At 51.4% G+C, this 71,260-nt stretch overlaps 3 protein-coding genes and 1 non-coding gene across 4 annotated transcripts in view; 2 read left to right on the forward strand and 2 right to left on the reverse strand.

The window, feature by feature from the left end:
- Nucleotides 1–10,933: 10,933 nt before the first annotated feature.
- On the reverse strand, nt 10,934–22,485 carry LOC144736165 (uncharacterized). The gene is made up of 7 exons (XM_078618751.1): nt 21,896–22,485; nt 21,058–21,080; nt 17,939–18,136; nt 15,892–16,394; nt 13,852–14,385; nt 12,559–12,772; nt 10,934–11,204 (listed from the first exon to the last, which is right to left on the reverse strand). Exons 3-7 carry the CDS (start codon nt 18,121–18,123, stop codon nt 10,982–10,984), a joined length of 1,659 nt encoding a protein of 552 aa, XP_078474877.1. The 5' UTR covers nt 18,124–18,136; nt 21,058–21,080; nt 21,896–22,485; the 3' UTR covers nt 10,934–10,981.
- A 2,233-nt stretch (nt 22,486–24,718) lies between these two features.
- On the reverse strand, nt 24,719–24,792 carry TRNAI-AAU (transfer RNA isoleucine (anticodon AAU)). The gene has a single exon. It is a non-coding gene; the product is annotated as a tRNA-Ile (tRNA).
- Nucleotides 24,793–25,293: 501 nt separating this feature from the next.
- On the forward strand, nt 25,294–40,928 carry LOC144736133 (uncharacterized). Its single transcript, XM_078618695.1, has 10 exons — nt 25,294–25,395; nt 26,829–27,138; nt 27,941–29,093; nt 30,472–30,744; nt 33,137–33,280; nt 34,065–34,289; nt 35,441–35,513; nt 36,087–36,204; nt 37,967–38,082; nt 38,869–40,928. The coding sequence occupies exons 2-10, from the start codon at nt 26,868–26,870 to the stop codon at nt 38,968–38,970; spliced, it is 2,475 nt and encodes an 824-aa protein (XP_078474821.1). The 5' UTR covers nt 25,294–25,395; nt 26,829–26,867; the 3' UTR covers nt 38,971–40,928.
- A 21,398-nt stretch (nt 40,929–62,326) lies between these two features.
- LOC144736239 (uncharacterized) overlaps nt 62,327–71,260 on the forward strand; it is an 11,642-nt gene continuing 2,708 nt past the window's right edge. The window contains exons 1-6 of the mRNA XM_078618863.1: nt 62,327–62,708; nt 64,942–65,032; nt 66,794–66,873; nt 67,575–67,680; nt 68,815–69,376; nt 69,854–71,260. The exon at nt 69,854–71,260 is cut by the window's right edge and continues 478 nt beyond it. Of these exons, the coding sequence (XP_078474989.1) occupies nt 64,983–65,032; nt 66,794–66,873; nt 67,575–67,680; nt 68,815–69,376; nt 69,854–71,260 (2,205 nt within the window). The 5' untranslated portion in view covers nt 62,327–62,708; nt 64,942–64,982. The remainder of the gene's footprint in view (nt 62,709–64,941; nt 65,033–66,793; nt 66,874–67,574; nt 67,681–68,814; nt 69,377–69,853) is intronic.

The following is a 71,260-nucleotide window of genomic DNA, read 5'->3' on the forward strand; positions in this document are numbered from 1 at the left end:
GCCGTGCCAGCCTTCATAGGTTCTCTCTAACAACACTTGCCCCAAAAGCCTGCTAAAGGCTATACGGGAGATCTTTGTCTTTACGAGTACAGTACATGTTAGTGTAAGCACGTGTGTGTGTGCAATTATGCCCAAGCTTTAACCATGACCCGTTTTGGTGAAAAGAGAGTTCTGCTTACATAAGCACACATCACATTTCTCACTGGCAAGCCGAATGAAAGAAACACTTATATGCCTGTAACACATTCGTAAATTAGACTCTGTAGCCTTAAGATAAAAAAAAATGATCGTCAAAGTTCCGGCCAAATGACCTTCTACAGAGCACTTAAATATTACAGTCCGTGTTACTGCACGTAATAATTCCTTTTCTTAATGTAAGTGCTATGAAGTAGGGGCATTGCTCGAAACGTCGCCTATCATGTTTCCTTCGAGGCCACGCACGCACCGTCAGTTGTTACTGATGCCCGTGATGGGTTTGTGGCTGTCTGTGCTGCAGCAGTAGAAGCAGCAACACCAACACCGCCACCACCAAACCGAGTCCATTGTTCACTCCGTGGCAGAGGTCGCAACCGGGTACCCGATACCCGTACCCTACCCGATACCCGGCTACCTGTACTCGGCCGGGTACGGGTAGCCGTTTGCGACCCTGGTGCGGCCGGGTACGGGTAGGCCGTGAGTCAATGGTGAGTAACCGTTTGTCACTCATTTCGGGTAGGGTACGGGTAGGGAACGGGTACCCGTACCCCGCCGGGTACCCGTACCCCGCCGGGTACCCGTACCCCGCCGGGTACCCCGCCGGGTACGGGTACCCATTTGCGACCCTGGTGCGGCCGGGTACGGGTAAGGAATCAAAACCCGTTTGCGACCTCTGGTCCGTGGTGATCGCAGCAGGGAGAGCCCACCCTGCTAAAACGTGCTTTGAATCCAACTCACGCGCCAAACTAATTTCTTTATTTTATAATTTACCAAGTCAAGCCCACTGAGCTTTACGGCTCTATTTCAGAAGCAACTTGGTCACAAGTGGTCGCGCAGAAAAAATAAAAAAACACTCGAAACGCGCGATGTTGATTCTAAATGTCGAGGGAAATCCCCCAAGGACCTGGTGAAAAAACCACGCGACTACGGGGAGAGAGAGACACGCAAACTCCAAATACACGGACATCCTCAGGGTCGGAGTCGAACCCACGACCTCCTGCATACCAGGCGAGGGAGATGACATCTGGCCCAATCGCGTGGCCCGTCGCCTGCCTCCCGCCACTTCGATGTCGCTTCTTTCCTTCTGCTGCCAAATCCCGCCAGTTGTTGTCAAGTCGACGGCCATCCTCCGACGTCCACTCTTCGTCTCACCACCACCACCACCAACCACCCCACCACAACACCACCACCAACCACACAACCACCAACCACCCCACCACCAACCACACAACCACACCACCACCAACCACACCACCACCAACCACACCACCACCAACCACACCACCACCACCACCAACCACACAACCACACCACCACCAACCACACCACCACCACCAACCACACAACCACCACCAACATCACGAACCACACAACAACCACACCACCACCACACCACCACCGACCACCACCACCAACCACACCACACCACCAACTACACCACCACCACACCACCATCATCATGGTTGGGGTTATCCTGTCCCCTTTGGTCTCCAACCTCTGGGTGCCACTGCAATGCCCGTCTCGGTGACCTGGCCTCCTCCTCCTCCACCATGCACACCACGTGACCCACCCATCATCACAACCTCCTCCTCCCTGCACACCACGTGTCCCACCCATCATCACAACCTCCTCCACCCTGCACACCACGTGTCCCACCCATCATCACAAACTCCTCTTCCTCCACCCTGCACACCACGTGTCCCACCCATCATTACAACCTCCACCACCCTGCACACCACGTGACCCACCCAACCTCACAACCTCCTCTTCCTCCACCCTGCACACCACGTGTCCCACCCATCATCACAACCTCTTCCTCCACCCTGCACACCACGTGTCCCACCCATCATCACAAACTCCTCTTCCTCCACCCTGCACACCACGTGTCCCACCCATCATTACAACCTCCACCACCCTGCACACCACGTGACCCACCCATCATCACAACCTCCTCTTCCTCCACCCTGCACACCACGTGTCCCACCCATCATCACAACCTCCTCCTCCTCCACCCTGCACACCACGTGTCCCACCCATCATCACAACCTCCTCCTCCTCCACCCTGCACACCACGTGTCCCACCCATCATCACAACCTCCACCCCCTCCACACTGCACACCACGTGTCCCACCCATCCTCACAACCTCCTCCTCCTCCACCCTGCACACCACGTGTCTCACCCATCGCAAGCGCCTCTTGTTGAAAGACAAACTGCAGTGAGGACCTTCAATACTGCCGGGTGGATAGGGGCGGGGGGGGGGGTTAAGGCACTTGCCCCGTTCTCACTGCCGCGCCGGGAGATCGAACCAACCAGGCGCCCTACGGATTGCAGGTCCAGTCAGCAGTGCCGCTGTACAGCCATCACTCCGCCACCCTGGCAGCAACGAAACAATTATTCAATACCGTTATTTTTATCGTGTTGTTTTTTTATATATGAATTCGCTAGCAATTTATTATAATGCAATTTCGTTTTGTATGGAGAGTGCTTTCATTGTTCTTGCGATTTAGTCTTTAAACGATGTTTTCTTCGACCTGTACAGCACTTGGAATTGCATCTTTTGCGCGAAATACCGCTATCGAAATAAAGACTCGATTGACTTGATTGATTGAAGGCAGTTCCACAGCCCATCTGAGCGGTGACCCATCAACCCTCGCCGCTGCTGCTGCTGCTGCTTCCTCCACAGCGCCGGGTCACGACGGGCCAGGGCAGTCGGGCGCAAGCAGCGTGCCCCCCAAAAGACAAACCCCCCCTCGTGTAGCCGTCGACAGGCTGGTGGGGGGCCACCAAGCGCTGTGAAAGCCGGCTCGGTACACGTAAGGGGGGGGGGTGGCCAGCACCGCGCCCGACCGCCTTTGTCTCCCTCGTGGCGATGTTCTATCCACCACGGCGCGCAAAGAGAACGACGGATTGCGAGTCGGCTGGCTTGCCAATAGCGCGGACCGCGGCAGCGTTCTTCAAACGCTGCCAAGCTGAACCGCCATACTCTCTCTCCTCTCTCTCTCCCTTCTCTCTCCCTTCTCTCTCTTTGTTTACGAACAGAGGAAACAGGAAGATGTTCGGTGTAGTCGGCGCTTTGCTTCGTCCATCATTTCGTTTTTTTCCCAATGCTTTGCTTTATGTGCCCCCCCCCCCCTTTTTTAAATGAAAGATTTCACGAAAGATGTCACGCTCTGCTCTCCTCCTTCTTACCCCTTCCCGGTGTCTCTCTACCCCCTCTTTCTACCCCCTCTCTCCCTACTTTCTCTCGCTCTCTCATCTCTCTCTCTCCCTGAGCCGTATGGCCCCTTTTAAGGGAGTTTTTTTTCCTCCGACAAACTTGGGGCCCCATTTGGGGGGTGGGGTGAGAGTGGAGGAGAGGCAGAGAGTGGAGGGAGGGAAGTCGAGAGAGAGAGATCCCACGTGGGTAACACATGGCCCTACGATTGAGAGTGCCAGCCTGCGGGCAGCATGCGATCCCAGTTTGTCGATTGAGATTTTGTTTTCTTGGGACGAGACACAAAGCTCCAGCTTGTCCCTCCTCTCTCGCAAGCGCACGCAAGTCGCACGAGCTCTTGCCTCCGACGTATACAAATGTTTTATACGACTTTGCTGTGTTTTTCCTGGATTTTTCTATATTACGCGTAGTCACTTTAAGATCTTCTTGGTTCTTTCGGTAAAGTCACGTAGAAGGGAAGTAATAAAATAATATTATTAAAATAAAATAATATTATTATTTTATTACTTCCCTTCTACGTGACTTTACCGAAAGAACCAAGAAGATGAATCCCTTCAGTCACGAAAGCTTTAAATCGAAATTAACTTTAAGATGTTTCTTGTTCATGTTTTTGTTTGTTGCGGTTGCACCCGATTCAAGAGCCGAATGGCTCACAGGGCTATACCCAATAAATGAAACTGAATACAGATGGACATGTATACAGTAAAATAATAAAAATAAAACATAATAAAATTATTCTCACGTCGTTTCGGCCACAACGCAAGCAGCCGTCCTCAGGTGAAGAACAGGTCTGTCGGAAAGACAGCGTCTGAATTCAGACAGTCTTTCCGACAGACCTGTTCTTCTCCTCAGGTGAAGAATTCAGACGCTGTCTTTCCGACAGACCTGTTCTTCACCTGAGGACGGCTGCTTGCGTTGTGGCCGAAACGTCGTGAGACTTGTATTTTATTATGTTTTATTTTTATTATTTTATTATTTCCCTTCTACGTGACTTTACCGAAAGAACCAAGACGATGAATCCCTGCAGTCACGAAAGCTTTACATCGAAATGTATACAGTACTTATAACGTTTCCAAGCTGGATTTTCCCCCCCTTCTAATTGTTGCGAGCCCAAAATCTTATCTCCACCGATGCCTTTGCACCGTGCCGTGTGGGGGCGGCGATGCGGCTTCGTGGACGTGTGTGGAACTTCTTTCGCACCGTTTGTAGCCCGACACCTCGCTCAGCCGGAGGTGCCGGCGGGGGCTCACCCCCCGGAGGTTGCGGGCGTCCGACGTTTCGGCCCCGGCGGGAGGAATTGACAAAGAACGACTCGGAGGAGCCTCGGCTGCAGGGCAACCTTCACACGCCACGGGAGGGGGCACCCCAGAGCAGAGCGGGGCCGTTCTTCTGCAACTCTCACGGCGAGAGGAGAGACACAGAGAAGGGGGATGTGGGGGCACATGGAGGGAGTCGGAGTGAAGTCCAGCTCCTCGCCCCGAGCATCAACGTGTTTTGAATTTGTTTTAAATATGCAGGGTGCTTCAAAAAAATGTTAACACTCATTATGGGACTATCGTTTTTAATGGTACAAGTGACGGATAATGCTACACTGTAACGTGATAACAAATGTTATTGGTTCTTTCGGTAAAGTCACGTAGAAGGGAAATAAAAAAAATAAAAAATATATAAAACAATAAAAATTCTCACGACGTTTCAAATTTTCTTGCTGTGGATTTCACACCTGATGATGATTCCTCGAAACGTCGTGAGAATTTTTGTTTTATATTTGTATTATTTTATTATTTCCCTTCTACGTGACTTTACCGAAAGAACCAATAATATGAATCCCTGCAGTCACGAAAGCTTTAAATCAAACGTGATAACAAATGTGATGTTAATAGCTTCAAAAAGTCCCAGTCTCCCAACTTGTTCGCCATCGTTGTCAACGCGTGCCTGAAATCTTCTCCACGTGGTCTCCAGAGCTCGGAGGAGCCACATTTCTCGCGGTGTTGTTGCAAATTCTCAGAAGTGTTAACACTTTTTTGAAGCACGCTGTATTTATTTCACCAGGTAAGGCCCATTGAGCTACGATTGAGCTCCTCTTCAGAAGCAGCTGCCTGGATAAGCTCAACGAAAGTGGCTCATCGTGTGGAAATGTTGTGCGGTGGAAATTCCACTTTCCCATGGAAGGGGCCGGTTGTTTCCGCGAGACGACCACCGCATGGAAGAGTAGGCCAAAGTCATCGTCTCGAGTGGCACCACAGTAGAGCTGCCTCCCCCAGTGGAGACTCCTTCCGCCGGCAGTGGCGTGGGCAGGCAATTGCAGGGGCCGCGCCTTTATTGACGGGTTAAACAAATAGCTTCGTGCAAAATTATGATCGTTATATATTTATTTATATACTTTCTTTCCCAGCAACGAAAAAGTCCTTGCCTCCCGAAACCACGGTTTTCACAATAAACAAAATCATCGGAGAAAAAAACGAAATCCGGCTGCATAGTTGGGACGTGAGCACATCGGTCTGGGTTCGCAGTGCGTACATGCGAGCGCGTGGACACCGCCAACAACAAAGCAGGGCCATGCAAGTTACACAGAGCCACGTATTTATATATGCGTCATACAAAGACAAAGATCCCCTCTCCCCCTATAGCCTTTAACACACTCCCGGGGCAAGTGCTTTTGCTGTTAGCGAGCACCTCCGCAGGTCTGGCACGGCACACGCGAAAGGAAGGGGGGTGGACAACACCACGCACGGCCGCCTTTGTCTCCCCCCGGTTGCTGATTGTTCCACACCTACCGCAGCAGGTACTCGTTTAAGGCTGAGTCGACCCAGGGGAGGCCCGGGACCGGTTCAGATATTCGCTGTAATTGTTCGCGAGTGGGGAATCGAACCCGGGTCGCCGGATTCGTAGCGCAGCGTGCCACATCCCTCCACACGCACACACACACACTACAAATGTACGAATACACCCTCTGGCCAATCCACTGCTGGATGAAGCCCTCCACTACTGAGGCTTAACTGGCCATACTTCGCTACGCTGGTCACTGTGGTTGTAGTGGCGGCGAGTAGCATGCAGACTTTGGCAGCGTAGTACAATACAAGAATATAAAGGACCTCCTCTACTTACAAACGAGTTAGGTTCCAGAGGTACTGTTCGTAAGTCGATTAGTTCGTAAGTCCAACTTTACTCCTGTCGATTGCAAACACGTTGTACGGCGTGTTCACTAAACACGGGGAATGGCTTTAGAAGTTGTACAATCTCCTGCAGATGTAGACGCCACTGGTTCTTCACGTTCTGCAGATGTAGATGCCACTGGTTCTTCACGTTCTGCAGATGTAGATGCCACTGGTTCTTCACGTACTGCAGATGTAGATGCCACTGGTTCTTCACGTTCTGCAGATGTAGATGCCACTGGCTCTTCACGTTCTGCAGATGTAGATGCCACTGGTTCTTCACGTTCTGCAGATGTAGATGCCACTGGTTCTTCACGTTCTGCAGATGTAGATGCCACTGGTTCTTCACGTTCCGCAGATGTAGATGCCACTGGTTCTTCACGTTTTACAGATGTAGATGCCACTGGTTCTTCACGTTCTGCAGATGTAGATGCCACTGGTTCTTCACGTTCTGCAGATGTAGATGCCACTGGCTCTTCACGTTCTGCAGATGTAGATGCCACTGGTTCTTCACGTTCTGCAGATGTAGATGCCACTGGTTCTTCACGTTCTGCAGATGTAGATGCCACTGGCTCTTCACGTTCTGCAGATGTAGATGCCACTGGTTCTTCACGTTCTGCAGATGTAGATGCCACTGGTTCTTCACGTTCTGCAGATGTAGATGCCACTGGCTCTTCACGTTCTGCAGATGTAGATGCCACTGGTTCTTCACGTTCTGCAGATGTAGATGCCACTGGTTCTTCACGTTCTGCAGATGTAGATGCCACTGGCTCTTCACGTTCTGCAGATGTAGATGCCACTGGTTCTTCACGTTCTGCAGATGTAGATGCCACTGGCTCTTCACGTTCTGCAGATGTAGATGCCACTGGCTCTTCACGTTCTGCATATGTCGATGCCACCGCCGCCATATGTTGCGTGCCGGTTGAACTTACGACTGTCGGTCCGAACAGGCAACTGGACATACGCACAGGGTTTGTTCTTATCTCCGAAAGTTCGTAAGTCGAATGTTCGTAAGTGGAGGAGTCCCTGCACAATTGTCATTGACATCCACTGACAACGCAGCTCCTGCAGCAGCCACAACACGCGTCGACATACACTTCCGTTGGTCTCCCATCGAAGCTGCCCTCTGGCCAGGCTCATCCCTGCATAGCTCCGGAGAGACATCTGATGGGATCAGGTGCGTTGAGGTGCGATTCGCCCATTGTTTGAACACACACCGTTGATTGGAACACGTTAAGGCGTAATTCAAAGGGCTGCCAACCACCGTAACCCTAATAGCTGCATAATAGGATCATCTTATGGCCAAGAGCCACACGGGATGTTACACGAGGATGTGGCGTATTACGTTTAGAAATCTGCGGTAAACGTCCCTGGGAGCGCACTCGCGCCTGGTTCCGCTTGCCACGGGCGAGTGTGTGCCACTCGGGTTTCCGCAGATTTCTTCTGTTTAAAAAATAGTTTTGGAGAAAAATTAGAAATCTGCGGTAGAGTCCACATGCCTAGCTCTGCTGCCAGGGGGAAGTCTATTCGCGTCACTCCGGCTTCCGCAGTTTTCTCCAGTTTCATACCAAGGTATACTCTTTGGTTCTTTCGGTAAAGTCACGTAGTTAGAAATTAAATAAAAGCAAAATCACGACGTTATTTTATTTTATTTCTGCCTCCTGCAGTCACGCAAGCTTCAAATCAAGATTGCGCTGAGCTGTTAGAAATCTGAGGGAACTCCCTCGGGGCGGCTCATGCTCGGCTTTGCTGCAGGTGCTGAGCCCGTAGGTGGAAATTCCACCTTCCTGAGGCAAGAATTTACAAAGCGACCGAATGGCATAGCCTCGACAGCTGGTGATAGTGATGACGACGACGATGACGATGATGATGATGATGCTGATGATGGTGATAGAGAAATGGTTATGCTGATGCTTAAGATAAAGATGATGGAAAAGATGATGGTTATTATTTGGCTGATGATGAAAGTGATGATGCTGATTATTATTACTTGGCTGATGGTGACGATGGAAGTGATTTTCTTGGTTCTTTCGATAAAGTCACATAGAAGGGAATTAATGAAATAATAGCAATAAAAATCTTATGTTTCATTTTTATTATTTCCCTTCTACGTGACTTTACCGAAAGAACCAAGAATATGAATCCCTGCAGTCACGAAAGCTTTAAATCGATGGAAGTGATGATGATGATGATGATTGCAAAAGTGTCGATGCTGCTGCTGCTGATGATGATGACAACGACGATAAAAACCCTGGTCCTCGCACCAGATTATCTCACAAGTGACGACGTCGCATCTACCCCCCTCCGTCTATTTAAGACCGAAACAGGAGGGGAAGGGTTTCTCCACAACGCTCTGGCTGTCGCCTGATGATGCTGGCTGCTGCTGTTGTAATTACCGGCGAAACGCCACAGTACACGAATTGTAAACGTTGTATTTCGATTTAAAGCTAAAATAAAATACAATCCTCATGACGTTTCGGCCACAACGCAAGCATGAATGACGCTGTCTCCCCGACAGACCTGGTCTTCACCTGAGGACGGCTGCTTGCGTTGTGGCCGAAACGTCGTGAGAATTGTATTTTATTATGTTTTATTTTTATTATTTTATTATTTCCCTTCTACGTGACTTTACCGAAAGAACTAAGAAGATGTAAACGTTGTAGTTGGAGTTTAACTCTCCAACACACAACCGGTGTGTGTGCTCAACTAGTAACGAATTGGCACGTTCTGTTTACGTGACAAACCTCACTAATTGGCTGTATCGGGTGGTGGCGGGTTTAACGACACATTTATATTCACACGATCTAACCCCAAAAAACAGCTCTCGTGGATGCAAACCCTGTCTCACCGCTACGCAACTCGGCCAACATAACCGTCATGCAACCACAAAATGCAGTACGAATATATATATTAACACTCTATTAAATGATGTGCTTATAAAAGTCTTAGATTTGCGGTGAGTATACAAATGTAACGGGTCAAAGAGAACGTCTCGCCACGACTTAACAAATGTGAAAAAAAAAGAATTAAAATGTACACAACCCATGAGCTGCACGCATTTTGTAAGTCCGTCTCACCAAGACGGTTGGTTCAATGCACGAACAACTCTGGGTTGCTTTCAACATTAATTGTCTCATCAGCAGATTCAGGCTTGCTTAAACCGATGCTGGCAAAGGACCCATTGCTTGCAGCTAAACATCGTGGCCTACGAAACATCTGACAGTTCACTGGCCACTGGTTTAAACAAGCCGGGCTCCGCTGATGAGACAATGAATATCGAAACCGGTCCGCATATCTTGCTGGTATTGAGCCAATGCTGCCGATGTATTACGATGCTCCCTCCCAGAAGGCCGTACAGCCGATGGATTGTGTGAAAGAATATTTTTAAAAAAGTTTTAAAAAATGTAACGTGGGGAGAAATAATTACTGGAAGAGGGCATTACGGTGTATTGTTGACTATTTTTTTTACTGTAACCAGGTCAGGCCTCACTGAGCTACACAACATTTACAGCAGCCAAACGACTCTAAACGCGTGACGTCGATTCTAAACGTGGAGGGAAAAACCGGATGGCCCGGAGAAAAACCAATCGACCTCGGATTAGAGAGGCACGCAGACTCCAAATATACAGCAGCAGCAGGCGTCGTCAGGGTCGAAATCGACCCCCACGGTCTCCTGCATACCAGGCGAAGGAGTTAACATCTTTCACCACAGTTAACATCTCTCACTACAGTTAACATCTTCCACCACAGTTAACATCTCTCACCACAGTTAACATCTCTCACCACAGTTAACATCTTTCACCACATTTAACATCTCTCACCACAGTTAACATCTTCCACCACAGTTAGCATCTCTCACTACAGTTAACATCTTCCACCACAGTTAACATCTCTCACCACAGTTAACATCTTTCACCACAGTTAACATCTTTCACCACAGTTAACATCTCTCACCACAGTTAACATCTCTCCACCACAGTTAACATCTCTCACCACAGTTAACATCTCTCACCACAGTTAACATCTTTCACCACAGTTAACATCTTTCACCACAGTTAACATCTCTCACCACAGTTAACATCTCTCCACCACAGTTAACATCTCTCACCACAGTTAACATCTCTCCACCACAGTTAACATCTCTCACCACAGTTAACATCTTTCACCACATTTAACATCTCTCCACCGCACGACGGATTCCTCGCAGAAGAAGTCCAAGCGCAAGTCTGTGCGTCCGCTCGGTCCGCGAGCCTCCCCCACCTGCCCCGGCCACCCCCCCCGCCCCCCCGACCGTCACGGACGTTTCCCCTCTCCCCTTGACCCCGCCGGTAAAACGTCCGGCGGGAGAGAGAGATCGAAACGGCGGCCACCACGGCCTCCGATCAGCGCCGCGGGCCGCGGGCCGTCTCCAGCGGCTCAGCTGCCCCACCACTGCACCTCCGGGGGCACGTGGGGGGTAGGAGGCGAGCGGGCCCCCGTCCCCCCGTGGCCCCCGTCGTCGAGGCCGCCGTGCGGGCCGGCCGGCCCCAGCGTGAAGAGGCAGTAGAGCGCGTGGCAGAGCATCGCGAGCGACGGGGCGAAGCTCAGGCAGAAGCCGAAGCCGGCGTAGCAGCTCCTGATGGTGGCCCAGAACACGAGGCTGGGTCACGGGCACAGACACGGAGGGGGAAAGATAAGAGATTACCCCCCCACCACCACCCCCCCCCCCCCCCTTTGCCGTTGGGGACAAGGGCTGTTAGCGAGCTGAACTAAAACTTTCTATTATAATAATTGGGTTTTTACCCTTCTATCTGGCAACAAAACTGACACCTTTTTTACAAGGAGTCATGTTTGCATAGACCACAATACCTGCAGTCAAAATGCAAACAAAAACCACAACTCTGATAATGTATGCCCTGTCCTTGAAGTTGATTAGTCCACACCCGAGACAGCTTTCCTTAGAGCCTAGTCTCACATGGGTTGGAGCAGATGACGCCAAAAGGCGCACAACTCAAAGACAATGCACCATCAGAGTATGAGAGCTCGGGGTAAGCATTTACTGGCAAATGAGTTTCCAATGGTGTAAAACTTTCTATTTCACCAGGTGAGGCCTACACTTGAGTGGTTGTTGTGGTTGTTGTCTTGTGGTTGTTGTTGTTGTTTGACTTGCATCCCACTGGGATTTTTGCACACAGTGTTGGTGTACGGTGCTTTTTCTGCAATATTTAGCTGTCTTTTCTTGGATTTTCTGTTTGCACTCAGTCACATAGTCACTTTAAGATGTTTTTTGTTCATGTTTTTGTTTTTTGTTTGTTGCGGTTGCACCCGATTCAAGAGCCGAATGGCTCACAGGGCTGTATCTAATAAATGAACTTGAAGTGGTGTAGCTCTTTTTCAGAAGTGATCTGGCAATTGACAAATGACGGCTCAACCATCTTGGCTTTGTCACGTCGAAATTTAAAGCGGCCACATTTGGGGCAAGTGCTGTTAGCGAGTAAAAAACTAAACTAATCTATTCTTGATTCTACCAGGTAAGGCTCAGACTTGAGCTGCGTCGCTGCTTCTAAGCAGCGTCCTGTCCGTCGCAAACGACAGCTCAACGAAGCGGCTTCACCATCGCCGCGTGCGGAATGTTTGGTTCCAGCTGCGGTTCTAAATGTGGAGGGGAAAAAAGAAAACCTCAGGACCCTTGTAAAAATCCACGCGAGCACGGGGAGAGAGAGAGAGAAACACGCAAACTCCTAATATACATCCATAATAGAGGTGTTTTGGGTTAGACCGCATAAAAACCCCAAAAAACTCTATTATGGATGATATTGGTCACAAAAGCCCGTGTGTTAAACTCCTAATATACAGGCATCGGTCAGAATAGGGACGGAACCCGCGACCTCCTGCATACCAGGCGAGGTAGTTAACGTCTCGCCAGCCCAGACAGCGATCGACACGCAAACTCCAAATACACGGCAGGCAGCCACCGCCTGGCGTCTCTCCGCTCATCCCACCGCTCCCCTCACCGTGAGATCACAAAGAGTGCGGCCGTGACGAGGACGAGAGGCAGGAAGTGTGGCTCCACGTTCAGCGCCAGCACGAGTGCCGCCAGCTGGTGCAGCAGCAGCTGCTGGGCCGTGTCGCTCACGAACGCGCGCTGGGCACGCACGGCGGACGTACTCGCCGCGGCACCGCCTCGCAGCTGCCGCAGCAGCAGCGCCAGCCCCGCCGCCAGCATGCCTGGCGGAATGCAAAGACAAAGATGCTCGCGTATTGTAGCTCGCGATGGAACGCTGCGGGGGGGCTGGGGGGCAAGTGCCGCTAGTGGCGGGTGCCGGCCAGGAACGCGGCGCACGAGTGGCTGGGTGGCCAGAAACGCGCCCGCCCGGCCGCCTTTGTCTCCCCAGTGCTGATGGTAACACGCCACACTGGGTACTCATTTGAGGCCGAGTCGACCTATGGGCGGCCCAGATAATCGGCACTGGTGCTGGTAGCCGTGAGCGGGAATTGAACTGGGTTCATGGCGCAGTGCGCGAAACGCCATTCACGGCGGAGACGTCACGACGGCGCTTGTGCCAGGCTAGGTGCACTTTGAGGCCGCGTGAAGTGTCGGAGTCTTGCTGGCTGGAGGTCACGGGACAGACCCGGGCGGCGCCATGGGGTCGGCTGACTGAGATGACCGGCAGATTAGCCAACCGTGCTCCCCACTTTGCCCACTTTCTGCGTTTTGGCGGAGAGTGGAACAAGACTTACCTCTCACACACACAAAGCAAATAGAGGCAGCAGTCCGCATCTCCACGCGTGAAGACATATTTGACTCTCTCGACCCGTTGTTGGCTTTCCAAACGAATGTTATTCGCAAGCGGCGTTTGTCTCGTCGAAGAAACGCTGACGCCCCTTTTGGGGTTTCATCAGCACGAACATGATCCCAACCTCTGGCACTTCCTTCATCACGGGCGGCTGAACCCAAGAATCGAACTCAGAATCGCAACAGCAGCATCTATCGACCCGTGCCCGCGACCCTGGCGACCCCGTGGTCGTGGTGACCCCAGCAACGCTCGCGACCCCGACGATTCTACGACCCCGGCGACCCCAACGATTCTACGACCCTCGCGACCCCAGTGACTTCGACGATTCCCCGACCCCAACAATTCTGCGACCCCAGCTACAAAGCGGCCCCACGACCCCAACCGCCCGGGCAACGTCGCAACCCCAGCGCCCCCGACGACTCCACGAACTTGTCGATTCCGCGACCCCCGGCGACCCCCAGCGGACCCCCCCCCCGCCCCGCCCCGCAACCCCCGCGCCGACCCACCCACCCAGCACGAGCGGCAGCAGGGCGAGGGCGCCGCAGCGGAGCGCGTAGGCCAGCCGCTCGGCCGTCGTCGGCGCGGCCGCCCTCCCCGGCGCCGCGGCGCTCCACGGCAGCGCGGCGAACGCGGCGTACGCCAGGCACGGCGCCAGCAGCAGCGCCAGCGCGCACGAGCCCAGCGAGCGCCAGCACCGCCGCCCGCCGTCGCGGCCGCCCGTCCCGTCTCCACCTCCCGGTTCGGATCCGCGGCGGCAGCAGCAGAAGAAGCGGCCGGAGTCCCGCCGGCGCTTGCCGGCGCCGCGGTCGGCGCCTTCGTCGGCGCCGTCGTCCCTCCGCCGCTTCTCCTTCTTGTGGAGCACGGCGCGCACGGTGGCCATCTCGTCCGCGTCGGCCTCGCGCAGGATCAGCTCGAAGCTGTCGTCTCCTTCGAGCGACGAGGTGGAGAACGGCTCCAGCAGCCGCCAGCTTCGCGGGGGCCCCGCGTGGTTCCAGTGGCGGACGTCGTCACGGCCGCCTCCTCCACCACCTCCTCCATCTCCACCTCCTCAGCGAGCGGTGAAACACACGACGACAGCGGCATCGCAAGGCTCAGACACAGAATGTTGTATTGACACTGCAGGAGGAGGAGGAATCCGATGAGCTCCGAAACTCACAGATGTCCAGTCGGGGGTACGGGGTAAGCACGTGACAACAGCACACACACACACGACAGGAGTGAAACGTACAAGAAAGTTAAAACAAATAAACCCAAACACACAAACAAATACAACACGAAGCCATCCCCATCCGACCATGCAAAGCCCACCGAGGTATTCACTCATTTTTCAGAAGCGACCTGGCCACAAATGATAGCTCAACAAAGTGGCCCCCATCATTTGCCCACTTAACACAGCTAAACAATCCAAAAAAGACGTTGGCACGGGAGCGGCTTCTTCTTTCGCGCGGATTAACAACAGCGGATTCAAGGCGTCGTTTTAGATTTGCTATCCACTCGATTTGCCGTCTGTTCAGACGCGGAGTGGATCTGCTCCAATCCTCCCTCAACGGATCAAAGACAACAGCAGTGGAGTGTTTACCAAGTGGCAACGGGTCCGCCGCTGAGCTGGCGAGATGTTAACTACCTCGCCTGGTATGCAGGAGGTCGCGGGTTCCATCCCTACCCTGACCGATGCCTGTATAGTAGGAGTTTAACACGTAGGCTTTCGTGACCAATATCATCCATAATAGAGTTTTTGGGGTTTTTTACACGATCTAACCCAAAAAAACCTCTATTATGGATGCATATTAGGAGTTTGCGTGTCTCTCTCTTTCTCTCCCCGTGGTCGCGTGGATTTTTCTCTGGGTCCTCCCGTTTTATTTTACCCCCCTACACATTTGGAATCGACGTCACGCGTTTCGACCATTCGGCTGAACATTTCCCGCGCGACCACGATGATGAGCCACTTCGTTGAGCTGTCATTTGCGATGGGCAGGTCGCTGCTGAAAAAGAGCTACACCACTCGAGTGTAGGCCTCACTCGAGTGGGCCTTACCTGGTCAAATAAAACAAATCGTTTGGAGCGGCTGACCCGTCGAAAGAGCCCGTGCAGCGGCGTTATTCGCCCCACGCGCTCCAGGAAGGGCACGGGGAGGAAACATTAAAGAGCTTCACAGCTCATAGGATTCCTCCTCCGGTACAAATAAACACTCCGATTCTGATTTAAAGCTTTCGTGACTGCAGGGATTCATCTTCTTGGTTCTTTCGGTAAAGTCACGTAGAATGGAAATGACAAAATAACAAAATAAAACATGATAAAATAATTCTCACGACGTTTTGGCCACAACGCAAGTAGCCGTCCTCAGGTGGAGAACAGGTCTGTCGGGGAGACAGCGTCTGGTCTTCACCTGAGGACGGCTACTTGCGTTGTGGCCAAAACGTCGTGATCATTATTTTATTATGTTTTATTTTGTTCTTTTGTTCTTTCCATTCTACGTGACTTTACCGAAAGAACCAAGAAGATGATTCCTATTCTGTTTTCTGATTCTGCTTCTGCACAGGCGTGTGTCACCTGCGTCCCAGCGATGGTGTCGGCCCGCCTCCAACTCCTCCTCCTCGTCGCCGCCGTGCCTCCGCCGCTGATGACTGTGGTTCTGCTGCTGCTGCTGCTGGTGGTTGTAGTGGTTGTTGTTGTAGTGGTTGTGGTGGTTGTGGTGGTGGTGGCGGCGGCGCCCCGCCACGTAGCTCCCGTGGGCACTGGCGAGCGCCGGCGACCAGCCGTCGTCGTACGAGACGTCGGTGGTGACGCCGACGCCGCCGCCGTCTTCACCGTCTTCGCCGCACCGCTCCTCCGGGCTGGACGAGTTGGTGTCGGCGACGCAGTAATGGCACGGCATGGAGAGACCCAGCTCGGCCGCTTTGACGCAACACGACGCGTCTTCCTCCTCCTCCTGCTGCTGCTGCTGCTGCTGCGAGTGGATGTCCGGAGCGAACGTGAGGATGCGCTTGCACCGGGGCTGTTCGGCTGGCGCAGGGAGGTGCTGGCTCCACTGGCGAGGCAGGGTGCTGTACGGGCTGCCGGGGGCAGCAGAGGGGAGAGACGTGGCCAAAGTAGCATATCGACAAGGCTCGATTATTGCAGCTCAATACTCTACGGGACGTCTGGTAAAAAAAAACGTTCGCAAGCTGCAGCGTGGGCGACATTCTCTGGCACGAGTCGTGACGGGTTACTGCGAGGTCACTCTGTGTCTGTCCAGTGCTCGCTGAGCTGCACTGGTTTTAGGTTGCCGAACTAACACGTTGCAAGGTCCATAATAGAGGTTTGTTGGGTTAGATCGCGTACATTTACGCGCGTAAATTTACACGGCGCTTTCAAATGCGCTCCTGCGGCCGTCTGGAACGCTCTTCCCCGTCCGATATTAAGAAGCCACGGGGAGCTTTGGACTTTTAAATCATCGTCTAGATTGACAAAACTAATTTATTTTAGTGCTGCTTTTTGTGTTTTTTTCATTGTCCTTCCTCCGCACTTCCGATTAGCACGGCTGGCCAAGGTACAGTGTGAAAAAAGTTCAACATTCAGACAAGATAGACAGAAGCGGCGGGGGACGGTGGGTTGATTGATGATCATCAGTTGAGTTTAAACCGCTGCGGTGGGAGCGTTCACTGAACCGCTGAATTCGGTTTTGCCAGAAGAAGCTCCCAGGACGCGGAGCGAAACGTCGGACATCGTTCCGAACGATTCGCGTAGCGTGGCGCGGCACAATAATACTACCGCAGGCTGTGTCTGTGAAGCACAGCAGGTGAAGATGGTGATGAGAATGACGGTGGCGGTGACACTGAACATGCGTCCAATGCCGACGTTGCTTCATGGGGCCTCCGTTGATGTAGCCGCTCACCTCGAGCTCTCAATGTCCTGACGGTGACATCGTCTTTGTGATGTTCGCCTTTTGGCGTCTTCTGGTCTAACACCGGTTGAGACGAGGCTCTAAAGAAAGCCGTCTCTGGTGTGGACCAATCAGTTTCAAAGGCAATGCGTCATCTACTACCAGAGCGTGCGTTTTGTTTGCATGTCCACCACAAGTACGTGTGGTTAATGAAGGACATGAGTCCTTGCAAAAGGTTTCAGTTTGGTGTTTTCAAATCTTAACACAACTGTTTTGTTGCCAGAAAGGGTAAAACCTATTATTATTATTATATGCCAACGTTGCTGCTGCTGATGATGAAGATGATAATGTCGATGACAATCATGATAACAATGCTGCTACTGATCGTGCTTCCAATGCCAACGTTAGTGACAGCGCAGAACGCTGAACGGAAGGCGATGGAAACGCGGTCCAACAATGTCAGCGTATAGATGTACGTGTATGGTGGACTTCTTTTGCACCGTACGTAGCCCACCGTGCTAATCGGAAGTGCGGGGGAAGGGCAACGCACTTCACACAAAAAGCGGCTCTAAAGAAATTCGTGTCAAATATATGTACGCTTATTTGTTGAACTTCTTTCGCACCGTACGAAACCAACACAACAAACTAATGACAAGAAGCAGTTCAACTTTGCTGCTACTGCTGCTGCTGCTGCAGCTGCTGGGGACGAGGTGAAGATGACGATGGTGCTGGCACCTCGGAGGGACGGCGCTTTGGATGTAGAGCTCCGACTCGTCCCCGCCGCTCTGTCCCAGGTTGCGGAGTTGGTTGATTATGACGCTCAGAGAGTCCTCCACGACCTTCTCTCCTCCTCCGTCGTGGTCGTCGCCGTTCTCACCACCCAGCGCCTCCATCTCCTTCAGGGTCCACGCCTCGCACATGGTACGGCCCGCCCTGGCAAGCCACACGAACACCCCACACACTCGCTGCCTCGCTGCCTCGCTCGCTCACTCGCACCATCTCCTCCACCGTCTCCGGGGGAAGGATCCAAAGCCACCAGGGGTGTTGAAAAACTCAGAGAACATCAGGGCTGTTTAGAACCTCAGGGAAACTCAGGGGTGTTTAGAACCTCAGAGAACCTCGGAGAACTTCAGCGGTGTTTAGAACCTCAGAGAACCTCAGGGCTGTTTAGAACCTCAGAAAACCTCAGGGCTGTTTAGAACCTCAAAGAACATCAGGGCTGATTAGAACCGCAGAGAACCTCAGAGAACCTCAAAGTATCTCAGGGCTGTTTAGAACCTCAGAGAACCTCAGAGAACATCAGGGCTGTTTAGAACCTCAGATAACCTCAGGGCTGTTTAGAACCTCAGAGAACATCAGGGCTGTTTAGAACCTCAGATAACCTCAGGGCTGTTTAGAACCTCAGAGAACATCAGGGCTGTTTAAAACCTCAGATAACCTCAGGGCTGTTTAGAACCTCAGAGAACATCAGGGCTGTTTAGAACCTCAGAGAACCTCAGGGCTGTTTAGAACCTCAGAGAACCTCGGAGAACTTCAGCGGTGTTTAGAACCTCAGAGAACCTCAGGGCTGTTTAGAACCTCAGAGAACCTCAGGGCTGTTTAGAACCTCAGAGAAGTCAGGGGTGTTTAGAACCTCAGAGAACCTCAGAGAACCTGAGGGCTGTTTAGAACCTCAGAGAACCTCAGGGCTGTTTAGAACCTCAGAGAACCTCAGGGCTGTTTAGAACCTCAGATAACCTCAGGGGTGTTTAGAACCTCAGATAACCTCAGGGCTGTTTAGAACCTCAGAGAACCTCAGGGCTGTTTAGAACCTCAGAGAACCTCAGGGCTGTTTAGAACCTCAGAGAACCTCAGGGCTGTTTAGAACCTCAGAGAACCTCAGAGAACCTCAGAGAACCTGAGGGCTGTTTAGAACCTCAGAGAACATCAGGGCTGTTTAGAACCTCAGAGAACCTCAGGGCTGTTTAGAACCTCAGAGAACCTCAGGGCTGTTTAGAACCTCAGATAACCTCAGGGGTGTTTAGAACCTCAGAGAACATCAGGGCTGTTTAGAACCTCAGAGAACCTCAGGGCTGTTTAGAACCTCAGAGAACCTCAGGGCTGTTTAGAACCTCAGATAACCTCAGGGCTGTTTAGAACCTCAGAGAACCTCAGGGCTGTTTAGAACCTCAGAGAACCTCAGGGCTGTTTAGAACCTCAGATAACCTCAGGGGTGTTTAGAACCTCAGATAACCTCAGGGCTGTTTAGAACCTCAGATAACCTCAGGGCTGTTTAGAACCTCAGAGAACCTCAGGGTTGTTTAGAACCTCAGAGAACCTCAGGGCTGTTTAGAACCTCAGAGAACCTCAGGGCTGTTTAGAACATCAGAGAACCTCAGGGCTGTTTAGAACCTCAGATAACCTCAGGGGTGTTTAGAACCTCAGATAACCTCAGGGCTGTTTAGAACCTCAGATAACCTCAGGGCTGTTTAGAACCTCAGAGAACCTCAGGGCTGTTTAGAACCTCAGAGAACCTCAGGGCTGTTTAGAACCTCAGAGAACCTCAGGGCTGTTTAGAACATCAGAGAACCTCAGGGCTGTTTAGAACCTCAGATAACCTCAGGGGTGTTTAGAACCTCAGATAACCTCAGGGCTGTTTAGAACCTCAGAGAACATCAGGGCTGTTTAGAACCTCAGATAACCTCAGGGCTGTTTAGAACCTCAGAGAACATCCGGGCTGTTTAGAACCTCAGAGAACCTCAGGGCTGTTTAGAACCTCAGAGAACCTCAGGACTGTTTAGAACCTCAGAGAACCTCAGTGGTGTTTAGAACCTCAGAGAACCTCAGGGCTGTTTAGAACCTCAGAGAACCTCAGGACTGTTTAGAACCTCAGAGAACCTCAGGACTGTTTAGAACCTCAGAGAACCTCAGTGGTGTTTAGAACCTCAGAGAACCTCAGGGCTGTTTAGAACCTCAGAGAACCTCAGGACTGTTTAGAACCTCAGAGAACCTCAGGGCTGTTTAGAACCTCAGAGAACCTCAGGGCTGTTTAGAACCTCAGAGAACATCAGGGGTGTTTAGAACATCAGAGAACCTCAGGGCTGTTTAGAACCTCAGAGAACCTCAGGGCTGTTTAGAACCTCAGAGAACCTCAGGGGTGTTTAGAACCTCAGAGAACATCAGGGCTGTTTAGAACCTCAGAGAACCTCAGGGGTGTTTAGAACCTCAGAGAACATCAGGGCTGTTTAGAACCTCAGAGAACCTCAGCGGTGTTGAGAGCCTCAGAATCAGAACCGTCACTTGGGGGCGCGGCGGTGGATAGGCGATGTTAACTACCTCGCCTGGCATACAGGAGGTCGGTTGATCCAGAAGCAAAGCGTTGTGAGGCTTCAGTAAAAGTTAAAAACCACTGGTTTAGAGTAATCGTCTGCTGCTATAAATGTCCACGTGATGACGATGATGATGAAGACGACGATCCCACTCTGGCTGAGCCGCTATCATTTGCGACGATCGTTTTTGATGGAAAAGCGACGGGCAATGAGACACTGAAACGTGATCACAACGCAAGTCCCGTAATGAGCGGACGGTCTCGATTCAGAGAGAGAGAGAGAAGCTCCATCGCTCGGCGGGGCCGTCGACCGCCACGCGTCAACTCCGCACGACCGATCCGTCCATGCAGCGCAAAAGTTGACCGGTGGTCATCTCGCCGAAACGCCCGGCCCCTTCCATGGGAACGTGGAATTTCCGCCGGCGGCTTCGTTGGTCGCGCTTTGAAACGGATGGGAGTCAGCCTCGGCGCGCTCTCCTGTTAGCCGAGAGGATGATTTGTTTAAACTTGTGAGCAAGCTGATTGCACGCTTGGATGACGTACTCACCAGCGAATTGTAAGCCCGTGGTCCTGCACAAGAAACAGAGCACGTCTGGTTTTAACTACACAGCGAATGTGTGTAGTGTGTGTGTAGTGTGTGTAGTGTAGTGTGTGTGTAGTGTGTGTGTGTAGTGTGTGTAGTGTGTGTGTGTAGTGTGTGTGTGTAGTGTGTGTGTGTAGTGTGTGTGTGTAGTGTGTGTAGTGTAGTGTGTGTAGTGTGTGTGTGTAGTGTGTGTGTGTAGTGTGTGTAGTGTGTGTGTGTAGTGTGTGTAGTGTGTGTGTGTAGTGTGTGTAGTGTAGTGTGTGTAGTGTGTGTAGTGTAGTGTGTGTAGTGTGTGTGTAGTGTGTGTGTGTAGTGTGTGTGTGTAGTGTGTGTAGTGTGTGTGTGTAGTGTGTGTGTGTAGTGTGTGTGTGTAGTGTGTATAGAGTGTGTAGTGTGTGTGTAGTGTGTGGATTGTGTGTGTGTAGTGTGTGTGGTGTGTGTGTGGTGTGTGTAGTGTGTGTGTGTGTGTTGAGCTGTGTGTGTTTATCTACTTGGTGTGTATGTGGTCAGCTATATGGTGACGTGTATGGCTGTGTATAATCTACGTGGTGTGTGTGTGTAGTGTGTGCGTGTGTAGTGTGTGTGTAGTGTGTGTGTGTAGTGTGTGTGTAGTGTGTGTGTAGTGTGTGTGTAGTGTGTGTGTGTGTAGTGTGTGTGTAGTGTGTGTGTAGTGTGTGTGTAGTGTGTGTGTGTGCGTGTGCGCGACACGCTGTTGCGTCTCACAATCTCGTGCGTGTAGTGAAGCGCGTATCCCAAGCTGCGTGCGTGTCTCTGTGTGCCCCGCAAGCGATGCGCTACGTACGTGGTGGTGGTGGTGGGGATGGTGGTGGGGATGGTGGTGGGGATGGAGGTGGTGGAGGAGGAGGTGGTGGAGGTGGTGGTGGGGATGGTGGTGGATGGAGGTGGTGGTGGTGGCGGTGGTGATGGCGGTGGAGGTGGTGGAGGAGGAGGTGGTGGAGGATGGAGAAGGTGGTGGAGCTGGTGATGGTGGTGGAGGCGGTGGTGGTGGTGGAGGTGGTGATGGTGGTGGGGGTGGTGGTGGTGGATGGAGATGGTGGAGGTGGTGGTGGCGGTGGTGATGGCGGTGGAGGTGGTGGAGGAGGTGGTGGAGTTGTAGGTGGTGGTGATGGTGGTGATGGTGGTGGTGATGGTGGTGATGGTGGTAGTGGTGATGGTGGTGATGGTGGTGGTGATGGTGGTGGTGGTGTAGGTGGTGATGGTGGTGATGGTGGTGATGGTGGTGATGGTGTAGGTGGTGATGGTGGTGATGGAGGTGGTGGTGATGGTGATGAACTCTGGAGTGGAGCGGGGCGCCAGGAGTCTCAATCCTGGCGCTCTCAACTCCTTCCCCTCGTGAGGAAACGCCCACGCGTGTAGGGGGGGGGGTATGTGTGTGTAGGGGGTATGTGTGTGTATGTGGTGGGGTGTGGGGGTGTGTGTGTGGTGTGGGGGTGTGTGTGTGTGGGGTGTGTGTGTGTGGGGGGGTGTGGGGGGGTGTGTGTGGGTGTGTATGTGTGTGGGGGTGTGTGTGTGTGGGGTGTGTGTGTGTGTGTGTGGGGGTGTGTGTGTGTGTTCGTGTGTGTGTGTGTGTTCGTGTGTGTGGGGGGGGTTATGTGTGTTTGTTCGTGTGTGTGGGGGTATGTGTGTGTGGGGGGGGTGTGGGGGGTATGTGTGTGTTCGTGTGTGTGTTCGTGTGTGTGTGGGGGTGTGTGTGTGTGGGGGTGTGTGTGTGGAGGGGTGTGTGTGTGTGTGTGGTATGTGTGTGTGTGTATGTGTGTGTGTTCGTGAGTGGGGAACGGTCGTGTAGTGGTTCGTGTGCTGCGAACCTGGCGTCCCCAGTTCAATTCCCGTTCACGGCCACCAACAGCAGTGACGATTATCTGAACCGGTCCTGGGCCTACCCTAGGTCGACTCAGCCTCAAATGAGTACCTGGTGCGGTGTGTAAACATCACCACTGGGGAGACAAAGGCGGCCGGGCGTGGTGCTGGCCACCCACCCCCTCGTGTGCCACGGTGCCGGCCTTCATAGGTGCTCGCTAACAGCACTTGTCCCTACAGCCTGTTGAGGCTACACTGGGTGGGCGGAGGAGGCGATCTGTATATGAATGTGTCAGTGTGTGTGTAGTTGTACAGACACATCTTGTGACACTCACCCAGTCAACAGCAGCAGCAGCTGATGATGCTGCTGCTGCTTCACGTTCGCCGTCCACGTTCCTTTGCAGCTTGAACCCGGGCAGATGTCTCCCTCTAGCGACGACTGCCAGCAGTAAGACTTTACGCCACGAGATAAATCAATAAACTATGAAACGAAAATATTACTGGTAGGAACCTCCTGGTTACACCAGCCCACAGGGGATTATTGTGTCCGTCGTGCAGGGAGCGGCTGGGTGGGGAGGGTGGGGCTGGGTGGAGAGAGTGGGGAGGGGCTGGGTGGGGAGGGTGGGGCTGGGTGGGGGGTGGGAGGGGTGGGACTGGGTGGGGAGGGTGGGGCTGGGTGGGGGGTGGGAGGGGTGTGGCTGGGTGGGGAGGGTGGGGCTGGGTGGGGGGTGGGAGGGGTGGGGCTGGGTGGGGAGGGTGGGGCTGGGTGGGGGGTGGGAGGGAGGGGTGGGGCTGGGTGGGGAGGGCATGCAAGATCACAGACAGCAGCATCATACGTAGCATCATTGACACCAATTATCTAAATTAATGCATTAAACTGTTTTTGTTTATTGGAAACTTAATTTTTTGTCTATTTGTGTTTCTCCCTTGTGACTTTGTAGGATGAACGTTGAGATTTATAAGGTCGGAGTAAGGTAGGGCACTGATAAAGGGTTGACAGGCATGCTGACGCCTGTTGTACATTTGGATATGAGAATATAAGAATAGGTTTTAACCTTTCCGGCAAAATGTTAAAGAGGTCCCATATTGTATATTTGGAGTCTGCGTGTCTCTCTCCCCGTGGTCGCGTGGATTTTTCTCCGGGTCCTCCGGGTTTTTCCTCCACATTTAGGATCGACATCACTACGCGTTTAGAGTCTTTGGCTGCGATACGTTTACACACGATAAGCCACTTAATTGGGATATAATTTGTGGCCAAAGTAGCTTCTAAAAAAGCTATATAGCTCAGAGGGCCTTACCTTGTAAAATAAAAACAATTTGTTTATCGTTTAAAAATGAATAGTGGTGTTAGTTTAGATCTTAAGTTTTCGTGACTGCAATGTTCTTTCGGTAAAGTCACGTAGGTATAAAATAAAAGAAAGCACTTTTTTAATAAAAAAAATGTTGATTAAAAGTAATAAAAAATGTAATTAAATCACGTTTCGGAAGCAACCCTAGCTTCCGTCATCAGGTGGGAAACCACAGCAAGGAATATCTTGTTACGAACGGCTCTTGTCCACTACAGTAATTGTATTTCTTGCTGTGGTTTTCCCACCTGATGGCGGAAGCTTGTGTTGCTTCCGAAACGTCGTGATTTTAAAAAAATGTTATTACTTATAATTTTTTATTTAAAAAAATGTATGAAAAGTTTTTTCTTATATTTGGATAATTTTTTATTACAAAAAATTCTTATATTTTATACCTACGTGACTTTACCGAAAGAACCAAAGAGTATGAATAGTGATATTATTTAAAATAAAAATTACCGTGGCCCGTACGGGGATCGAACCCGCGACCTTGGCGTTATTAGCACCACGCTCTAACCAACTGAGCTAACCGGCCAGCCGGCAACCCGATTCGCCTAAGATCCATATATCACTCGTACTACACGGGGAAAGGATGTCATTTTAAAACAATATATACGTTGCTAAATTTGACAGAGACAAGACACGGAGACACATAGACAGACACATAAGCAGAGAGAGATAACACAGAGACACACAGAGAGAGACACACATATGCACACGGAGAAACAACGCCTCTGTGTCGAGGCCTTACATTTATACGTTTTTTATTCCAACAATATTTGACGACATGCTTCGAAAATCGAAACTGTGACGCATCGATCTTCAACTAATTATGAAGCAAAAATAACAAAAGCAACGATGTTACGATCACGTGGTTTAGTAACCGTCGCCTTGGGAACGAAGAGGCTTCCCGAATACATAGTCCGGACAAGCGCGTGCCGTGCGCCGATTGGACGAACAGCGCCCCACGTGATCCGCAACTCCTCCCCCCTGCCGCCCACCCACCCGGCGCTTCCACTTATATAGAGTGGGAAATCCAAACGGCTCCTTGTCGGCGTTAAGTTGTCGCTTGGAATCGCGAGCGGGCCGCGTCAAAAGCGGCGCTTTGGGAGCGCCGAGCCGCGATTCCAACCTCGAGGTGAGCGCTCCGCGTAGCGATGTACAGCCGAGCGCGGTTGGGCGAATATCCGTTGTGTAAAAAGAAGGTTTTTTTTAAAAAAAACTAAAAATTGCCTCTGCCTCGACTAGCCGCCGCGGGCTGGGTAGGCCCGGAAATCAAAGTCTGATTAAAATGTTTTAACTACTCCGTACTTTAACTTAATGCGCATAATTACTTCGTGTGTGTAATGGCAAAAACGAAGCTTGTCGGTATCGGGTAGTAATAGCTAAATGCACTTTTAAAGCAACACTTTTAGTTAGCGTTGTCCGTCCACCGCATCTCCGTTGGGCACGGGTTTGGCCACGTACGGTGCGAAAGAAGTCCACCATGCGTGTGTACGTCTCGACCAGGGGCGAAGGAACATTTTTTGTATCTGCCAAGGGCCATTTGGATATTGATAACATCATTCGCGGGCCATACAAAATGATCAACTTAAAAATTAGTCCGTAAAATGTGGTCAAACATTTAATGAACTCGCCCCTAATGCGATGGGCTGGAACAGCTTCTCTTTAGCGAGGCGTGTGATGGTAGCTGGTGTTGATGATGTTGCTGCTACTCGCAACTGCTTTTCCAGGTTTGCTCCGAGATTGATTGCACTCGTTCCCTACCCGTACCCTACCCGAAATGAGTGACGGTTACTCACCAGTGACTCACGGCCTACCCGTACCCGGCCGCACCAGGGTCGCAAACGGGTACCCGTACCCGGCTGGGTACGGGTAGCCGGGTATCGGGTAGGGTACGGGTATCGGGTACCCGGTTGCGACCTCTGGGTCACAGCAATCGGCGACCGCGTCGGAACATCATCAGGCCTGTGGCGCACATCTTCGTAAATGGAGTGTTAAAGACGCCACGCCACAGTCGTATGCGATTGTGGCCACGCAAACCAAACTATGGACCGCGCCGTAGAGTATACCACTGTCGTCTTTGTGGTGCCCTAAACCAACAAGAGGATTCGCAAAACTACACGGCCTCTCTCTGCGTTGGCAATCCGGCGTTGACTGTGGCACTGGCAGCAAAAGAGCGTGGTCGCAAGTCGGTGATGACCTCTTGAACTTGACGCCTTGACCTCTGCCCCAGGTGCAGCAGCAGTAGCCATCGAGCAAAGACGGTCGCCACCGCATCGCGCGGCGTTTTCAGATTCGCTTCTGCGGCCGCCTGGAACGCTCAAACTTCCGATATTAGAAAGCCACTTTTAAATCATCATCTCGATTGACAAACTAATTTCTTTACAACTTATTGTTGTGTTTAGTTTGTTGTCCTTTCCCTGCACTTCGATTAGAGCTGTTGGCTACGTCCGGTGCGAAAGAAGTTCAACCTTCGTCCATGCGTCGCTGCGAGATCTGGCATCGAGAGACAGCAGTCGCAAGTCGGTGATAACCTCTCGAACTTGATGCCTTGGCCTGTACCCCCAGGTGCAGTATCGGCAGCAGCAGCAGCCGTCGATAGCGGCCATGGGGCAGCAGTATGTGAAGCCGGCATCTTCGGCACGACACACCACGCTGAGCGGCCACCGCTACGGGCGCCGGCACGCGTACGTTGGCTTCCGGCCCGAGCGGGCAGCCCCCGACGCCGAGACGGCAACACCAGCGTCGCCTCATCCGCCGCCGCCGCCGTCACCGCCCCGTGACGGGATCTCTGCATCTCCCGCCGCCACCACCGCCACCACCACCGCCACCACCGCCACCACTGCGTCGCACGTGAGACGAGGGCGCGACGAGTCAGGTGCGCTGTGTTTCTGAGTGTGCGAAAGGAAAGGCAGGTGGAGGGGAATTTGGGTGGTGCACGTGAAGGGAATTTTCAAACGTGGACTTTTTTCGAATCGGTGCATGTGAAATTTGCATACGAACAATTTTCCATTGCAGGAGGTAGGGTTCTAATGATGAATAATTGTAATGTTTTAATTTGATAAACAAAAATACAAATATTAAAATAACTACCACATGGCCCCGTACAGGAATCTAACCCGTGCCCTGTGCGTTATTAGCACCACGCTTTAACCAAGTGAGCTAACCAGCCGGCAACACGCTCTATCTAGGCCCTGTATATCACTCGGCAACATAAAATAAAATTAAGAAAAAAATTCCAAAATCGGCGCCAGGGTTTAACGGAGGGTAAAATGCAGGTCCTTTGCGAGCGGGAACATGAAAGCTTTTGTGGGGAGGGGAGGGGAGGATGAGGGGTAAGATAACTATCATAATGGGGGGTAGAGAGGGAGCTGGAAAAGGGTGGGGAGCGGGGGGGGGAGAAGGTTTAATAGATGGTAAAAATATAAGGTGCATCCCTCGGGTAAAGGTGACTCGGTGCCCACGTGACTGCGAACACGTCGGCAATAAACTGATTACTCTAACAATCATTAAAAGAGAAGGCGCATTCTTTGTTTTCACCCCCATTCTGCGTAGATAAACAGTGTATGATGTTTATATTGCTCAATCAACACGTATTTTTGATTGTTTTTGTTTTATTGGGGCCACCCCCTTGCCCCCACGAGCCCAGATAATGGAACCACGACCGTGTTTGCCGACAGATCTGCGGGGTCGCTGCTACGCCGGCGAGCATCCTCGCGGTCAATACGACAGCGACAAAGATTGCGAGCTCGCCGTTAACAAGCGGGAGCCTACTCGACGCTCCACTCGCAGCAGAGTCGCGAGGGATGGAGCTACCGCCGCTGCTGCTGCTTCTGCAGGCGCAGCTGCTGCCGTTACTGGTGGCGCTATCCCGAAAGTCCGAGAGAAATGTAGCAAGCGCAGCAGATCTTCAAACGAAGACAGCAGCAGCGGTTGTGACGTTTCTGGTTTCAGGTCGATGTTTGAGGCGGCTGTTGCTGCTGCCGCCGCCGCTCCCGCCACAGCTGCTGCTTCGGAGGAACGTCCGGAGAAAGAAGCGGGAAGTGGCGGCGAAGCGGGACGCAGCTTCCAGCAAACAAGACAAGGTGCTGGTGAAGCAAGAAGCGGCCGAGAAGCGAGACGTGCCAGAGAGAAGGGGGGTTTCAGGGAAACCAGAAGCTGTATGGAAGCAAGAAGCAGCAGCAGGGATGCAAGGGACGGCAGAGTTGGGAGAAGCAGCGGTGGACGAATTGGAGGCACAAAGAAAGAGAGAAACGTCCGAGAATCGAGAAGCAGCAGCAGAGAGGAAAGACATAGCAACGGGGAAGCGAGATGCAGAATCGGAAACGCGAGCACTGTTGGGGGAATCGTAAGCGGCAGTAGCAGAGGAGAGATATTTGTTGGCGATGGACAACGCTGCAAGATGAAGATGAGTACTAGGGCAGCAAGAAGCAGCAGTAGGGAAACGAGAAGCAGGAGCAGAGAAGTCAACATAAGCAGGAAAAAGAGAAGCAATGCAAAACCAAGAGGCAGCAGCAGAATAGCAAGAGGCGGCGAGGAAGCGACAAGCAGCAGGGGAGAACGAAGCAGTGGGGATGATGAAAGCAGCGGGGAAGCGGGGAGTAGTAATGGGAAAGCAAGAAGCAGAGGAAAAGCGAGAAGCTGCAGGAAAAAGAGAAACTTTGAAGGAATCGGAAGCATTGGAGAAACGAGAAGCAGTCGTGGAGAAGCCAGAAGCGGCCATGGTGAAGCAAGAAGCGGAGGGGCTGCCGACAGGGACGGATCGGCATCCATCTTGTTGTCCCTGCTCACTCCGTGGGCTCGGATGTCGCCCGAGTCGGACAGAGACAACAGGTGAACACGAGCACACATCAACGTCACACGTCACACGCATACGTCAACGTCACACGCACACGGCGCACGCACACATCAACGTCACGCGCACACGCACACGTCACACGCACACGGCACACGCACACATCAACGTCACACGCACACGGCACACGCACACATCAACGTCACACGGCACACGGCGCACACGGCACACGCACACGGCACACGCACACATCAACGGCACACACGGCACACACGGCACACACGGCACACACGGCACACACGGCACACACGGCACACACGGCACACACGGCACACACGGCACACACGGCACACACGGCACACACGGCACACACGGCACACACGGCACACGGCACACGGCACACGGCACACGCACACGGCACACGCACACGGCACACGCACACGGCACACGCACACGGCACACGCACACGGCACACGCACACGGCACACGCACACATCAACGGCACACGCACACATCAACGGCACACGCACACATCAACGGCACACGCACACATCAACGGCACACGCACACATCAACGGCACACGCACACATCAACGGCACACGCACACATCAACGGCACACGCACACATCAACGGCACACGCACACGGCACACGCACACGCACACGGCACACGCACACGCACACGGCACACGCACACGGCACACGCACACGGCACACGCACACGGCACACGCACACGGCACACGCACACGGCACACGCACACGGCACACGCACACGGCACACGCACACGGCACACGGCACACGCACACGGCACACGGCACACGCACACGGCACACGCACACGGCACACGCACACGGCACACGCACACGGCACACGCACACGGCACACGCACACATCAACGTCACACGCACACGGCACACGCACTCGCACACCACAAACACGCACATTGCACAGTGTCGAGTAGATTAACAGTGCTCTGTTTCTGAAACGTCGTGAGAATTTAATGTTATTATGTTTTATTTTTATTATTTTATAATTTCCCTTCTACGTGACTTTACCGAAAGAACCAAGAATATAGATTAACAGTGTTTGTCTTTGTGCTGCTGTTGGGAACGGTAGTGTAGCGGCTCGCGCGCTGCGCTATGAACCCGGCAATCCAGGTTCGATTCCCACTCGCAGCCAACACCAGTGACAATTGGGCCACCCCTAGGTCGACTTGGCCTCAATTCAGTACCTGGTGCGGTGTTAAAAACATTGCCACTGGGGAGACAAAGGCGGTCGGGCGTGGCGCTGGCAACCCACCTCCTCGTGTGCCATACCAGCCTTCGTAGGTGCGACTGCTAACAGCACTTGCCCCAACAGTCTGTTGCAAGCTATACGCGGGATCTTTGTGTGCGTGTGTCGCTTCGTCGCACAGTGGAGTGGAGGATGGCGACAGGCGCGACTCGGACAACTCGAGCTGGGAGACGTTCTCCCTCTCGGATCAGCGGGTCCCCTTCATCAGCAGCAACATTAGCAGCAGCAGCAGCAACAGCATCTCCTACATGGACTACGACTACGATGACGACGATGATATCATCGAACAGGGCCACATCATCATGGATGACTTGGATGACTTTGATGATGATGATGACGACTACGATAACAACTTGGCTCTCTTGCTCGCGATCGACCGTTACCTCCGTGCTTTGTACGTTCACGCGGTCGCAATATTTATTCATTCTGGAGGAATCCGATGAGCTATGAAGCTCTTTTTTTAAATCCTTTATATTAAGTTCGCGTGCTTGTTTGCTTGCTTGCGTGCTTGCTTGTTTGCTTAGGACCGTGCAAATCTTTCGGTCGTTTTTTAACCCACTTCCCGTGATCCAATCGAGCTGACATTTTCCACACAGACTCGTTGTGCCAGACAATTATTGTTCGTGAAAAAAATTTCACAAAATTTTACACTTTTTAGGCAAAAAAAAATTATTTTACATATATTCAAATAGAACGCATTCATGGCTTTGGCTGAACGTCAGAGTGTAAGAGCCCAGAGCGTAACCCCTCCACAGGCCGTGGCGGAGTAGCGCAGTTGGTAGCGCCCTCGCTTCCCATGCCAAAGGTCGCGGGATCGAGCCCCGCGTCCTCCACAGGCGAATATATTTTTAAATCTTTTATATTAAGTTCACTTGCTTGCTTGCTTGCTTGCGTGCTTGCTTGCTTGCTTACGACCTTGCAAATCTTTCGGTCGTTTTTTAACCCACTTCCCGTGATCCAATCGAGCTGACATTTTCCACACAGACTCGTTGTGCGTGACAATTGATTTTCGTGAAAATTTTTCTCCAAAATTTTACACTGTTTAGGGAAATTTTTAAAAATATTTAATTACCAATTGCTTAATGCTGGCAGACAATCATCTGACCCATAGGTGGCAGCCATCTAAAGCCAGAGGACGAGAGGACTCTAGCCGCCACGCATATAAAGGATTTAGAGTGAAAAACTTTGTTTTTACGGGTTAGTTTTTATTACTGACACTAAGCCCGCACCGCAGAGTCCCTGTGTTTGGAAACCCTGAGGCCGAGTTTTTGTTTACACCCTGCACTCACACACTCCCCTTACACACACTCGCCCGACACTCGCACACAGTTAGCCTACACTCGCTCACGCTACACTCACCTTACACTCACCTTACACTCACGCACTCACCCTACACACTCACACTACACTCACACTACACTCACACTACACTCACCCTACACTCACACACCCTACACACTCACACCCTACACACTCACACTACACTCACTACACGCACTCACCCTACACACACACACCCTACACACTCGCACTACACTCACCCTACACTCACCCTACACTCACCCGACACTCACCCTACACTCACCCTACACTCACCCTACACTCGCCCTACACACTCGCCCTACACACTCGCCCTACACACACACACACCCTACACACTCACACTACACTCACACTACACTCCCCCTACACACACCCTACACACACTCACCCTACACTCACCCGACACTCACCCTACACTCACCCTACACGCACTCACCCTACACGCACTCACCCTACACGCACTCACCCTACACGCACTCACCCTACACACACTCACCCTACACACACTCACCCTACACACACTCACACACTCACCCTACACTCGCACAGACACACCCTACACACACCATATACACACACTCACCCTACAATCACACCCTACACACTCACCCTACAATCACACCCTACACACACACCCTACACACCCTACACACACACCCTACACACACACCCTACACACACCCTACACACATACCCTACACACACTCACCCTTCACTCACACTGACCCTTCACTCATAAACACACTCGCCTTACACACTCTTACACTACACTCACAAACACTGACCCTACACTCAAACACACTCACCCTGCACTCGCTCACACACTCACCCTGCACTCGCTCACACACTCACCCTGCACTCGCTCGCACACTCACCCTACTGTTACTTACCTGTAGTTAATCCAGGTTCTCAAGCAAGTTGAACATATATTAATGTATGCGTGCACACAACACCATGAATATTCACGAGATTGCCGCGTACAATATACTTCATCATCACGAGGCCTCCTTTGCCAGTACCAAAATATACTAACAGGGTTTTTCCCCTTTTTTCTGGCAACAAAACTGACACCCTTTGCAAGGAATCATGCTTACATTAACCACAATACTTGCAGTCAAATGCAAACAAAAAACAATACTCTGATAATTTATGCATTGTCCTTGAAACTGATTGGTCCACACCAGAGGCAGCTTTTCTTAGAGCCTTGTCTCAAATGGTCCTCGACCAGATGACGCCAAAAGGCGCACAGTTCAAAGACAACGCACTATCAGAGTAATGAGAGCTCGGTGAGCATCTACATCACGAGGCTTCCTTTGCGTTGTTTTTGGCGTCAAGTTTTGTCCAGAGACGCGGCCCGCGCCAGCGTTGGTGGCCGCCTCTTTTACCCTTGTAAACCGCACGCGTGCGCATTACTCGCGCATCTCTCACGCGTCTCTCAAGCGTCTGTGTTGTTCATCCTCAAGGCAACCCCTGTTCCTGCACATGTCGAGTGTTGACGGCTCCTTGGAGGAGCTCTTCAATGGCGACGACGAGTCGGAGGGAGAAACCACGTCCGTTAACGACGCCTCCTTCATCGACGTCGGCGCCCTCGCCGAAGAAGCCTTGAGGTAGGAGATTTTTTTTCTGATGCTTTTGCGCCCGCCCCGTCTGCACGTACGCGCGCGCACGTGCGTTGAACGTCTTTCGCCAAACGTACGTAGCCAACCGTGGTAATCGGAGGTGCCAGGATCTTGCCGAGGAAAAGCCTCACCTAGATTTGAAGCTTTCGTGACTGCAAGGATTCATACTCTTAGGTGTTTTCGGTAAAGTCACGTAGGTAAAAATAAATAATAAAAATACATAATGAAAATAAAAAGTATAAAATAAATAATAAACATAAATAATAAACATATTGGAAATCACAAATAGAAATAAAATATTAAATCACGACGTTTCGGAGGCAACACAAGTCTCCGTCATCAGGTGGGACCGTCACAGCTGAATTTACTGTATTAAGTGCAGTGTATTTATTATTATTTATATTATTTGTATTATTTATTTTATTTATTTTTATTGTTTATTTTTACCTACGTGACTTTACCGAAAAACTCTAAGAGTAAAAAAGCCTCACCATTTGTTGGGAAGATCTCGCGTTGGGGTGCTTGGCCAGTTACATCGTTGGCATCACGTGGGACAAATTCGGATTGCCCGGAGAAAACCCATGCCGTGCGTGGGGATGATCTGGTGGACTGGCAATTCCACGGTCCCATCATTTTAACAGGCCGAATGACCATATTAAATCCAGAGACTAGGCAACGTGACTCAATCTGTGCAGGCCGTCTTGTCGCCAATGACGCCGAATTAAAACCCGGCACCCCCCCCCCACCCCTCCACCGTCTCTCTCCCGCTCAGGAATCTCCTGCAGCGGCCGCCACCGTGGGTGCTGTGTGAAGAGGAGCTGCGCTTGAGCGGCGACGACGGTGACGACGAAGGCGATGGTGGTGGCGCCGACGATGATGATGATTATGATGCTGATGACGGTCACGGTGATGACGATGATGCCTCAGAGGGGGAGACCTTTTTCTTCAATTCCGCAGACACGGCAATGGCCACCAACGAGTTTGTGTCCGACTTCAGGTGAGAGATTTGTATTTTTTTAACGTGCAGCAAATGATTCGTTTAATATCCGGCACCCATGAGGAATGGTGGGTGCCGTTTAATCAAATATATGACGGTTATCGGAGAGTGAAACTCATTGTTCACCAAAATTAAACTGTTGAACTGTTAACAGTTTGTGAGATTTCCCTAATATTTCTATTCAAGAATCAATTGCATAATTTCTAGAGTCTGCCGCGGACATTTAATCTCATTTAATGGTAAAATGGATGTTAGAATAAACTTTTCAGCTAAACTATTTTGTGTTACCAGGTAAGTCCCACTGAGATAGGTAGCCCTTTTCAGAAGCGACTTGGCTATCGCAAATGACAGCTCGGCGAAGTGGCTCATCATCGTGATCACGCGGGAAATGTTCAGCCGAATGGTCGATCGCGTGACGTCGATTCCAAATGTGGAAGGGGGGAAATAAAACCGGAGGACCCAGAGAAAAATCCACGCGACCACGGGGAGAGAAAGAGAGAGACACGCAAACTCCTAATATACATCCATAATAGAGTTTTTTTTTGGTTACCTATCGTGTGGAGATTTAAAGCAGCCAAAGACTCTAAACCCGGAGAAAAATCCACACGACCAGCGAAAGAGAGACACGCAGACTCCAAATATACAGCAGGCATCAGGGTCGCGATTGAACCCACGACCTCCTGTATTCCAGGCGAGGTAGTTAACATCTCGTCCCTGTGTCACCAAATTTTCCAAGTACATAAAACTTTTCAAGAAGGGAACTAAGCCTACGTAATATAAGACGTAATGTAATCTTTTACAGTTGTAGAGCATTCTTAGTTGATTGTAGAGACGCAGTCTTATAGTAAAGTATACAGTAGTAAACAATGCGTTCGTGTGCATGTGAGGAGCGGTGGTGCATTGGTTAGCACACTGCGCTACGAACCCGGCGACCCGAATTCGATTCCCGCTCGCTATCTAAATAGGTCCTGAGCCTCCCCTAGGTCGACTCGGCCTCAAATGAGTACCTGGTGCGGCATGCAGTAAACATCGCTACTTGGGGACCAAGGCGGCCGGGCGTGGTGCTGGCCACCCACCCCCCCGTGTGCCACAGTGCCAGCCATCATACGTGCTCCTTGCTATAATAGCACTTGCCTTTGTGCTCATTTCAGTCTGGAAGCCGAGGTCTTCAACCCCGGACGTTTTCTTCTCTTGCCTTTGGAAGATCGGCTGTCTGCCGTTGAGGTAAGCACACACGCGTGGGTTGGGTTTTTTCCCGGGAGATCCAGTCTTCTGCCATGTGTAAGCGCTCATTGATTGGCCATTAACACCCTTAAGCCTCTCCCGGTCCGAGACGTCTTGCAACTTGCGGATGGCGGGGGGGGGGGGGTCCCGTTCACCGCTGAATCTCGGAACGCGCAAGTGGTTCAGCCTTCGTTTTATTTATAGAGGTGTAGCGCCGTTGTACAATGTCCTACGATAGCTGGCGCCAAACTGTGCCACGCGCCCTCCCCCATGGCCTTGTGGGAGCCTCAAAAATTCCGATAACCCATCTGGCGACCCGAGTTCGATTCCTGCCTCACGGCCCTCACCAGTGACGATTAATTGAACCGGTCCTGGTGTTCCCCCTTGGTCGACCCTGATACAGTGTGCAAACATCACCACAGGGGAGACAGGGGGCCGGGCGTGGTGCTGGCGACCCACACCCCGTTCGTGTGCCGTGCTGGCCTTCGTAGGTGCTCGCTAAGGGCACTTTCCCCGACAGTCTGTTAAGGCTATTCTGAGGGTTCTTTGTTTTTATTGTCGTTGTCCACGCAGAGTGCCATTGCTAACCTGCATGCCCTCATCGACAACGTCTATGGGATTCAAGTCCAGCCTACCCCGGCCTCCAGCGCGCTCATATCGAGTCTGCCTGTCTTCTTCATCAATGACAACGGTATCTGCCACCAACCACACTCCCCACGTTGTTGTTGTTGTCCTTCCCCGCACCTCCGATTTGCACGGTTGGCTCCATACGGTGCGAAAGTAGTTTAACATACACACCAATACCCGCCATTTGCCACGAGTGACGGTGACGTCACAACGGCGCCTGTGCCAAGCCAGGTGCACTTTTAGGTCACGTGAAGTGTCGAAGGCTCACTGACAGGAGGTCACGGAGCAGACCCAGGTGCCATGGGTTGGCTGACCGAGATGACCGGTAGATGCACCAGCTGTACCTCCTACTGTGCCAATTTGCTGCATTTCATCCGCCCGGCGCGCCGCTCGTTGTTGTGAGCGTCGCTCCTCTGCCCTCAGTTGTTGAAGAACGACTGCCCAGTAGCGTCTTTCACGAGCCTCCTTCATATGTACATACACACCCACACACTCGCCCACACACTCACCCCTGCACCTCTGATTAGCACGGTTGGCTACTTACGGTGCGAAATAAGTTCAACATTCACACTGCACATAGACTAACGCTGCCCATAGACTCAAAACTGCACCATAGACTCAACACTACCCATAGACTCAACACTGCACCATAGGCTCAACACTGCCCATAGACTCAATACTGCCCATAGACTCAGCGCTGCCCACAGACTCAACGCTGCCCACAGACTCAACGCTGCCCACAGACTCAACGCTGCCCACAGACTCAACACTACCCATAGACTCAACACTACCCATAGACTCAATACTGCACCATAGGCTCAACACTGCCCATAGACTCAACACTGCACATAAGACTAACACTGCCCATAGACTCAAAACTGCACCATAGACTCAACACTACCCATAGACTCAACACTGCACCATAGGCTCAACACTGCCCATAGACTCAATACTGCCCATAGACTCAGCGCTGCCCACAGACTCAACGCTGCCCACAGACTCAACGCTGCCCACAGACTCAACGCTGCCCACAGACTCAACACTACCCATAGACTCAACACTACCCATAGACTCAACGCTGCACCATAGACTCAACACTACCCATAGACTCAACGCTGCACCATAGACTCAACACTGCCCATAGACTCAACGTTACCCATAGACTCAACACTACCCATAGACTCAACGCTGCCCACAGACTCAACACTACCCATAGACTCAACACTACCCATAGACTCAACACTACCCATAGACTCAACGCTACCCACAAACTCAACACTACCCACAGACTCAACACTGCACCATAGACTCAACACTACCCACAGACTCAACACTACCCATAGACTCAACACTGCCCATAGACTCAACGCTGCCCACAGACTCAACACTGTTTCACCGATTAGCACGGTTGGCTACGTACGATGCGACAATCAATCCATTCATCATCATTCACTGTCATCAATTTTCGCTTTTACCGAATTCATGCATCATCACAGATGTTCCCCCCATTGCTTCCTCTCATCTATTGTATTCACCTCATCTCCACCAATTCTATTTCTATGTACCTTCTTAATTCTCTGTAAAGTGCCCCGGTTAAGACGCTATTTAAATTCCGCCAAGATAAGAAAGTGAAACGAGAGGGCGGATTATCACTGACACTGGACGGACGAATTCCTGCGCGGGGAGCGATCCCGCCGTGCCGCGCGAGTGGACGGTGAGACGCGTTGGGAACGCGCCCGTTGGAGAAGTTTGTCAACGCTTCGACGAAGTCTGCCCGTGGATTGACTTGTTGCTGCTGCTGTTTTGTCTCCTACCCAACAAACCAGTATTGGAGCAGATCTGCACCATTTGCTGCAGCGAGTTTGTGCGCACAGATCAAGCCACCACGTTGCCCTGCCGCCATCTCTTCCACACGTCCTGCATCGAGCAGTGGCTCAAGAAGGTAGCCTTGCACAAACTCTGTTTTAGTTTTTTATATTAATAGATACTTGAGTGATTCCATTGCAACAATCGTAACAGGGAGCGTGTGTACATGTATGTGTGTGAGTTGAACTTCTTTCGCACAGTACATAGCCAACTGTGCTAAATCGGAGGTGCGGGACAAGTTCAACAAACTAAAACACAAAGCAGTTGTTAAAGAAATGAGTCGTCAGTCTAGAAGATTTAAAAATACACAGCTCCCAGCAGCTGCCAAATATCGAAAGGAAGAGCGTTCCAGACGGCCGCAGAAGCGCATCTGAAAGCGCGGCGCGATGATGCGGTGGCCACCGTCTTTGCGTGATGGCTTTTGCTGAGATCTTTGTTTTGAATCACTTGAGAGACCGCTCGGGACTTAAAGCCCATGCACATACACTCGCGAAATACCCCGTGGGGATTTTCACTTCGAAATGTTGCAAGCTTGAAACTCCTCATCAGGGGTAATCGCGGCCCATCGTCTCTCACTGGTAGATAAAATAAGCACTGCTGTTTTGGAAACCAAGAGTTGATGTTTGAGCAATGGAAAAATTGCCCCCCCCCCCCCCCCAGCCGTCATAGAAATGTGGAATTCCCACCGCCGGAATCGTGTTGAAGTTGAGCGCTGCCCTTGTGAGCGCTGCCCTTGTGAGCGCTGCCCTTGGCTTGCGTCAGCATAGAGCGGCCTCGATACTTGGGAGTTGCCCATGATGAGTTGCTTCCCCGGGTGAGGGTGGTTCATTTTTGCTGCGCTCCTCTTCCCCTCCCTCGGCAGTCTGCCACGTGCCCCGTGTGCCGTTACCACCTGGAGGAGGAGGCTGCCGGGTCAACGCCGTCCCCTGCGCCACATTACAGAGGATCGGGTCAAAGGTTGTGACCCCCCCCCCCCACGACCCGTACCCCATCTCCGTTCTGTCCACAAACTGTCGTGTTCCCATCACCGCGAGCTCGCCCGCTCACTCACCCACTCGCTCATTCTATCAACTAAGCTACAGTAGAAACTAAACACAACTATCTTAACCTAACCCAGAAGAAAAGCCAAAATATAATAACTTTATCGGTACAGATGCTCCCACAAGGCCATGCGGGGAGGGCGTGAGGCACAGTGTTGCCGCCAGCTATCGTAGAGTGCGGCAGTCGTGTCGCTACAGTTCTCTGCGGTGAGTAACAACGTCTTAAAAAATAAAACCCGACGCTATGCCTCTAAGTAAAATTAGCGCTGAATCGCTTGCGCGTTTCCAAGATTCAGCGGTGAAGCGGGGACACCCCACCCTGCAACTTGCAGTCATCTGGGCCACGGGAGAGGGGTTCACCCACAGCACTCACCCACAGCACTCGCCCACAGCACTCGCCTGTCCCTTCACTCACCTTCTCACTCTCGCATGCCCTACACTCGCATGCACTCGCTCAAACCCTCGCGCTCACCAACGCATGCTCTCTCTCACACACGCACACGCACGCGTATTAGCGCTCGCTTGAGTGCTCGCGCACACATTGCCACGCCGACTGGCGTGCAACTGACTTGCGTATAACATCCACTCGCTCATCGCCCCCAAGCGGATAAAACGGCGGGGGATTAATAAAACGAGCACATCTTGTGTGCGGAGCTTGCGTTTATCAATCAAACTTTATTTAATGCAGCGCGCGCCCCCTTCGCGATAAAGCAACCACAACGCTTTACATGTACCACTGCAACATAATAATTAAAGGTACACAAACTTTTTAACATTTATTCACGATTCTAAATGTATGAAAGGGATTATAAAATACATTAAGTAAATTTTTTATTGAGTTAATTTGTTTGTTCCCTGTATCAGATGTTGTTCATGATGCATTCCACTTGAACACAACGTCGATCAGCACCCTGCCCCTTGAACACCCTACACGCCTCACCATGCCCATTCTACTCGCTGCACCACGAAACCCTACACACTGCACCATGAACACGCTCCATGCTGCACCACGAAACCCTACACACTGCACCACGAACACCTTACTCCCTGCACAATAAACACCCGACGATCTGCAGAAACCGGACTGCCAATGTTGATACTCGGACTACGAACCCGCCCTGGTCCTCGTCATAGGAGCGTAGAATTTCCGGCGTTTGATTTGGGGGATTCCGACGGACCGTTATCCCAACGCAAACCGTTGGCTTTGTTGGCGCGTGGGAATTATTTTTGATGCACTGCCGTTCGTGTAAGATGCATCCACCTTGCAAATCCAAGACCGTGGCGTACAAAAATACGATTGTGAAATGGTCACTTGTTTTTTTGAATGTCTTGTATATAATTAATGTAAGAACGCCCTGTATAGTTTTGTGTTTATACCTTTGCCAAATTTTGCCACAACGGCGTAGCTGTGTGCAACGTGACGAAACAAAATCGATTGTTTGGCGGAAGACGTGAAGTTTCGCTTGCCCGATTTGCTCGAGGCTTCAAAAAGTGAACGGAATACTTTTGTGTTTTCAAACGCGTGCACGTGATTTGCTTGTATGTTTTGACTTTTGGAGTGTCCACTGGCCAGAGGTCGCCCGGCTTGCAGTTCCAAGTCGATATCTCACGCGGCGCTGGTCAGCTGCCTAATCGTCCATTCGGGGTCGACTTAAAGCGAGTGGCACGTTACGTGGGTTGTCAACGGCGGATGGACAGCCACGCGGGACGACCCCTTGCCAAAAAAAATTCCCTTGGGGTTTTCCCGCCGCTGGCTCGTGGTGGCCACGTGGAGGTGAATTCCACTCCGTTCTCACTGCTGCAGTGCGACGTTGGCTGCTGCGCTGGTGTGATGATTGTATTATAATTGTTGAGAACAAATAAAGCACTTTTTTATCTGGTGCCACACTTGTCTGTCCATTGCGTGCGTTCTACTGCTGCACACGTTTTCGCGTTCGGAGCTGTACAGCCCTCGGGTCTGTACGTCGTCACGAATGTCTGACGTTTCGCCCCCGCAAGCTGGGTGGGGGGGGGGGAGGCTTCTTTGGGAACTACCACGTTTTTTTTTTCTTCGGTGGCAAAATCGTATCTTGGAATCCCAGCAGCATGTGCGTCAAATGTCGAGCAAGACGACGTCGCCGCTGTCGCTGGCGTTCCGCGTGTGGCTTCGTAACGAAATGAGCGCAGAGTAAAACGGTGGCGTCGTCCTGACGCGCGCCAGCGCGCTGCGATTCCAATGACGCCGTTGCCGATAGAAAGAGAGACGCCTTCGTGCGCGGATTTATAAACTCCTCTGCACGCAACGCTTGGCCGACTCGGTGGGGGCTTTGGTCACGTTACGTCGCCTGGTATGGAGGAGGTCGTGGGCTCGAACTCAACCCCCAACGCCTGCTGCTGCTGCTGTATATTTGGAGTTTGCGCGTTCTCTCTTTCCCGGTGGTGCGTTTAGAGTAATTTTGCTGCTATAAATTTCCCACCGATGTCAAGCCGCTTTATTGAGCGATCATTTTTGATGGCCAGGTCGCTTCTGAACAAGAACGACGTAGTTTGTGTGTGTCCTTGCCCCCCCCCCCCCCCCCCTCCGATTAGCACGATTTGGCTACATAACGTGGAGCAAAAGAAGTCCAACATAGACACATACAAAACACAACATACACACAACGCACATAAGCAATTGCAGGGCTGCACATTCAGAATCAGAATCTTTATCAGAATCTTTGGACTGGAGGAATCCGATGAGCTACAGAGCTCTTTTTTTTCCACGGAAAAAAAATCCACGTGACCACCGGGAGAGAGAGAGACACACAAACTCCAAATATACAGCAACAGCTGGCATTCTCAGGGTCGGGATCGAACCCACGACCTCCTGTACACCAGGCGAGGTAGTTAACATCTCCTAGCGCCAGCTCGCTGCGAGGAACCCAACGCAGAAGATCCCCGGGGGTTTGAGCTCTCACGAAGCGGCCTCATGGTCCAACCCCTCAACCCGCATCACCCACTGCCCACACCGTGGCAGCAGCAGCAAGTGCGGACGAGCTGATGATGATGCACGAGTGGAGCGTCGGCTAAAGCTCGCCGACAACAGCGCGGAAACCCGCGCACCGATGAGTTGCCATCGGCAGAAAAATAAAAGAAAACTTTTTAAAAAAACCACGGGCAAGACGAACCCCGCGTGTCATCGTCCGTGGACCGCACGAAGACGCCGGACGAGGGACGGAGAGGACGGCGCCGGCCGCGAGTCCCCGGCGTGGAGGCTGACTCGGCCCGTCCACCGTACGCATATGTCTGATATATAGTTGCGTGCGTAAGAAACAACCTAATATATCAAACATATCACACGGGGGACGTGCGGTGCTTTTTGTTTCTGAGGGGCCGGTGGGGGGGGTTGTGATGTTTCGCTTCCTCATGCGCCACCCACCCCCCTCTCCACCCCTCCGTCTCGCTCGCTCGCTTCTCCAATTCCTCTGGAACAGAATCGCGGTCCTGCAAACAAGCGACCCAAAGGTCACATCATCGTCATCATCATCATCGTCGTCGTCGTCACATCGCACACATCATCATCGTCGTCATCGTCACACAACATCATCACCATCACGAGTCTCGCGCCCACACTCTATGGAGGCGCTGCGGTGGCTAGGAGATGTTAACTACCTCGCCTGGTGTACAGGAGGTCGTGGGTTTGATCTCGAACCTGACGCCTGCTGCTGTATATTTGGCGTTCGCGTGTCTCTCTCTCTCTCCCCGTGGTCGCGTGGTTTTTTGTCTCCGTGTCCTGCATCGCCACGCGTGTAGCCGGTGTGGCTGCTGCAGAGTTCTTACACGTTGACGAGAAGCCGAAACTTCGTCGCGCTTTCGTTTGTTGTGGCCAGAGTCGCTTCTGAAGAAATAGCTACATACCAGCTCAGTGCGGGGCCTTAACCTGGTGAAATTAAACTAGTTTAGTTTAACACGTAGGCTTTCGCGATCGATAGCATCCATAATATAGGTTTTGGCTGCGCGCCTGATGATGCTCGTTGTAATTACTGGCGAAACGTCGTACTCAGATTGTAAATGTTGTGGCTTGGCTCTCCAACACACCGGTTAGTGCTGTGCTAGTGACACGTTCTGTTGACAACCCTTACTAATCAGCTGTGTCGGGTGGTGGCCGGTTTAACGACACATTCATATCATTTACGCGACCTAAGCCAACATTTTTTATTTTAAAAATGTGTTTAGTTTTAATAGTTTAATCTTGATTTGAAGCTTTCGTGACTGCACGAATCCATACCCTTTGGTTCTTTCGGTAAAGTCACGTGGGAGTTCATGTCGCGTGATGAATCACCAAGAGGCGAGAGGCAATCCTACCCCGTGGAACAGCGCACGGAGGAGGCGGCTCGGCGGGGTGGGATCGTTCGTTGTCTTCGCGATGCGTTCCCCGGTGGAGAGAGGTTGTGGTTGTGGTGGTTGTGGTGGTGGTGGTGGTTGTGGTGGTTGTGGTGGTGGTGGACTTCCCTGGAGAAAAGTCGCACGCGCGCGCAACAAGGAAGGGCGGACAACACTGAAACACTCCACAGCAGAGAGGTGATTGCAAAACATCAACAACAACAACAAGCTACCTGCTGTGCTGTCGCCCCACTGACGAAGCCTTCCTCCTGCCTTATAAGTCGGCATCAAACATCATCGTCGTCATCATCACCTTCATCATCACCACCCTCATCATTGTCATCATCATCGTCGTCATCATCACCACCCTCATCATCGTCATCATCACCTTCATCATCATCACCACCCTCATCATCACCTTCATCATCACCACCCTCATCGTCATCATCATCATCGTCATCATTACCACCCTCATCATCGTCATCATCATCACCACCTTCATCATCATCATCTTCATCACCACCTTCATCATCATTATCATCATCACCACCTTCATCATCTTCATCACCACCTTCATCATCGTCATCATCATCATCACCTTCATCATCATCACCTTCATCGTCATCATCATCACCACCCTCATCGTCGTCGTCACCACTCCGATGCTCACGGACGCGACACATCAAGTCAACAGCTGATGCCATCGAAAGCATCAAAGGCGACGTTCCCCCGTGTAGCCTGTAACAGACTCGAGGGGCAAGTGCTGTTAGCGAGTAGCAGCACCTGTGAAGGGGGTGGGTGGACAGCACCACGCCCAGCCGCCTTTGTCTCCCCAGTGGCGATGTTTACACGCCTCACCACGTACTCATTTGAGGCTGAGCCGACCTAGGCGAAGCCCAGGACCAGTTTACATAATCGTCACTGGTGCTGGTGTGTGTGCCAGTATGTGAGTGTGGCAGTGTGTGAGTGTGTGCCAGTGTGTGAGTGTGTGTGAGTGTGTGCCAGTGTGTGAGTGTGTGCGTGTGTGTGCCAGTGTGTGAGTGTGTGCCAGTGTGTGCGTGAGTGTGAGTGTGTGCCAGTGTGTGAGTGTGTGCCAGTGTGTGAGTATGTGAGTGTGATTATGTGAGTGTGTGCCAGTGTGTGAGTGTGTGCCAGTGTGTGAGTGTGTGTGAGTGTGTGCCAGTGTGTGAGTGTGTGCCAGTGTGTGTGTGTGCGTGTGTGTGAGTGTGTGCCAGTGTGTGAGTGTGTGCCAGTGTGTGAGTGTGTGTGAGTGTGTGCCAGTGTGTGAGTGTGTGCCAGTGTGTGAGTGTGTGCGTGTGTGTGAGTGTGTGCGTGTGTGTGCGTGTGCCAGTGTGTGCCAGTGTGTGCGTGAGTGAGTTTTTGTGTGGGGAGCGGTCGTGTAGTGGTTAGTGCGCTGCGAATCCGGGAGTCCCGAGTTCGATTCCCGGGGGTGTGGATGGCACCACACCACGCTGGGTGTCACGTGGTGTGCATGGCACCACACCAGGGCTGGGTGTCACGTGGTGTGCGCGTGCGTCGTCTCTTCATCACTTTCATATTTCGAGTGTCCGCCCCGAGGGGGGCCCGGGCAGCCCGCGCTCGTCACGAGGTGCTGGGCGTCACATGCTGTGCCCTGGCTGCGGTGTCTCACAATGAGCCCCCTTTGTGACACGGATGGAATTGGCTGTGGTGATGAACCAACCCAACCCCCCCCCCACCCCCCAACTTGTCATATGAGGGGTGGCAGTGCGGTTTACACCACAACAGCAACAACAATCGCTGCTTCTGTTCCCGCTGTGTGTCGGTGGCTGCCCCGTGGGGCGATGCGTGAGCGACGAGAACGTGAAGGGGAACACTGCGCTCCGTGGATAAACGAACGGAGTGGGGACGGACGGACAGGGGGGGGCAGGGGGGGGTGGAGATGCCACTGCTAGGAGGCGAGAGGTGAACGTGAGCGGTCGAGACTTTTGTTTAAACTTTATATCTTCTTGGTTCTTTCGGTAAAGTCACGTAGAAGGGAAGTAATACAATAATAAAAATAAAACATGATAAAAAGTCACGTAGAAGGGAAGTAATAAAATAATAAAAATAAAACATTATTTTATTATGTTTTATTTTTATTATTTGATTATGTCCCTTCTACGTGACTATACCGAAAGAACCAAGAAGATGAATCCCTGCAGTCACGAAAGCTTTAAATCGAAATTTAAACTTAATATTTTATATTTCACCAGGCGTCAGGCCTCCACCGAGCTGCTACTTGGCGCTTTTTCAGGAGCGACCCCAGCTATCTAAAATGATGGCTTGCCGAAGTGGGCCCATCATCACTATCACCGTCACGTGGGGATGTACAGCAGCAGCCAAACACTCTAAACGCCACGACCATCTAAATGTGGAGGGGGGAAAATATCGGAGGACTTGGAGAAAAACCCACGCGATCACGGGGAGAGAGAGAGAAACGCAAACTCCAAATATAAAGCAGCAGGCGTCAGGGTCAGAATAGAACCCACGACCTCCTGTGTACCAGGCGAGGTAGTGAACATCTCCTAGCCACCGTGATGATGATGATGGGAGAGAGAGACACGCAAACTACAAATACACAGCAGCAGGCGTCAGGGTCGGGATCGAACCCACGACCTCCTGCACACCAGGCGAGGTAGTTAACATCTCCTTGCCACGGTAGGGCCCCTGACTCTGCCCCCAAAGATCGAGAGGCTACAATAGCAGGAAGGAGACCCCCCCCCCCCCCCACGATTGTAATGAGTTGGAGTCACGATGGATTTGCAATCTGGAGCTCGCCGGTTCGATTCCAATATCTCCTGGCGCGGCATTCGACACGATGGGGGGGGGGGGAGCGAGATGTTAACTAACCGAAAGAACCAAAGAATAATTCCTGCAGTCACGAAAGCTCCAAAAATTAAGATTAAAGCACAGCAAGTTGGCACAGTATAGGGCACAGGTGGTGCATCAGCCAGTCATCTCAGTCAGTTGACCCGTGTCACCTGGGTCTGCCCCGTGACCTCCTGTCAGCGGGCGTTCGACACTTCACGTGGCCTCAATGTGCACATAGCCTGGCACAGGCGTCGTGGTGACGTCACCGCCACTTAGTGGCGAATGGCGGTTGTTGTTGTTGTGTGTGTGTGCGTGTGTGCGTGCGTGTATGTGCGTGTTTGCGTGTGACCTGTATTTCGACACGCTGAAACTGCAGTGCCCCGGATAAATGCTTATACACACACACATACCCAGCTGCGATAGAAATTGAACACTCTAATCACAAACATACACGTGTGTGTGTGTTTGTGATTAGAGTGTTCAATTTGTATCGCAGCTAACCTACTTGCTGCACTGCCCTACTTCCGACAACCACGCGACAACACGGACTCGCCGACGGCGGTGAATCCGTCATACCTCCCGGGGGAGAAGTACCAACTCGCCACATATGAGATGGGAGTTCTCAAGTTCCATCTACTTGCTGTGCTACCAATTCGCCGGCTTTCTTTCGCCCGTCGGCTTTGCTCAGATGCGACACGGCCGTCATGAGCCCCCTTGAGAAAGGCCACGAAACCCAGCGGTGACAATTCCACGTTCCTCTGGCGGGATCCGATCACTGTGGAATTTCTGCACCAGTTTAGCAAAGGAATGTACCCACCCAGAGATACCCTTGAAGATGCTGGCTTTGTCACATCAGACCGATGCTCGTTTTACGCAGCCCATAGAGAACATGATGATGATGATCTTCTTGGTTCTTTCGGTAAAGTCACGTAGAAGGGAAGTTATAAAATAATAAAAATAAAACATAATAAAATAATTCAGACGCTGTCTCCCCGACAGACCTGGTCTTCACCTGAGGACGGATGCTTGCGTTGTGGCCGAAACGTCGTGAGAATTATTTTATTATGTTTTATTTTTATTATTTTATTACTTCACTTCTGCGTGACTGTACCGAAAGAACCAAGAAGATGAATCCCTGCAGTCACGAAAGCTTTAAATTGAAAGATGATGATGATGTTTTGATCAACTTTAAAGCGCTTATCAGCCGTTTAATAATTACTAAACACAAATAGCGTTCTCTCTCGATTACAAGGTTCTCTGGAAAGTAAGACGCACCCCCCCGGCGTCAACAAGGTTGTGTAAATATCGTCACACGCGCACACAACACGCACATCGACACCGCGTTGCGCCAAAACGCACCGCGACAACTTTCGCTTCGAGTACAGAGGCGGTGATAAAAAAGCGTCTTATAACAGGGTATTAAGTGTCGCAACGGTTGCAAAGATGATCAGCAGTTCTATTGCTAGATCCATCATCATCTTACTGGGGGAGGGGGGTAAAATAAGTACCGTCTGATTGGCAACATCATCATCTAATTCTAGATTTGAAGCTTTCGTGACTGCAAGGAATCATCTTCTTAGGTTTTTTCGGTAAAGTCACGTAGAAAGTAAAATAAAATAAAAACAAAAATCACGACGTTTCGGAGGCAACACAAGTCTCCGTCATCAGGTGGGACCGTCATAGCCAGATTAGCTGTATCAAGTGAGGCAATGATTCAAGATGTAATGATCTTTTTTTTATTTTATTTTACTTTCTACGTGACTTTACCGAAAAAACCTAAGAAGAACATCATCATCATCGGCTGTCTGGTGGTATAAAATAAGTGCCACCTCATCATCATCTCTCTAGGGGTGGCTAAAGCGAGCGCCAGCTGACTCAATAACACGGCTGAAAAGTTGAGAATCATGAAACTTTATTATTCATCCTGTAGGAGGAATCCGATGAGCTATGAAGCTCTTTCTCTCTCGCACACATGTCCAGTAAGGGGCACGGGGCTCAGAAATTGACGTGGATGCGACAACTCACCTCGTGGAGCCGTTTCGCACGGAGGTCAGTCAGAGCCACGGGGTCATCAGGAGCCACGCGGTCGCTCAGAGCCACGCGGTCTGGGACGGGACCCCCTTTGCGTTCGACAAAGACAACCGCGTGGGACACGGTGAGACGTGGGGGGGCTGACGGATCTGTCCACCGCACGGTGAAAAGCAAAGCGCCTCGCCTCGTCTCGCCGTTCACTTGGCACGGCGGTGGGGGAGGGAGGGGGGGGGAGATAAAACAAGCAAAGAGTCAAACCTCACAATCACTAGCGGCGCTAAATGAGAGAAATACTTTGGTTGTAATTGATGGGATAAAGAGGGTAAGTTTAAATCTTACTGAATAGACTAAAGAAATAAACGCGCACATATAGAGGAGAATGTCACTTGTTTGTACGAATAAAACCGACTGCACGCGTTAAAAAATAACTTTTTTAAATGAAACATTGTTTGTGATTTTGATGAGATGGATGGTCAAGGATGGAAGTGCATTGTGCGCTGTGCCAATGAGTTCAGTAGCACCTCGTGTCGCATCAAGAAGGCAGGGGCGAATTGACAAAATCACACAAACACACACACGGGTCTGTCATCAACACACTCCTCTGTCTCTATCTCCATCACCCACTGATCTCTCTCCATCACCCACTGATCTCTCTCCATCACACACTGATCTCTCTCCATCACCCACTGATCTCTCTCCATCACCCACTGATCTCTCTCCATCACACACTGATCTCTCTCCATCACCCACTGATCTCTCTCCATCACCCACTGATCTTTCTCCATCACCCACCACTATCTCTCTCCATCACCCACTGATCTCTCTCCATCACCCACTGATCTTTCTCCATCACCCACCACTATCTCTCTCCATCACCCACTGATCTTTCTCCATCACCCACCACTATCTCTCTCCATCACAAACTGATCTCGCTCCCTCCCATCACAACCTCCTCTCCCGTCTCTCTCCATCCCACCCTCCCGTCAGTCGCTCTTTTATACAAAATCCCGGCTCCCTGAGCCCCCCCACCCCGCCCACCAGTGCCTCCACACCACAGCCCCCCCGTCAAAGACAAAGATGCCCCGTATAACCTCAACCAGACTGTTGGGGCAAGTGCTGTTAGCGAGCAGCACCTATGAAGGCCGGAATTGCACGCGAGGGGGTGGGTGGCCAGCACCACGCCCGCCCGCCTTTGTCTCCCCAGTGGCGATGTTCACACACCGCGCCGGGTACTCATTCGAGGCTGAGTCCACCTAGGGGAGGCCCAAGACCGGTTCAGAAAATCGTCACTGATGTTGGTGGCCGTGAGCGGGAATTGAACTTGGGACGTCGGGTTCGTAGCGCAGAGCGCTAACCGCGACACTGCAGCACCCTGAGCACACACACACACACAGTCCACAATCGCACACACACACTGACTGACCCTCGTAAACAGACACACTGACATGACCTCACACACACACTGACACTAACTCTCACACGCACACACTGTCATCACCATCAAATACACACCCTCACGGACACACTGACCCTCGCAAACACACACACTGACATGAACTCACAGACGAAGACACATACACCCACACACACCTCCACAATCACACACACACACTCTGACTCGAACGTACACACAGACACAAATTCACACCAACATAAACACTCACACTCACCCCACCAAACTCACTCACACCCACCCCACCAAAGTCACTCACACTCACCCCACAAAACTCACTCACACTCACCCCACCACACTCACTCACACTCACCTCCACCAAACTCACTCACACTCACTCACACTCACTCACACTCACCCCCACCACACTCACTCACACTCACTCACACTCACTCACACTCACTCACACTCACCCCCACCACACTCACTCACACTCACCCCACCAAACGCTCACACTCACCCACACAACTAACACACTCACTGGAATCACAGTCACACACACACCACTCACACTGCAGTTCATGACAACACTCACTCTACACACACACAGAATCACCCCCACCAAACCCACACACACTCATCCTCTACTCACCCTATTCTCACACTCACCCTACACTCACACTCACCCTACTCTCACACTCACCCTACTCTCACACTCACCCTACTCTCACACTCACCCTACTCTCACACTCACCCTACTCTCACACTCACCCTACTCTCACCCCACACAAAAAAGACAAAGATCCCCCATATAGCCTTAACAGACTGTAGGGGCAAGTGCTGTTAGCGAGCACCTATGAAGGCCGGAACGGTACACGATTCGGTGGGTGGCCAGCACCACGCCCGACCGCCTTTGTCTCCCTAGCGGCGATGTTTACACACCGCACCAGGTACTCATTTGAGGCTGAGTCGACCTAGGGGAGGCCCAGGACCGGTTCAGATAATCGTCACTGGTGTTTGCCGTGAGCGTGAATCGAACCCGGGTCGCCAGGTTCGTAGTGCAGCGCGCTAACCGCTACACTACCGCTCCCCCACACACTCACCCCACACACTCAACCCACACACTCACTCCCACACACTCACCCCCCACACACTCACCCCCACACACTCACCCCTACAAACTCACAAAGTCACCCCCCACGAAACTCAGCCAGAGTCACCCCGAGGCTCTGTTCGTCACGTGATGGCAACTCGCTGATGCGCTCTCTAAATCGCTCTAATTAATTTGCACGTATTGATCTGCCGTGACGCTGTGGTGAGCATCCAGCGTGACCCCGGGGGCTCTGGGTGCGATGCGAGGTGAGGGGCATTGGGGCATTTGGACGTTATTGGCAGTACGCGCAGTCAGATTGTTCAAGGCGAGCTTAGTGCTCTCAATGGCCAAACGATGATAAGCCCATTTGTTGAGCGGCTGTTATTTGTGGTAGCCAAGTCGCTTATGAAAAGTAAGTTAACAACTCAGTGGGCTCTGGTAGGATGGGGATGGTTTAGTTTTGTATCTGTATGTGTGTGTGGGTGTGTATGTGTGTGTGGGTGTGTGTGTGTATGTGTGTGGGTGTGTGTGTGGGTGTTTGTGCACAGACTGCCCTATATGACATCATAACAACAGTCTGGACCACTGGACGGGTTCCGCAGGACTGGAAGGATGCCCTGGTGGTCCCCCTCTTTAAGAAGGGGGACCGTACCGACTGTAACAACTACAGGGGCATCTCACTCCTCAGTGTGCCGGGTAAGGTCCTGGCAAGGATTATTCAACATCGCCTTGCTAGGCACGCTGAGGAGAGGCTTGCGGAGCCCCAATGCGGTTTCAGGAAAGGGCGGTCCTGCACAGATGCCATATTTTCTGTCCGTCTGCTACAGCAGAGGTGTAGGGAATTCCAAAAAGACCTACATCTCTGCTTTATTGACCTGGTCAAGGCCTATGATACCATTAGTAGGACTGGGCTCTGGGTTGTTCTTCGTGCTTTCGGAGTCCCTGACCCTCTGCTCACGATCATTAATGACCTTCATGATGGTGAGCGGGCCCGGGTAAAACTACGTGGCCGGGAGTCGGAGCCTTTCCCTGTACACCTTGGGGTGCGACAGGGATGTCCTCTGGCTCCCACATTATTTAACATCTATTTCGACTGCGTAGTTCGTGAAGCCTTCAATAGCTGTACCGGGGGAATTTCCATTTGGTACAGATATAATGGGAGGCTGATCGACGCCCGGGTGCGATCAAGGGATGGTTCCCTATTGGTCAACCACGTTATGTATGCCGATGATTTGGTAATAGCTGCTCATTCAGAAGAGGAGTTGGAGACGCTGCTGCTGAAACTGGAGCGTGCCACTAAGAGGTGGGGCCTTACCATCAGCCCCACCAAAACTAAGCACCTGCCTGGGTATTTTGTACCATCGGACACTCCACCCCCACAACTCCCAATTGGTGATGGGGCAGTTGTGGAGAGAGTGGAGAGTTTCCCATACCTGGGCAGTGTGCTTATGACTGGCTCCAGTTTATCAGCAGAGGTCTCACTCCGAATCAGTCGAGCGGCAATATCTTTTCATCGGTTGCATAACGCTGTGTGGAAGCTACCTGGTCTGTCGCTCCGCACGAAGCTTCAGGTCTTCTCGGCCACGGTCATTCCCTCCCTTCTCGACGCTTGCGAAACGTGGACCCCCTAGTGGAGCATCTTCGCCGGTTGGAAACATTTAGGCTGGCCTGCCTACGATCCATCCTGGGTTTAACCAGGCTGGATTGTGTGAGGAGCTCACAAGTCCTTGAAAGATCTGGGCAAAGTCCCATCAGTGAGCTCCTCCGGCAGGCAAGGCTGCGTTGGCTGGGTCATGTAGCCCGCATGCCCAGCCACCGCATGCCTAAACAGCTTTTGTTCGGCCGGATTGAGGGGGCTAAACGGGCGCGGCACTGGCTAGAGAAGAGATGGAGTGATGTGGTACAGGAGGACGTGGAGCTGAGTGGACTTGCCGATGACTGGTACCAGCGGTGTCAAGATCGGCCTCAGTGGAGGAGGCTCGTGAAGGACGCTACTGGGCAGTTGGAGGCAGTCGCCCTCCAACAACAACGGAGGGCGGAGGAGCGACGCTCACAACAACGAGCGGAGCGCCGGGTGGCTAAAGCACAGCAAGTTGGTACAGTAGGGGGCACAGGTGGTGCATCAGCCAGTCATCTCGGTCATCTCGGTCAGTCGACCCGTGGCACCTGGGTCTGCCCCGTGACCTCCTGCCAGCGGGCGTTCGACACTTCACGTGGCCTCAAGGTGCACATGGCCTGGCACAAGCGTCGTGGTGACGTCACCGCCACTTAGTGGCGAATGGCGGTTGTTGTTGTTGTTGTGTGGGTGTGGGTGTGTGTGTATGTGTGGGTATATGTGTGTGGGTGTGTGTGTATGTGGGTGTATGGGTGTGTGGGTGTGTGTGTGTATGTGTGTGTGTGTATGTGTTTGTGTGTATCATATGTGCTCGTTAACAGCACTTGCCCCTACAGTCTGTTCAGGCTACACGGGGAATCTTTGTCTTTGTGTTGTGTGCATGTGCGTGGGTGATTTGTTTACCTTTCTTGCACTTTGCACTTCCGATCGTGTTTGTGTTCCTGTTTGCTGTTGAAACGTTCCTACCCCGTGCCCCCCACTGGACATTTGTGAAAAAGAGCTTCATAGCTTATCGGATTCCTCAAGTAGAAATACATATTCTGATTCCGATATTTAATTAAATATCAAAATTTTCACAATAATAATTTATTTTGCCGCAAAATCTTGCGGGCGTGGTGGTGGCGGTGGCGGTGCGTCAAAAATCAGTTCTCGTGATGCCGAAGCTGGTCGGATGACGGAGCGATTACAAGAGCGGCTGATTCAACGGAACCCCAAATCAACGATCAATTTTAACCTTTTTTTTATTTCATCAAGTCTCCGTCGACTGAATACACTTTCGAGTCGCGTCAGACTCGGCGACGGGGTCAATGAAAGACTGATGAACAGATTTTTACGATTCAAACTTAAAGATTTTTCTTCTCGACTGTTTCATGCAGGACCGGTGCGTTTTGGTGCTTCACCGGTGGACCGCAGGTCCGTCCGTCCGCGGCAGAGCGAGTGGCTCAACATCGGAAGGGTTTGAGAGTTCACATCCCTGGTCTTGTTGGGGCGGTGTGGTGGGAGGGGGGTCATCTCAGCCCATCATCCCTCCCCCCTCCGATGTCGATTCAACGGGGGCCCGCTTCGTGGAGAAGTCTCCAGTGGTTTTTGCGCTCTGGTGAGACCTCGTCCCTGTCATAGGAATGTGGAATTTGTACCACCGGGCAACTAACCGCTTGTTGTTGTTGTTGTGGTTCAGTTTGTTGTCCTTCCCCCGCCTCTCCGATTAGCCACGGTTGGCTACGTCCAGAGCGAAATAAGCATCAACACGCATACATACAATGATGATGGTGGTGGTGGTGGTGGGGCATGCCTGCGTTCCAGAACTTTCCAGGGAAGAATTATTCTTCCAATTAACATTTCTGCCAGGGCCATTTTCATCGATGATTCACTCTTACTTATGTGGCCATGAAGTAGAACCATCACCCGAAACGTCATCCGATATGTATTTTCCTCTTTAGGGCAGCATGATTGACAGACGATGGGTTTTTGTTATCTGTGATTGTGTGCCAATGCCAGGCGCTGGTGGCTATGCACGTGGCCTGCAACGGTGGCGAGATGTTAGCTACCTCGCCTGGTATACAGGAGGTCGTGGGCTCGATCCCGACCCTGATGCCTGTTTCTGTATATTTAAAGTTTGCGTGTCTCTCCGTTGTGAGATGTTAGCTACCTCGCCTGGTATACAGGAGGTCGTGGGCTCGATCCCGACCCTGACGCCTGCTGCTGCTGTATATTTGGAGTTTGCGTGTGTCTCTCTCACTCCCAGGTCCTCCGGTTGTCCCCCCACATTTAGAGTCAAAGTGCATTTCGAGTTTTTGGCTGCTACTTTCAATATCTACACGATGATGATAATAAGTCAATTTCGTCGAGCTATCAATTTGTGATTGCCAGGTCGCTCCTGAAAAAGAGCTGTATAGGTGAGTGGGCCTTAAACCTTAAGTGCTTTTTTCTGGAATTTTAGCTGTTTTTTTCCTGGATTTTCTGTTTGCACTTAGTCACATAGTCACTTTGAGATGTTTTCTTGTTCATGTTTTTGTTTGTTGCGGTTGCACCCGATTCAAGAGCCGAATGGCTCACAGGGCTATACCAAATAAATTAAACTGAAATAAAATAAAAAGAAAGTTCAGTACGGTCTAGTTTAGGTCCTGGTAAGTCTATTTTATCCCATCAGATACCAGACAGTCTGGCGTCTAAAGACTTCGCACGCGCAGAAAGTAAATTCGAGAATTTCGGGAAAATTAACGGAGATCTTTTCAGGGCACAACAAAAACAGGCCTCCCATCATCTCCTCTGATGTTCACCACCGCCACGGTCACCAACGCCGTTCGCCGCGGGAGAATGTGACAGAGCCCCATTTAGACATCGATAATTCCTTTCCTTGGGGCACACGAGCATCGTGACATAAAGCCAATATTCTTTTTTAGTTGTTGGATAAAACTGAGAAATAAAGTCGATAACAGGCGCGCCGCGAAATGCGACGCAGAACACGGCGGCTGTTTTTTGTCTTCTGCGTGCAAATGTTTTAATTTTGTTTCAGCAAACCGACGACCAACATGAAACCGATAGATATATAATTGAGTGAATCGGTAAGGGTCAGAAAGGCAATCGCAGACGGAATTCAACGAAGTAACATTTTGAAGGTCAGAAAAAAACAACATACGAATAAAAATCAACATGACCGCATGTCGGATGCGCTTACGTGGCCGTCTGGAACGCTTCTTCCTTCCGATATTCGGAAGCCACTGGGAGCCATGACACTTTTAAATCATCATCGTCATCCAGATTGACGAATTCATTTCTTTAGACCTGCTTTTTGTGTTTAGTGTTGTTGTCCTTCCCCCCGCACCTTCGATTAGCACGGTTGGCTACGTACGGTGCGAAGAAGTTCAACATGCAAGAACTTCTCTACTTACGACCATTCGACTTATAAACCCGTCCGTATGTCCAGTCGCCTGTTCGGACCGAGAGTCGTAAGCATCTACATCTGCAGAACGTGAAGAACCAGTGGCATCTACATCTGCAGAACGTGAAGAACTAGTGGCATCTACATCTGTAGAACGTGAAGCATCAGTGGCATCTACATCTACAGGAGATCATTAAACTTTTTAAGCCATTCCCCGTGTTTAGTTTACACGCCGTGCAACGTGTTTGGAATCGACGGGAGTAAAAGTTGGACTTACGAACAAATCGACTTACGAACAGACCTCTGTCACCTAACTCGTTCGTAAGTCGAGGAGTCCCTGTACGTTCAGCGCAGATGGAGTGACGAAATTCGCTCGGGTGTGAGCGCTCGGTGGATTGTTATTGCAGAACCGCGAGAGATGCCGACGGTTTGGGGGGGGGGGGGGTGAAGCTTCCATCCAGCAGTGGATTGATCGTGCCTGAAAACAAAATTTATTTTGGTGACTTGTAAAAAGGCGTTTTGGAGTGCAGACCAAAGGCGCTCACCTCCGAGACTTAAACCGTCGGGGTTGTCTCTCGCACGCTGCTGGGCGAGGTGGGTAAGTGCTTCCCCCTCGCTTGACACATGGGCCACAGGTCACTCGAAGGCGTCTCAGAGGTGGCTCTGTGATACCCGCGTCCGTGGGCCGTTCTCCATCGCGGGGGGCCGCGCGCTGCCCTGCGGAGAGTTCCGCACCGATTGTTCATCTCGTGCCGCCACCCCGAGGGCGTCAATTGGCAAATGAAAGTGGTGAGGCGGAGGTGGTGGTGGAGGGAAGGGGGGTATTTATTTATTTAAAAAAATCTAATTAAACCACAACGACCTCTGCCGCGTTCAACTCGATCCGAAACGAGTAAAAAAAACGCTCCGCTCCAAAACGGCCGGCGAGCGTTCCACTAAGCCCCATCAACACCCCCTTCCCCCCCTAATGGCTCGTCGTGAAGGCTGTCAATAGCAGGCTCCGGGATGTCCCCGCCCGCCCTTCACAGGGGATACTCGCTCGGGGGTGTGGTGGTGGTGTTGGTGGGAGGGGGGGGGGCAAGCCAAGGTCATCGTCCCCCGCCGCGAGCGCGTGACAATACACGAGCTCTCGTGGCAAGGTCGCCCTCGTCATCCCGCGCGCGCCCCACCGAGCCACTAGGCCCACGACAGATCTCGAACTCTCAGCATCCATCTTCTTGGTTCTTTCGGTAAAGTCAAGTAGAAGGGAAGTAATAAAATAATAAAATAATAACAATTAAACATTAAAATAATTCTCACGACGTTGAGGACTGCTGCTTGCGTTGTGGCCGAAACGTCGTGAGAATTATTTTATTATGTTTAATTTTTATTTTTTTAATTATTTTATTACTTCCCTTCTACGTGACTTTACTAAAAGAACCAAGAAGATGAATCCCTGCAGTCACGAAAACTTTAAATCGAAATCTCAGCATCCAAATCTTCGACGTTGTTGCTGGGGGGGCAGTGGGGGGGGGAGTCAACGGCGGTGCCGGGGCCGCTGTTTCGTTTACAGCCGCCGAAAAAAGTTGCCGAGGTGGAAGTCTGAGCGGTGGTTGGGGGGGGGTATGGGGGGGGGGCGTTCGATTCCCAACTTGACGACTGACATCAACGCAGCGGCGTCACGCGGGTTCGGGTGCTCTGGGAACTGTGGGGCGACTCGTGGGGCGACACGTGGGGTGACACGTGGGGTCTCTCCCTCTTCAAACATCCACCCCGCCGCCTGGCCACTTGCGCCTCCTGCAGACTCACAAGCTTGTGCCATGCCACCGAGTACGACAATTATGGGTCCTTTGTGAGTCTGTGAGTCTGTGTGTAAGTCTATGGGGGCCTTTGTGAGTCTGTGAGTCTGTGTGTACGTCTATGGGGGCCTTCGTGAGTCTGTGGGTCTATATGTAAACATTTGGGTATTTTGTAATTCTATGGATCTATATGGAAGTCTATGGGTCGATACGTAAGTCAATGGGTATTTTGTAAGTCTATGGATCGATATGTAAGTCTCTGAGTCTTTGTGAGTCTATGGGACTAAATATGAGTCCATGGGTCTTTTGTGAGTCTGTGGGTCTATCTGTAAATCTGCATGTCCTATGTGACTCCATGGGTCTCTTATGTAAGTCTGAATCCTGTGTGAGTCTGTGAACACGCCGCCTGCTTCACAGTGAACGCTATAGACCCCGTGACGTCGTGCGCATGAGTATGCCGTTGCATGCTGGCGTCTTGGTCCAAATTTGTCAAATTGGAAGAAAACATATACAATAGTAGTGTCATCAGACTCAGCGAGGCTTTCCCGCAGAAAACAAGCAAGATACCTAAAATGCAGTGTGGTCACTCGTGCAAATGAGACAAGAAAAGTATCTTGAGTGCTAACCCTGTTAAACAAAGTTGAAGCTTATTTTGTTTAACGTGGTGAAAACTGACTCGACTCTAAACCAGGTGAAAACTCAAGTGAGAACTCAAAACACTCTAGCCAGTAAATTTCGATTTAAAGCTTTCGTGACTGCAGGGATTCATCTTCTTGGTTCTTTCGGTAAAGTCACGTAGAAGGGAAGTAATAAAATAATAAAAATAAAACATAATAAAATAATTCTCACGACGTTTCGGCTACAACGCAAGCAGCCGTCTTCAGGTGAAGAATGAGACACTGCCAAGCTTGGAGCTTATATATAAGCTAGGTTAGAACTATTCCTGAAACTATTCCCCGAAGATACTTTTTTTGTATTAACAATTCATGGGTTTATCTTAAAACACCCGATTAAAATTTCCCGGATTGCTTTGAATCGTCGCCGGGAGACCGATGACAAATTCCGCTCCAGTCTCCTGGCCAATCCGGGAGGGTTGGCAAGCCTAGACCGGGATCAGCGTGGGAAGAGTAGGCCAAAAACACCAGTCGAGAGCGGGTCTCTATATCGCAGCGGCCTCTAGTGGAGGGCCCCCCCCCCCCGCTCCCTCGTCCACCCATCCGCCAGCTGTCGTGCGAGCGAGCAATTTGCACGCAGTTTGCCACCCGTTGCATTTACACGAACACAGCAGTGCACGGGATGATTTATGACGAGTTCGTTCATGTGCCCGACTGCCTAGGGAAGGAGGCCTTCGTCGCCCAGCAGTGCAGTGGATTAACCATGGACTGGCGATGCAAGACATATGAGAGAGCAATTTAAAAAAAAAAAATAGGTCACGGTTCCCCATCACGCACACATACCTGTCAACCCATATGGTTTATCCCCGTATTCTTGTACAGGGAAAATCACTTTTCAGGTCCCTACGGCGTACAGCCGTTGCAATACGGGTACATTTTTTTTGTATTTTTGTTTGTGTTTCTCCCTTGTGATTGGACTTTGTAGGATGAACTTTGAGATTTATAAGGGCACGGGGTGACCAATAAGATCTGAATTGGTCTGTTATAAGGTGGGCACTGATAAGGGGTTGACAGGTATGGTAGTGTTACACTATTCAGAGACACTGGCTGTGAGAGTGGTGAGGCACAGGTGGTGAGACACTGGTACAGAGACACTGGGTAGTGCATACCTGTCAACCCATACGGTTTACCCGTATTCTTGAACAGGGAAATTGTCTTTCTAGGTTCATACAGCGTACAGCCGTTTCAATATGGGCAACATTTTTTTTATTTGTTTGTGTTTCTTCCTTGCGATGGGACTTTGTAGGATGAACGTTGAGATTTATAAGCGGTACAGGTAGGGCACTGATAAGAGGTTGACAGGTTATTCGGCACACGCGTACGGGGTTTGCAACAATTGCGTAGTGCACACTGTGTGGGAATGTACATCTAAAAATCCACGTTCTTTGGTTATTTTGGTAAAGTCATGTAGATAGAATAAAACAAACACGACGTTTCGATGGCAACACAAGCGGTTGTCAGCAGGAAAAGGGGGTTATCCTCTAAAGTCAAACTCTTTATAAAGGTTTAGAGATGGGCGTCACCCAAGTGTGTCAGCAGCATGGGCGGGGCAGCTTATGTTAATGTAGCCCAAGTGAGTCAGCAGCGTGGGCGGGGCAGCTTATGTTAATGTTGCCCAAGTGAGTCAGCAGCGTGGGCGGGGCAGCTTATGTTAATGTTGCCCAAGTGAGTCAGCAGCGTGGGCGGGGCAGCTTATGTTAATGTTGCCCAAGTGAGTCAGCAGCGTGGGCGGGGCAGCTTATGTTAATGTAGCCCAAGTGAGTCAGCAGCGTGGGCGGGGCAGCTTATGTTAATGTTGCCCAAGTGAGTCAGCAGCGTGGGCGGGGCAGCTTATGTTAATGTAGCCCAAGTGAGTCAGCAGCGTGGGCGGGGCAGCTTATGTTAATGTAGCCCAAGTGAGTCAGCAGCGTGGGCGGGGCAGCTTATGTTAATGTTGCCCAAGTGAGTCAGCAGCGTGGGCGGGGCAGCTTATGTTAATGTAGCCCAAGTGTGTCTGCAGCATGGGCGGGGCAGCTTATGTTAATGTAGCCCAAGTGAGTCAGCAGCGTGGGCGGGGCAGTTTATGTTAATGTATCCCACGTGTGTCTGCAGCATGGGCGGGGCAGCTTATGTTAATGTAGCCCAAGTGCGTCAGCAGCATGGGCGGGGCAGCTTATGTTAATGTATCCCACGTGTGTCTGCAGCGTGGGCGGGGCAGCTTATGTTAATGTAGCCCAAGTGAGTCAGCAGCGTGGGCGGGGCAGTTTATGTTAATGTATCCCACGTGTGTCAGCAGTGTGGGCGGGGCAGCTTATGTTAATGTATCCCACGTGTGTCAGCAGTGTGGGCGGGGCAGCTTATGTTAATGTATCCCACGTGAGTCAGCAGCGTGGGCGGGGCAGCTTACGTTAATGTATCCCACGTGTGTCAGCAGTGTGGGCGGGGCAGCTTATGTTAATGTATCCCACGTGAGTCAGCAGCGTGGGCGGGGCAGCTTACGTTAATGTATCCCACGTGTGTCAGCAGCGTGGGCGGGGCAGCTTACGTTAATGTATCCCACGTGTGTCAGCAGCGTGGGCGGGGCAGCTTATGTTAATGTATCCCACGTGAGTCAGCAGCATGGGCGGGGCAGCTTATGTTAATGTGGGCCACGTGTGTCAGCAGTGTGGGCGGGGCAGCTTATGTTAATGTATTCCACGTGTGTCAGCAGCATGGGCGGGGCAGCTTATGTTAATGTGGGAGAAAACAAAGACACAGGCAGTGGGTCTCCTCCAATCAAAGGGCCGCCAGGCAATCATTGCACCTCGCTGCACACATCCACACTGCTGAAGGTGGAGGTTGTCATGACCCAAAGTGGTTGATGACATCTTTCCAATGATTTCTGAGTTTATAGCCATCCTCTCGGTTGAAATTGTGTCTGTGTCTGTAGATATGGATGGCTTCATGAACGAATCTTTGTTGATCGCCGACACACGTGGGCTACATTAACATAAGCTGCCCCGCCCATGCTGATGACGCACTTGGGCTTCATTAACATAAACTGCCCCGCCCATGCTGATGACGCAATTGGGACACATTAACATAAGATGCCCCGCCCATGCTGCAGACACACGTGGACTAAATTAACATAAGCTGCCCCGTCCATGCTGCTGACACACGTGGGCTAAATTAACATAAGCTGCCCCGCCCTTGCTGCTGACACACGTGGGCTAAATTAACATAAGCTGCCCCGCCCATGCTGCTGACACACTTGGGCCACGCCCATCTCTAAACCGTTATAAACAGTTTGCCTTTGGAGGCTAACCGCCTTTTCCTGATGACGACCGCTTGTGTTGCGATCGAAACGTCATGTTTTAAAAATATTTTTTATTCTATCTCCGTGACTTTACCGAAAGAATCAAAGAATATGAATCCCTGCAGTCACGAACGTTTTAAGTCAAAAAATCACCACGCGTTGGTCTATCTACTCCGACTGCACAATGTTGACGGCCTTATTGCGTTTAACAAAATAAATTGCAAAGCAGCTACGCGTTTGCATTTCGTAGCACGCACAGGGATGGGCGCGTCACATATCCCAGACCGCATAAAAACGCGTTTGCATTTCGTAGCACGCACAGGGATCGGGCGCGTCACATATCCCAGAGCGCATAAACACGCGTTTGCATTTCGTATCACGCACAGGGATGGGGTGCGTCACATATCCCAGAGCGCATAAACACGCGTTTGCATTTCGTAGCACGCACAAGGATCGGGCGCGTTACATATCCCAGAGCGCATAAACACGCGCTCGAAATTACCACCGCAGAATCGCGAAGGGCGGGCGCCCTTGCGCCGCCGCCGCGTTATTGTGTCGTGCGCGCACCCCTCCCGTGTGAGAACACGGCTCTCACAGGCCTCGGCCTCGCATCACCGCCGCCACCCCCAACAGAAGCGGCCCTCGACCGCAAACACCAACACGTCCCGGACGCGTCGGCCTTTTACGGCGCCTTTTACATTTGCCACCACCGATGGGGCGGCGGCGCCCTCCGATTGGCCCACGTCCCGCCAACAAGCCGCGCCCCCATTGGCGCGCGCTCGCGCCCAGCCAATAGGGTCGCGCGTGGGCGCGCCGTTATGCGCGTCCGCGCTACGGATTACAAACGGCTCGCCTGGGCCTAGGCGAGGAGGCGTCGTCTTGGTGGGAGCCGCCGCGAGCAGGAGACGACCACCACCACCACCACAACTCCCCCACCCGCACAACAATTATAACGACAACACCAACAACATTCTTGTTGTTTTTACAAAGTCGCGATTCGCACTCGTGAGGCGGTGGTGGGTGGGTAAAGCCTTCGCGCCGTTCCGCGGTTGGCGAAGGAGACGCGGCCGGGGGGGGGGGGTGTGGCGGCAGTGGCAGCGGCGGCGGGGGCGGCGTTCCGATTCGGGGCGCTCTTCAAGGCGACGCAGCAGGGCCCGAGGCCCGGGATTTGGGCCTAGCGAGAGGGGGAGAGGTGGAACGGACGGAGCTGCATTTTTTTTTCAATACCCCAGAGCGATCGTCTTGCACTGTAATTATTGACAAACTCTCGATTGTTTAACGATGTCGGTCGTGTGCGTGTGATTGACAAGTAACAAATAGTCGTAATTATGCGAATGCAAATAAGCGGTGGTGGTTCTGGCGCGGTGCTTTCAGGCGGCCGGTGAACGGTGATTTTGGTGATGGACGTGAGTTTATAAGATACAAAGGAGGTTTTTGTTTTAATTCGGCTTATTTGAGACCTTACACATTGTAATCACATGGCAGTGCCCCGCGTGGTCTTGTGTCCTCGTCGTTAGCGATGTAATTCGCAGATCGCTTAGTCGCTAAAATAATTGCGGTCATTTTGGCGATGCAGAGGATAGTTGGTCGTATTGGCGTGGCTTTCTGAGGCCTTCGATGAGGTAATGTGGTGATCAACATTTCGATTCGAATAAGTTGGTTTCGTCGCTAAAACTGCAAGTGAATAATTGTGATTTTCTGTTTATACTGCCGTATTAGCGTTAATGTGGCGTTCTGGCGACGTGAGGTGAGGTTTCGTAGATTGATGGCAGGTTTCATTATCGCATTTCAAACCCGACTTGTTTCGTTGAGGTAATAAATGCAGTAATTCTCTTCTTACTACAGTAATAGCATTGACGTGGCTTTTAAAACAGATGCCCCTAGCAATTGCTACATTCATTAGTATTGATGATTGCCTATCGACAATGGATTTGTTATAACTGCATTGTTTAGTATTAATAATTGTACTCTTATCTTTAGTATAAACAGTATTCATGTGTCTTGAGATTTAAACCAAGGATTCTATCGTGTTCCCTTTTTACTGCTAATTTGTCAAATAGCTGTGTTATTGTAATTGTGTCATGTAATTGCTACACTATAATTAATCATATTACAATTTTACATTCATTACTATTTAAATGTCAAGTTTTGGTTTAGCTTAAATATCCTCCGCCCCCCCATTATTGTACTTATATTGTACTGTATATATGTTTATTTAACTCCTATTTGGCACGTTGTGAACATTATTGATTAGTATATATTGCATGTTTATGTAATGCGCACATTGCATATATTACGCGGAAGCCCGGTATCTCTTTAATTTCAATACACGATTGTTTTTATTACATGTACGAATAATTGTTTTGCTAACAAATTGTCTTCTCGTTTTTTTGTGTTGCTCCCAGTGCAGGAATGTGCCGTATATTTTATGCACTGCGTGTGCCGGATACATTCCTTCCACATTGCTAGTGGACAGCACCCTGGCATTTTTTATACCAAAGATAATGTTTCTCTCTCTCTCACCTGGATACAAACAAACACAGTCCGCGTAACAAATACTCAGCACATTGGACAGTAACAAGTGCCCTCAAAGATATTTAGGTGACATTTCTAGAAATGCCCCCTTCTTCATAGCACACGCGTGTTATGAAGTAGAATTATTTTATGTATGCGTGTGCACTACCGCTAACGCAAGTATCACAAAACATGTTTTTATAAAGTCCCATGTACTTTATATATTTTGAGAGCCAACCGTGCCGAGTGACTCGATTATCCAAGCTTAATTGTAATTTGTCAGTTTCACTTATAGCAAATCATTATTCATATGTACGATGTACATTAAAACGAACACCGAAACTTTACGTTTACAAAGCATGTCTGTAATAATCGCTCTTTATCCATAAAAAAAATCTTCTATGAGTTGTACAGCGCCATAAACCTGTCCAGCATTGGGATAGATTCCAATTTTAAAATAAAGGCATTCTATTTAAAAAAAAAAAATTGCATTCATTAGAAACAGAAGCAATTTGATCAAATCCCCCATGCCTATGAGGGGGATAACACAAATCCAAACTATTGGGACCGAAACCCACTTGCCGTGCTACCACATTGACGTCTTGCATGTCGCTGGGTCTGTCGTGCAGCGGTTAGCACACTGCGCTACAAAACCGGCATCCCGGGTTCTATTATCGCTTGCGGTCTACACCAATGACGATTATCTGAGACGGTCCTGGGCCATCCCCTAGGTCGACTCGGCCTCAAATGAGGAGCTGCTGCGGTGTGTAAACTTTGCCACAATGGTGACAAGGGCAGCTGGGTGTTGTTGCTGTTCACCCACCCCCACTACCTCGTGTGCCGTGCCGGCCTTCATAGGCGCTCGCTAACAGCATTTGCCCCGGCGGTCTGTTAAGGCACACAAAGATATGAGCTGTGGATGATGTAAAAGCGCTTCTTGTTGTCTTTGTCTCGTTCTCTCTTTCCAGCTGTGGGTGCTCGGTAAAGAAGATGGAGTGATGTGGTCGTGATGAACACTTCCCTAATGTCCGTGCCTCTCTTCCAGCAAGCATTCAACCGGTGGGGACAGCGATACCCAACATTGCAAATAACAACAACAATACCACACGGTGCATGTTTTGGTGTTGCGACAGACTTTGGGGTAACCAACAGAATGAGTGTATAACATCGGGCGAGCCCAGGGGTCGGCAACCTGCGGCTCCGGAGCCGCGTGCGGCTCTTTTAAGGACAGCTTTGTGACGTTATTTATTAAGGAACCATCGTCTTGTATTCACGTGCATTGCGGCTCTTGAAATATTGAGTTTTTTTTTGGCTCTTGTTGTTTTGGTTGCTGACCCCTGGGCAAGCCGGTCAAGGGTCAAAACGTCTCCCTGCTCAAAAGAGCCAGGGGGTCTGTGATCATCTCCACGGTGGCTAGGAGATATTAACTACCTTGCCTGGTATACAGGAGGTCATGGGTTCGATCCCAACCCTGACGCCTGCTGCTGTATATTTGGAGTTTGCATGTTCTTCCCGTAATCACGTCGATTTTTCTCTGGGTCCTCCGGTTTTCCCCTCCACATTCAGAATCGACATGCGTTTAGAGGGTTTGGCTGCTATAAATTTCCACATGATGGTAAGCCACTTTGTTGGGTCATCATTTGTGCCAGGTCTCTTCTGAAAAAGAGCTATGTAGTTCAGTGGACCTTACCTGGTGAAATAAAAATAGTTTAGTACTTGCTCTGAGCCATTGTGGTAAATTCCACTATCCTGTGGTCGCTGCATTCAAAGCAGGAGGATCACTTGACTTCTCACAACGTTATTTTCATTTTATCGACCTCGGAGGCATAACGATGATGATTGTGGGCTGAGTTGACCTGTGAGTGGAGCTCTCCTATGCGCAACACTAACTGGTTAGTGAATTTTTAAACTTCATCCACTGTTTCATTTAACAAGCGATAACCTTGCTGATGACACTTGGTGAGATCTAAAGCGGTCCTAAGATTTCCGCATTTAATTCACAAATGCTACTGAGGAACACCGGTCCAGGAAGCCCATTAGTAGATGAGAGTGAAGTTAAAGTTATTGAATTTGGGTGATTAAGCAAAATATTTTTTTCATTTCACGTGGCTGAGTGGCTTGGTGGAAAAGGGGCTTTGTAACGGCTGAGTAATAGCACCGACTGGGTTCCTATCTAAAGCCCAACCATCAGTATTGACGGAGTTCAATTTGGTAATTATTAATGCACTGATATCTGCATTTGACGAACGCTTGTGTTGCGATCGAAACGTCGTAGTTTTTTGTTATTTTCTTTGAACCTATCTACGTGACTTTACCAAAAGAACCAAATGTTTTTTTTCAACATATTTAAGTGTTTGTATTTTTATCTCTAAAATTTATGAGAGATAGTAGAGGCTTATGACGAAGAGTCAGATGAAATCTTAATTTTGGAGCTTTCGTGACTGCAGGAATTATTCTTTGGTTCTTTCGGTTAAGTCACGTCTAAAGATAAAAAAAATAGTCAGATAAAAATGTAGTAGATCCCAGAGGACATCCACCATGGAGATGAAGCGATGAAATGTAATCCTGTGCAGGCATTAAGTAGTTGGTTTTATTTTGAGACTGTGAGAGACGACTCAAAGGTAGCGTGCCGGACGGCCAAGTTACAAAGCAAAGGTGTGCATCTTCAAAACAAGAGCATTCTACTTTGGTTTGCTGGTGCCTCGGTACCTATAAAGTAATGTTTTTTTCATTCCGGTTTAATTTTGATGACGTACATGTAACGTCATCATAGCCGGAGAGGGTTTAAGCTTCTCGTGTTTTGTGCATTTTGTCTGACAGTGATGGCCTCCAGGAGTTGCCTGCTGGTAAAATGGAGCATGTGGAAACTCACCACCCTCCGGAAACCCAGTCCTTGCCAGGTAATAATGGAATAAAGATAAGTGCTCTACTGCTGCGGAGGTTTTTCACGGTTGTGCTGTACAGCTGGCCAAAGTGTTCTCAGGTTATTGCCGCGTGTTGTTCGGTGTTGTGTCCGACATTTCGTTTCGCATGCCTGCGAGCTCCTTTTGAGAACCGATGAATGTTGTTCGCCTTGATGGCTAACGTTGCACTCGGCTCACTGGGCGCTTCATTTGTGTGTGCCGTGCAAACCCAAAAACACATCTGTGACCTATGAATATCAATTAAATAAAATCACATCAATAATCGCAATGCTCTTCTAAAGAACGCTCAAAGCACTTCGCAGTCTACCTGTCTAGCAGATTTATTCCGCACCTTGCTCAACAGTCGTACACATTCACACAGCAGCATGAGCTGTGTTGAGGCTGTGGGTTCGTGATGAGGTTGTGGGTTCGTGTTGAGGTTGTGGGTTCGTGTTGAGGTTGTGCGTTAGTGTTGAGGCTGTGGGTCGGTGTTGAGGCTCTGGGTCGGTGTTGAGGCTGTGGGTCGGTGTCGAGCCTGTGGGTTCGTGTCGAGGTTGTGGGTTCGTGTCGAGGCTGGTTTGATGTTGTGGGTGTAGGTGACTGTTTAGGTTATGGATTCGTGTTGAGGCTGTGAGTTTGTGTCCATCTCGGGCACTCCTTTTGTGTATCTCTCCATTTGCTCTTCTCACACCACACAGGCAAACAGTTCTACTGTTCGATGGAAGGGTGCGAGGAGGTTTTGGACAGCATGCATGTTCTCGTGAAGCACATGCGAGTGCACCACAAGCCGCTCCGCTACTACAAGTAAGTGTGCGCCTACCTGGAGCCTGTGAGATGGTGGTTGAGGCTGTATGTTAGTATTGAGGCTATGGGTTGGTGTTGAGGCTGTGGGTTGTTTTTGAGACTGTATTGTTGGGGCACGGTGGATTAGTGTTGAGGCTGTGGGTTGTTGTTGAGTCTGTGGGTTGTTGAGGCTGTGGGTTGTTGTTGAGGTTGTGAAGGGCATAAATTCACGTAAATAGCACGACGGTAATTTTAAAAGTGCTTATTAAATTGTAAATGCAGACGGTCTCCTGGTTTACGGTCATGATTTACTACGCTCCACATTTACGACGTTTATATGACGCCAACACGGATCGATGCAAGATGCAGAAACTTGGTTTTCCGAATGCGTCCTCCGACACGACTCCGGAGCGCATTCGAACCGAGTTGCTCCGGTTTCCGACGCGAGTCGGGAGTGGACCTTTTGTTATTCTTGAGTGATGAATTTATTCTTGTGGATTTTTTTTTACCTCTTAAAAAAATCCCGTTAAAATACGAATGAAGAAAAGGGAAAACACATTGACAAGTGATGGTTATAAGGCTTCTACTGTCTATGGGGGGGAAATAAGGGGGTCCGTTTCGCGACGATTTAGATCGACGGCGTTTCCAGGAACACATTGTATTGTCATAGAAGCAGGGAACCGCTTGTATTTCATCTTAAGTATTAACCGTATGCTTTAGGTCAGTGTTCGTCACTAATTTTCAGAGGGAGGGAGTGCCACTTTCGCCGATAAGACGTCATCATTGCGAGGAGGGGCGCCACACATTTGAAACCATTGGGAGTTTGACAGGAGGACGATGATGGGGGGTGTTTTCACCCTTTGTGTATTGTCGTGGGGGGGGGGGGCAGCACGTCAGGGGCCGCACTAAATGCCACCAGGAGGCCACCAGTAGCCCGTGAGGCCTTGCAACGAAGAACACTGCCCTAGGTGTACATTCCATGCGGACGTCATTAAAATAAAACGAATGGATTTATGATTTCATTAGAACATAACACCTATGTCTGCTGGCGAGGGTATGTGAACAGTTTGTTGCATCTGGTATGCGGAGATGGGGGGGTGGGGGGGTGATTACGTGACAAGCAAAACGTCGGTAAACCACTGCGGCCTCCCGCAGGTGCGAGAACTGCAGCGCTCGCTTCCGCACGCACCGCGTGGTGTGCAAGCACCTGCAGCTGTGCCTGGCAGACAGCGCCCTCAAGCTGGCGCTCAACCCCCGGCCCGGCAAGCTCCAGCAACAGCAACAACAGCAGCAACAGCAGCAGCAGCAGCAGCAGCAGTCGGCTGATGGCAGCTATGCCGCTCTGCCTGGCGGGGAGACGGTCGGAGGTGGGAGCTGGCAGCAGCACAACGCGCTGAAGGAGCTCCTTTCATCGTCGGTGTACAGCAGCGCCCATCACCATCATCATCCTCATCATCATCACCCGCTGCCAGCGTCTTCGTCGTCCTCGTCTTCGAGTTTATCGTCCTCGTCGGTGACGGCGGCCTTCCGGCAGAATTTCGGCGGGGGATCGGCGCGGCATTCGCAGTCGTTCGCCGGGGCCAGGGCCGGCCACGGGGGTAGCGGCGTGGGCAGGCAGCAGCAGCAGCAGCAGCAGCAGATGTCGTTCACGAACAGCCGACGACAGCAACACCAGCAACAGCATCAGCAGCAGTCGGTGAACACTTCTGCTCATCAGGTGAAGTTTTGACGGCAGTAACGGAATAAAACGTGAAGGGAACTGTTTGCAGTTGTGCACGTGCGCAAAGGGAACATGTAACTCTACTGTGTGTACATGTACACAAATAATATTAGATTTTTCTTATAAAGATGTATTTGCCTGGCAATCTATTCACAATGGTAATATTTGTATTATTATCATCACTTTTTTTTTCCACCCAGGATGGCCTTACGGAGTCTCAAGACTTTTCACTGTAGTGAAAGTGCTGTTACCACTTTTAATCGGAATTTCCCAATTATAAAAGTTACATATTAAAATTGGGAATATTACCAATACCGGTGTTTTTTTTTCAGCAACATAATCTTTTCACTTGGGTAAGGAGTTACCGTAACCTCTTGACTGAGTTGCCCGCATCTGCTTTTTGATGACAATCCCTCGCCCCCCATCTCTTCCTCCACACCTCCTCTTCCCTGCGGTTCCCCTCCACCTCCCCAGGTCCAGCCGCACCCTGCGGCCTCCGCCGTCTCCGTGCTGCAGCGAGCTCCGACGGCGTCGCGAAGCCGGACGTCCCCGGCGCCGGCCCCACCGCCCACCCCGCCGGCGGCCTACCCTCCTGTGACCTTCGCCTACGCTCAGTCGGCGGGGGGCGGCACCATCGTGTCCAACCCGCAGGCGTATGCCGTGCCCCAGCAGCAGCAGCAACAACACCACCAGCAGCAGCAGCACCAGCAACACCACCAACAGCAACATCACCAACAGCAGCATCACCAACAGCAACATCACCAGCAACAGCAGCAACTCCACCAGCACCACGCAATGGTGTCAGACGGCGGCGCCGCCGCTTACCAGCACGTCTCCTCGGCGCCGCCGCCGTCGTCCTCGTCGTCGTCTTCGTCGTCGTCGGCGACGCTGTCGGCGGCCACCGCCTCGTGCATCGTGCCCAACGCGCACGCCGCCTTCCCCGAGGCCGACGGCGCCTACGGGAAGGCCTACGCGAAGGCCTACGCGGCCGTCGGTTCCGCTTCGGCCCGCGAGGCCGCGGCTGCGGCTGCGGCGGCGGCGACGGCGGCGACCCAGCAGTACACCTACTCCAAGCCGATCCCGCAGCTCATCTCGGACGCGGCTCACGGCACCCGCGACGCCAGCTACGCCAAGCACGCGCAGCCGTACGTCTCGGCCGCGGCTGTGTCTCCACTGTCGCACGCCCAGCAGCAGCAACAGCAGCAGCAGCAGCAGCAACAGCAGCAACAGCAGCAGCAACAGCAGCAACAGCAGCAACAGCAGCAGCAGAGTTACAGCAATGACAGCAGCAATGGTGGCGGCGGCAACAACGGAGACCCAAACTCTCCGCGCTCCACCGAAGCGTTTGGCTCTCCCGGCCCCATGCCACGGCTGGTTCCGGTTGGACCGAACGGGCGCAGCAATGGCAGCCAGGTTGCCGGAGGGAACGCGGCACAGCAGTCTGTTAACTACGGTGGTGGCGGCGGTGGAGGTTCTGGTGGTGGTGGTGGTGGCGGCGTGCGCAGCAAGGCAGCGTCGTTCCGGCAGGAGGTGGGTGGCACGGAGCCCCCACGGGACTCGCCGGCGCTGTTTTCGTACGCGCAGAGCGTGGTAGAGCAGGCTTACTCGTACAACGCACAAGCGGGTAACGGCACCCACCACCAGCAGCAGCAGCAACAGCAGCAACAACAACAGCAGCAACAACAACAACAACAGCAGCAGCAGCAGCACAGGAGATCGGGACACCACCACCATCACCAGCAGCAGCAGCAGCAAAGGCGATCTGGGCATCACCAGCAGCAGCAGCAACAACAGCAGGAACTCAGCCCCACCACCTCCCAGAGCGACAGCTCCCCAGAGGGCGCGCTCGCAGCACAGCACAACGAGCGCACCAGCTTCCAG

This window comes from Lampetra planeri, chromosome 59 (genome assembly GCF_965212315.1).
Source record: "Lampetra planeri chromosome 59, kcLamPlan1.2.h2, whole genome shotgun sequence".
Lineage (NCBI taxonomy): Eukaryota > Metazoa > Chordata > Hyperoartia > Petromyzontiformes > Petromyzontidae > Lampetra > Lampetra planeri.

Coding starts and splice junctions, on each gene's coding strand:
- LOC144736165 (XM_078618751.1), bottom strand. CDS start 18,123: ATGTGCGAGGCGTGGACCCTGAAGGAGATGGAGGCGCTGGGTGGTGAG. Junction 16,395..17,938: donor CAAAGCGCCGTCCCTCCGAG/GTGCCAGCACCA, acceptor TGCCCCCGGCAG/CCCGTACAGCACCCTGCCTC. Junction 12,773..13,851: donor CCTGCTGCCGCTCGTGCTGG/GTGGGTGGGTCG, acceptor GCATTCCGCCAG/GCATGCTGGCGGCGGGGCTG.
- LOC144736133 (XM_078618695.1), top strand. CDS start 26,868: ATGGGGCAGCAGTATGTGAAGCCGGCATCTTCGGCACGACACACCACG. Junction 33,281..34,064: donor CTCGCCGAAGAAGCCTTGAG/GTAGGAGATTTT, acceptor TCTCCCGCTCAG/GAATCTCCTGCAGCGGCCGC. Junction 35,514..36,086: donor ATCGGCTGTCTGCCGTTGAG/GTAAGCACACAC, acceptor TTGTCCACGCAG/AGTGCCATTGCTAACCTGCA.